This window comes from Muscardinus avellanarius (genome assembly GCF_963383645.1).
Source record: "Muscardinus avellanarius genome assembly, chromosome: 1".
Lineage (NCBI taxonomy): Eukaryota > Metazoa > Chordata > Mammalia > Rodentia > Gliridae > Muscardinus > Muscardinus avellanarius.
In genome coordinates, this window is record NC_137786.1 from 126,183,807 (window position 1) to 126,249,623 (window position 65,817).

The 65,817-nt window shown below is 41.2% G+C and overlaps 3 protein-coding genes across 3 annotated transcripts; 2 read left to right on the forward strand and 1 right to left on the reverse strand.

Moving 5' to 3' along the window:
- Positions 1 to 31,393: 31,393 nt before the first annotated feature.
- PUS3 (pseudouridine synthase 3) lies at positions 31,394 to 34,049 on the reverse strand (the record flags this gene model as incomplete). The annotated part of the gene is made up of 3 exons (XM_080707568.1): positions 31,394 to 31,892; positions 32,999 to 33,564; positions 33,672 to 34,049. The coding sequence occupies 3 exons, from the start codon at positions 34,047 to 34,049 to the stop codon at positions 31,394 to 31,396; spliced, it is 1,443 nt and encodes a 480-aa protein (XP_080563694.1).
- A 4,257-nt stretch (positions 34,050 to 38,306) lies between these two features.
- On the forward strand, positions 38,307 to 39,230 carry HYLS1 (HYLS1 centriolar and ciliogenesis associated; the record flags this gene model as incomplete). Its single annotated transcript, XM_080707585.1, has 1 exon — positions 38,307 to 39,230. Exon 1 carries the CDS (start codon positions 38,328 to 38,330, stop codon positions 39,228 to 39,230), a length of 903 nt encoding a protein of 300 aa, XP_080563711.1. The 5' UTR covers positions 38,307 to 38,327.
- A 4,030-nt stretch (positions 39,231 to 43,260) lies between these two features.
- DDX25 (DEAD-box helicase 25) lies at positions 43,261 to 60,361 on the forward strand (the record flags this gene model as incomplete). The annotated part of the gene is given in 13 exon segments (XM_080705081.1): positions 43,261 to 43,368; positions 43,370 to 43,378; positions 43,889 to 43,955; positions 44,231 to 44,275; positions 44,749 to 44,884; positions 47,073 to 47,165; positions 47,279 to 47,381; positions 49,585 to 49,699; positions 50,878 to 51,055; positions 53,651 to 53,888; positions 54,655 to 54,817; positions 57,767 to 57,955; positions 60,300 to 60,361. Coding segments are annotated over 13 exon segments (1,506 nt in total).
- Between the last annotated feature and the right edge of the window lie 5,456 nt (positions 60,362 to 65,817).

Consider the following 65,817-nt stretch of genomic DNA (forward strand, 5'->3'; position numbering starts at 1 on the left):
CCAAGGGTGTGGTAGCGGCACCATACTGCCAGCAGCAGCAGCAGCAGCAGCAGCAGCAGCAGCAGCAGCAGCAGCAAGTTCACCATGCCCCAACAGCTCCAGATCAGCATGCACAAAAGCTGTGAGTGAAATTGCGGCCCCTAAAGGAGACTTCCCAGCACTGCACCCCTAGAAACTTGCACAGCTTTGATAATCTCCCTGGGTCTGAGATTTTTCAGTTCAACCCAGTAAAGGAGTAGCGGTGGCAGATACCACACCCTAGTCACAGTTTCCTGTGAGAATACACCAAGCCCAGCACCCCCATAGTCTCACGCAGCCTCGATTAATTCCCTGAGTCTGAGTCTTAGCGATACAACCTAGTAAAGGAGAAGTAGCACCTGAGATTGCCACAAACTCGAGATCCAGAACACCCTAAGGGAAGTCATGGTAATCCAGGGAAGAAACCAGAGAAGGCACAAACTTCTGAAATCATGGGAAGGAGGAATAACAATGGAGCAATGAGCTCCCACAACCCCACAATATCATAACCTGAAAACACAGAATTCAGAGATCTCTAGAAGATCAAATCAGGAATATAACTGTAGAATTCAGGACCTTTGAAAATAATTTAGAGAGAGTCTAAAAGAAATAAAGGATGCAATCATTGAAGTAAAGGCATCAATTCAAACTATAAACAATGCATTAGACCATATGGAGAATAGAATCTCGCTTCTAGAAGATGATCACTCCAAAAACAAACACATAATTTATAAATTAGAAAAAAAATCTGACAGCAAGAATTTGACATTGAAGAAATATGGGCCCATCCTAAGAGAGTTAACCTAAGAATAATCAGAATAGAGGAGGGAAAGAAGGTGAAACCAAAGGGATCAATAATCTCTTCAAAGAAGTAGTAGCTGAAAATTTTCCAAACATAGAGCAAGAGGTCAATACACAGGTCCAGGAAACTTATAGAACTCCCTTTAGACAGGATCAGAGAAAAGGTTCCCCATGCCACATAATTGCCAAAATGACCAATGTAGAAGCCAAAGAGAGAATCTTAAAGGCAACAAAAACAAAAGGCCAAGTGACATTCAGAGGCAAACCAATTAGAATCAATCCAGACTTCCCAAACCAAGTCATGAAAGCCAGAAGGGCCTGGAGTAACATATTCTGAACTCTGAAAGAAAACAACTTCCAGCCAAAAATTTCCTAGCCAGCAAAACTATCTATCAAAATAAATGGTGAAATAAGAAGCTTCCATGACAAACAGCAACTGAAGGAATTTATGTCTTCAAAACCAGTGCTAGAGAAAATACTCAAGGAGATTAACTACAAACAAGAAATAGGTAATACACACCAGAATCAGAGAAACAAGATTTCCCATCCAGCAGACAACTAAGCAAAGAAGAATAAACAGTATCTCAAACAGAAATAAAATTTTAACATGTTAGGAATTAAAATTATCTCTCAATAATCACACTGAATGTAAATGGCCTCAATTCCCCAATAAAAAGACATAAAGTGGCAAAATGGATTAAAAACCAGAATCCATCCATCTTCTGCTTACAAGAAACACACCTTATAAGTAAAGATAGTAACAAACTCAAGGTAAAGAGCTGAAGCAAGGTAATCCATGCTAATGGAACTCAAAGGTAAGCAGGAGTAGCAACTATGATATCAGACAAATTAGACTTCAAACCCAAACTTACTAGAAGAGACATAGAATGTTACATGATTATTCCTCACAGACATAGAAAAAATAGTCCTTAAATTTATTTTGAATAACAAAAAGCCAAGAATAGCCAAAGTAGTTCTCAGCAACAAAAACCACTGCAACACATAGACACAGACAAACACTTTCTCAACAAGACTCCAAAGGCACAACAAATTAAAAGGCAAATCAATACGTGGGACTGCATGAAACTGAAGAGCTTCTGTTTAGCAAAGAAAACTGTCAAGAACCTCATCCAAGAGCCAACAGAATGGGAGAAGATTTTTACCACCTATGCCTCAGATAGAGGACTAATATCTAGAATATACAGAGAACTCAAGAAACTCAACACTAAAAAACAAAGCATCCAATAACAAAAATGGGCAAGCGAACAAAATAGTTCACAAAAGAAGAAATTCAAATGGCCAATAAATGCATGAAAAAATGCTCAACATCTTTGGCAATCTGAGAGATGCAAATCAAAATTACCCTGAGATTTCACCTAACTCCAACTAGAATGGCAATCATTCAAAACACAAACAACAAATGCTGGCAAGGATGTGGAGAAGTGGGAACTCTAAGACATTGTTGATGGGATTGCAAATTAGTGCAACCACTTTGGAAAACAGTATGGAGGATCCTCAGAAAAATGGGAACAAATTTACCATTTGATCCAGCAATACCACTTGTGGGTATCTACCCAAAAGATAGGAAACCAAACTACTAAACAAATGAATGTGTATCTATGTTCATAGCTGCACAATTCACCATAGCCAAACTATGGAACCAGCCAAGATGTCCATCAACAGATGAATGGATTACAAAACTGTGGGATATGTACACAATGGAATTTTACTCTGCCATTAAAAAAAACTCAATTACATCATATTCAGGGAAATGGATGGAACTTGAGGATTAGTCAGTCACAAAGAATAAGAAATCAGATGCTTTTCCTAATATGTGAAAGCTAAGGAGAAATGGGTCATAGGAGGAACTCTAGATGAGAAAGGAAATCCTATAGAGGAGCAAACAAGACAACCTAAATGAGGGGATAGGAGGGAGGTAGAAGGAAACTCTCTAAAACACACAATGTACTTAAACATACTGAAGTCAACCACTAAGCAAAGCATGGGAAGGAGGGACAGGGAGGGAATGGGGTGGGAATTGGGTAGGGGCTAAATGGGTGATGTGTACATGTATGTCCACACAAACTTTTTTTTTTACTTCAATATGATGTATGAATATAATGCACCAATAAAAATTTAAAAAAAGAAAAAGTTTTGGAGCTATAGCTTAAAGATACAATAACTCTAGGTTCAATTCCTAGTACCAAAATAAATAAATAAAAAGCAAGAATTGGTTCTGATTTTCAAATCATAGTAGGTTAAAATAATCCATTAAATATTCCAATAATTTTAAAATTATAGACTTAATGGTAAGTTGATGGAACCCAATCAGAGTATAAACTGAATTACAACAAAATTAACATGTGTGTATAAATACCATATGGCTCAAGATGCTAATCATTACCAACAGGGCCAGTGTCCCTGCCATGCATACCTTTCCATTTATTAAACATTTCTTCTCTCTAAATGTAACTATTAATAGTTACAAACTGCTAAGATAATATTAAATATCTTGGGTTTTTTCTTCTGGTTTTGGCTTTATAAAAATTAAATCACAGTTTATGTTTCTGGTATATCTCTTCATTTACTAACCTTGTAAAATTTATCCTTATCTTTAGTAGAATGTATTATTACATTTGATATGAATTATAGGTGTCACATATATGATATTGATTTGCCTTTTAACAGATATTTAAATTACATCCAGACCGGGGATATTATGAATAAAGGGACTATTACTTCCTTGTACATGTCTTTGGTGCAAATATGAACATATTCATACTAGGAATGCATCTAAAAGGAGAATTTCTAAGCCACAAATATGTGTTTGTTCAACTTTTGGAGTTAATGCAAAACACTTTTCCCAAGTGTACTTGTCCTTATTTATACTCCTACAATCAGAGATCCAGTTGCTCTAAATTCTCACTAGTAGTTGGATTGTTGTGTGTTTAGAATTATCTTCTCTTTTCCTCAGAAAACTGGGAGTGGATCCACTATATGATCCAGCTATACCAACCATTCCTGGGTATCTCTCCAAAGAAACTAAAATCATAGTATTATAATAATACATGCATATCCATGTTTATAGCAGCATAATTCATAATAGCCAAGTTATGGAACTAAATTAGGTGTTCATCATCGAATAAATTACAAAATTATGGGATAAACACACAATGGAATTCAACTCAGAAATAAATTACAAAATTGTCATTTTCAGGAAAATGGATGGACCTGGAGAACATTATGTCAAATGAGATTAGCCACTCACAGAAAGTGAAGGGTCATATGTTTTCTCTCATATGCTGAAGCTAAGGAGTTATGGGGATAACTCCTTAGGAGGGGGACTTTAGATAATGGAGGAGAAGCCCCAGTAGAGCATGGAGGTGGTGTAGGGAGGGGAAAGGGAGTTAATGAAGGAAACATTTTCATTTACATATGTGAGAATAGCAATACCAATCTCAATATCATGTATGAAGAAAGGAAGGGAGTGGGGAGAGAGCAGAGGGGAAGCTCACCAAGTTCTGTGTGCATATATGTCCCTATCACTCTGAACTACATTATAATGTGAGACTATATGCACCAATGAAAGTACATATATCAAAAAGTTGGAAGTCTCTGGCAGGTGAATGATGATATGTAAGTTACGATGACATGTATATGTATCTGCAAGATTCCCCTGATTCAAAGTTCTAATGTTTAATAAGTTCATGTACTCAAAAAAATTTATCTTCTCCCATTCTGTATCTTGATTTTTTACCCTCAATTACACTGGAGAACAGAATTTTTATTTTGATATAACCCAATGTATTGATATCTTATGATTTGAGGGATTTTGTGACTTGTTATTTGAGGATCTGTAAGACATAAAAGCAGTTATAAACATTTCCATGTGGTTAGAGATACTATAAAGTTCATCCAAGAATCACAAGTTACCAACCCTAATCTAGCCAGCAGGCCCTGATATCCTAGAGGGAGGAATGGGGGCAGGGATTAGGCCATCTTGACTCTAGACTAGAAGAATAAAGGGAACCCAGATATTTGTAGTAAAATACAGTTCTCTTCAAAGGTAAGAATCATTACAGGTCATTCCTTTCACAAATGAACAAGTTTATCCAAGTATTTGTACCTTTACTGGCATCCAGTAACCCTCCATAAAGAAAAGAAATTGTATAAAACTCTCTCCAAATTTTCTGTCCTATACTTTCTACTGATTAACAAATTTATCAAGTCTATTATTTAATAAGCCTTGGTTGATCACTTAGTGCCAGACTCTTGGTTAAACTAAAATACTAGTTAATGACATCACAGAGTTTGGAACATGTTATCATGCCATCCTGTTTCATAAGTCCTTACCCTGGGATGAACAAACATTTCCCACTTAGACACGGAGAAATTTCTAAGGAACCAAAAATCTGATATCACACTCAAAAACTTATACACACAGAAGACAAAAGGGAGAGAGAGGCAGAGGAGGGTGGGAATAAGAAATATAATTCATCTCTAGCCAGAAGCACTTCCTGATAATGCTTACCAGCCTGTACTTTCCACATCACAGATTGCTGGCTCCATAGACAGCAGGAGAAAAGGGGCAGTTCTGCCTAATGCTTATATCAGCCTCCCTCCTCCATTTCTATCTGCTAGCTGTGACTCAATGTCAAAATTTCATAAAGGAAGCTAGAGGCTAGGCTTTGCAATACTTCACTCAGAACACTTTCCATATCCAACGGGCAACCACTAAAGAAAATGAAGATACTGTTCCTGCTGAGCTTCTCTCTTCTCTGCTACCAAGAGGGTATGTTTCATCAATGGTATCTTAGGGGTACTTTCTCTAAACTCTCCACATCCTGCACAAGCATTGTAGCTCAAACCTAAAGACTGGGTACAATCTGAGTTGCTGGATAGTATATATATATGATATACTAATCTAGAAGGAAATGTACTAATTGCAGAAGAACAGGATGGAAGTTTTCAGATCTCACATTTATTGACTTTTCACCCATACTTATCTCACTTTCATTCTCCATTCTTGAAACACTTCTATCCTATATTCTGCAACACTCTTCTGGTTTTCCTCTCTTTTATCTGGCTACTTTTTTTTTTCAGTAAATATGTAGGGTTCTTTATTCTACCTGACCATTAAGTACCAATATACCTCTGTCCACTCAGACTTTCCCCTGTGTCAACTCACCCACTACCATGGCTTCATTTACAGCCAACATACTGAAAATTCAATTTCTATCTCTAGCCAGCTCTCTATTCTGAGCTCCTCTTACATCAACAGATGCCTAATCAACTCAGAAGTCAGCCTTTGAACATAGCTCTCCCTTGTCATCAGTTGAAACTTAAGGGCCAGTTCCTAGGATGTCTACCTATTAGACGTGCTCCAAATATAATTATATTTCTACCTTAATACCCTTTGACATTTAATGAAAATGCTGAGCCTTAAAAGTATTAGGAGAAAATGAGCAATTATTCTTTCATAAATTTGATAAAGAGGCCTTCCTAACTATGATTTAAAAACCCATAGTTATTAGAAGAACAAATTGACAGTTTTCAAACCCAGGGGCATTCTACCTCTGAGCTTCATCCCCAGTCCTATTTTATTTTTTATTTGGAAACAGTCTCAATAGGTTGCTGAGAGCCTGGCTAAGTTGCTGAGCTGGCTGCAAACCTGAAATCCTCCTGTGTCAGTCTCCCATGTACTAGCTAAGATTGACAAATTGACATCATACGAATCAAAATATTAGCCAGTTGTCGTGGCATGTCCCTATAATCCCAGTACTTGGGAGGCTGAGACAAGAGGATCACATATAAAATAAAGAAGGTCTGGTGTGTAGTTTGAAGATATAATGCCCCTGAGTTCAATCACCAGTAAAACACGCATGCACACACACACATCTACACATGTAATAAAATATCCCTTGTGTTCAAAAATGAAGAGGCAATTCGTATCATAGAAAAGTGGCTAATATCGCTAACATATTAAAAATCCTAGCTAGATCTGGTAGCCTGCACCTCTAATCCCAGTACTTGAGAAGCTAAAACACAAAAATTACAAGTTCTAGGCCAACATGCAGTAACTTAGTGAGACCCTGTTTTAAAAGAAAAAATTAAGCTGGGCATGCTGGTGCACATTTGTAATCCTAGTATTTGGGAGACTGAGATAGGAGGATTCCAGGTTCAAGGCCAGCCTCAGCTACTTAGTGAGGCCCTCCATAACTTAGTAAGACCCTGTTTCAAAATAAAGAATAAAAAAAAAAAATAGGACTGGAAGTATAGCTTAGAGGTAAAATGCTCCTGGGTTCAATCCCCATTACCAAAAAAAAAAAAAAAAAAAAAAAAAAAGCTATAAAAAGGAAAAAGATAAAAAGATCATCAATCTTATAGAAAAACAAGAATATAGTTTACATAAAAAGAAATATAAACAGCTATTAAACATGAAAATATGTTCAATCTCATTACATAAGTGATATACAAATTAAAAGAACACTGAAATATAATTTTTTTGCCTACCAGATTCTCAACATTCAAAAGTTTGATAACATGTATTGCAGTTTTAGTGGGGCAAAGATTTTCCAAGCATTGATAGCAAGAGTATAAATGATACTGAAAGTTCAGTTCTTGTCCCCGATGTCAACTGAAGTAACAGTTCAATACATGGCTTTGAGGAAAGGGAAAGGAAGTTTTATTGATTTACTAGCAAATGGAGACTATGGTAAACTAGCACTCAGAAATGACTGCTTTCCTGTTGGGCATGTGGGTATACACCTGTAATCCCAGTACTTGGGAGGCTGCCACAGGAAGTGCAGGTTCAAAGCCAGCCTCAGCAATTTAGCGAGGCTCTTGGCAACTTAGTAAGACCCTTTTGACCTTTTTTTTGTGTGTGTGGGTCTGGGGATGGAACCCAGAGGCATTTGACCTCCAAGCCACACCCCTGCCCTATTTTTATTATTTATTTTGAAACAGGGTCTCACTAAGTTGCAGAGGGCCTCACTAAATAGCTGAGACTGTCCTCGAACCGCAATCCTCCGGTTTCAGCCTCCCAAATGCTGGGATTACAAGCCTGTGCCACCACGCCCGGCTAAGACCCTATTTGTAAATAAAAATAATAATACAGGACTGGGAGGTAGAATGTCCCTGGGTTCAGTCCCCAGCACAAAGAAAGAAGGAGAGAAAGAGAGAGGGAGAGAGAGAGAAAGAGAGAGAGAGAGAGAGAGAGAGAGAGAGAGAGAGAGAGAGAGAGAGAGAGAGAGAGAGATGGAAGGAGGGAGGGAGGGAGAGAGGGAGGGAGGGAGGAAGGAAGGAAGGAAGGAAGGAAGGAAGGAAGGAAGGAAGGAAGGAAGGAAGGAAGGAAATAACTGCTTTCACATTCACAAGTGGGGGGGAAACCAAGAGCTAAGCTCCAGGTGTTTACAAGGAGACATATCATGTTCAAGTGGTATCTTTGTGCTAGTAGTCTTCAGACCCACAGGCACCAGTTCTTCTTCCTGCAGTCAGTGAACTGAAGAACTTGAGAACATTTCCTCCATGGTTAGGGAGGGCAAGGAAAGGAGGGAGAAAGAAAATAAAAAAAATAGTGTCCGTTTTAAAATAAGCCACCTGCTGGCTGAGCAGCAAGGTTCATACTCAAAGCATAAAATGGACCCCCATTCCATAACAAGTTCCATTTTCTCTGGAAGGCAAATGGCAATGTTTATCATAATTATGTTTATCATAAATATGTTTATTGTACTCAGCAGTTCTGCTGGCATGAAGTTATCTTACAGATATATTCATGCACTAATGAAACTATAAGGACCTTTCATATGGTCATGAGTAATGTTTAGTATTATTTATTGTAGCAAATAATATCAAAAAGTACACATAACTTATATGTTGATAAGGAAGGAACTGGTTAATTAAAGCATGTTCTGTTAGGGAATATTAGGTAGCTAGTATGCCTTGCTCAAAAAATTCAAAGTGCAGTCATCGGGTAGGGTACAGTCATCACTGAGTATTCTGTGTGGGGTCTGGCACCAGAATCCGTATGAATACTGAGATCCATGAATACTCAAGCCTCTTTTATACAACGGCATAGTATTTGCATATAACACATCCTCCAGTATGCTTTAGGTCATATCTAGGTTATTTATAATACATAACATAAATGCTACATAAAGTTGTTACACTATACTGTCTGGAAATACAGTAAAAAAAAAAAAAAAGTCTGCATGAGTTTGGCACAGAGGCAATTTTTTTCTGAATATTTTCATATTTTCAATGCACAGTGGGTTGAATTCCAGATATAGAATTCAGAGGTACAGAGGGCCAACTGTACTACCAATTATGGAAAGGGGGCCAAAGATACACATATGTATTTATATTTGCTTGAATATACTTAAAATCAATCTGAACTACACATGTGCATGTGTATGAGTGTGCATGGATATGCATTCAGGGTGAGTACTTGGACTTTTAATGAAACTGGAGCTAGTTCATTATTAGGTGGTACTCAACACATTAACTACTGAACCCAGATTATTCTTATGGCTGAAAATGATGACAAGATGTTTTCATTTTTCTGAACATATTTATGAGGCTTATCGTAATTCCCTCTAGCAGTAGGAAAACTAGGTTTAGAAAGCAGATCTGAATGGACTGCAGAGCAAAATAATAACATTTTCTGTTCACACTTTTTAAGTCTTGTGCTGACCTACTAAATATAAACAAGATCTAAGTACTTCCCTGATTAAAATTCTTCAATGGATTTTCATTGTTTGGAGGATAAGCCCTCTATCAAGTTCTTTGGCCTGTGAGGATTTAGGAGATGAACCTCTCCCCACCTACCTAGAAGCCATCTCATAGCAAGACCCATTCCATTCTCTGTGCTCCAGGTACATTTGCATTTCTGTAGCTCCAGACAAGCTTCTTTGCATATGCTGTTCCCTCAGGCAGAAATGCTCTTCACTCTGCTCAGAGCAAACCACCTATTTTCCTGGATGACTTATAATCAGGCCTCGGCTTACATCCCACTTCCCAAGGAAGATTTTTTTGGCTTTCTAAACTGTTATTTCCTCTCAAGTGCTCTCATCAGATGCTGAATAATTCCTTGATATCACTTAATAAAATTGTACTTAATTATTTTTTGTTTGCTTAATGTCTGTCTCCCCCAGACATTTAAAGAAACAGCATGTGTCTTGCTTATTTTTGCATTCTACCATAGACCAATGCCCAGAATGAGAAACACTCAAAAAACAAAATCATTCATTCCCCTGAAATAAGAGTAAAGGAGAAGTGTACTCACACTCACCACTTAAATTCACATTGAATGGATAAGTGGATAAACTCTAGAGCCATGCATAGACAATAGATTTATCATTAGATCACTAGCAACACTTAGGGGTATAGTTTGACCTAACAGAGAAGATGGAATTTAGAATGAAGAGATACCACAAGGCATTCTCAAAATTGTATGCAAATCAACCACACCCAAGGCCTCTTGGGTTCCACATACATTCTGATTCCAAAGCCTTGGAATGTCTGAGATGATGGTTGAAATAATCTACCCCCTGTCTCCTCCATCACCATCACTTAGACCTTACATCTAAATTACTCCTGGGCTCTAATGTCCTCTACCTGCCCTGCATCTCTTGTCCCCTTACTTCTTAGTCACAGGGACTACTGGATTGCCTTTTAGCTCAGTTATTCCCTGAAAAGAGACAAAGGTCAAACCAAACCAGATGAGGCCATCAGCAGAGGGTATAATTTCAGTCTGCTCTAAACATGCCTCCTAAATTAGTTTTGTCCAAGCACCTCCCCCAACACACTGTAAATCCAACCTACATCTCAAGAACCAACCCAACCTGACTAAAATAATCTCTATTTTGTCAGCCCAGAGTATTGCTATACTCAAGCTCCAGCATATGATTTGATTGACTGTATATTTTGACTTTCCCTAATTATTTCATATGGGTCTATCTTGTCTTCAAATATAAGTAGACACTATCCAGGTTACAGAGATTATGTCTTATTATTTTTAATCTACCTTACGTTAATTCACAAAGCTAAGGTAACCAGGAATTTAACAAGTAACAACCAATGGAGAAATGGGAAGGATAGTAGTACACAACACTAAAGTTTCTTTCTAATGATGTAATCTCATTTTCCTGTGGCCCAGATTTTGAATGCCTCCTTTTCTCTCTCCTCTCAGTTCTGGGACTCCAGTGTAACCGCTGTTTCTTTCCACAAAAGTGTATGACTGACCAAGAGACTTGTGTTGCAAAAGATGGCGAGACATGTGCAACCATATCTTACTTCAAGGGTATGTGGGGCTGATGCAGATCCCAAAATCCACTGCTCTTGGCCAGGTGTGGTGGCACACACCTCTAATACAAGTATTTGGGAGGCTTAGACAGGAGAATTACAGGTTCAAAGATAGCCTCAGTAACTTAATGATACTCTCAGCAACCTAGTGAGATCCTGTTACAAAACAAAAAATTTACAGAAGAGATGGGGTTGTAGGTAGGAGGTAGAATGACCCTAGATGAAATCTCCAGTACCACACACAAATGAATGAATGAATGAATGAATAAATAAATAAATAAATAAATAAATAAATAAATAACTTTACATCCTTTAGACCACCTGTGGGGCGAGACAAGAAATAAATGGTATATGGGGCAGCATGGAGCACAGAAGTTCTTTGGAACTTCTCACTGAGGAGTTTGGTGTCCACAAGAGTATGGTCCCACCAGTGTGTGAGCATAACCCCAAGGAGCCAGGGAAAGGGACCCACTAGTGTAATGTGCTTTTCTTCTTGGTAGTAAGTTTCAGGAAGTTGTTAGCAAGATAATCTCCTCCAGTTGGGCGTGTGGCGCACATTTGTAATCCCAGCATTTGGGAGGCTAAGACAGGATTATCATGGTTTGCAGTCATCCTTAGCTACTTAGTGAGGCCCTTTGCAACTCAGTAAGACCTTGTTTGAAAATAAAAAATAAAAAATAGGGCTGGGGGTATAGCTCAGAGGTAGAATGCCCCTGATCCCATCCCCATTCAAAATAGATAATTTCCTCCAGCACTTACAAGAGGCTTCTATATTTTTAGGAGACAGACATCTATATTCATCTCTAATGTGTAAACATATGTGCCATGAGGAGATGTACACCGATAAAGATATGTTGAAAAAAACAATATGCTGTAAGGAAAACTTATGTAACACCTTCTAGATGGAAGACAGTCATCTGGTCAAAACTCAGAATCAAATATTATCCAACACAAGTGGTCTTCTTTCCTACATTGGCCTAAGACTTCTGAGAGAGCTTCCCCAGTACCACCCTGAGACTCTTCTAGTCATGAAAACTGAAAAAAGATTCCTCCATGAGCTATGCTTACCCTTTTGTCTTTAATTCTTTTGATTTCTGATTTCTAGCCGTATAGGGCAAGAGGTATATTGAAGATGTGATTAAGACTCTTTAGATGGGAGGTTATTTTGTGTTATCTAGGTGGGTCTCAAATGCAATCCCAGATGCCCTTATAAATAGAAGGGAAGAAAAAGGACATTTGACTACAGAATAAGAACAGATAATGTGATGATGGAAACAGGGATTGGAGTGTATGCTTTGAAGATGAAACAAGGGACCATGAGCCAAGAAATTTAAGAGGCTCTAGAAGCTAAAAAGGGTAAGGAAATAGACCACTTCTCAACACCTCCAGAAACCAGCCCAGTGAATACCTTGATTTGAGCCCTGTAAAATGTATTCTGACTTCTAATCTCCATGACTTTAATAAATTTTTGTTGCTATAAGCCATTAAGTTCATAGTGATTTATTATAGCCACAATGAGAAGCTACTACAATCCTAGTAAAATTCTAGGGAGTTGGTAATCACTGGTAATCCTGCCTTCCCAGGTGCAAGTCTAATATTCTCTGCTCAGGATCTAGTATTCTCTGTTTAGGATCTAGGGCAACCTGAAAGATGACAGAAATTCAGAGCAAGCACTGTGAATGAATGGAGAGTGATCTTTAGAGTTTATTTTTTTTGGGGGGGAGGGAACCTCAGCAACTTAGGAAGATCCTGTTTCCAAATAAAAAATAAAATGGGGCTGGAGTACAGCTCAGAGGTAGGACACATTTGGGTTCAATCCCCAATACTCAAAAAGGTAATAATAAAAAGCAATTTATTATTTTTTTGTAACCATACATCACTTTGGAATACAAAACTTGAGAGGATATACAAGCACATATCATCCAATAAGCCCACATCCAATTCTCATCCCATTCCCTCCCCCTCCCTCAATCCCATGCTTAATTGATTATCTTTGATATAATTGTTTACGCACCTCATGAGCTTTAAAGAGATTCCATCCTCCCCCATCCCCTCCCCTCTGATTGTCACCTTAATTGCTTCTCAATAGGGCCCTTTCTACTATTCGACCTCTTCTTGTTACCCCTTTCCTCCTAGTTCTTGATAATTAGGGAAATATCTAGATTTATTTTCTGTACTATTTCTCTGTGCATGCTGCATTGCAAGTTCAGATCCCACACTTGATGGCCCCAGTAGTGGCCTGGCCACCCGGAGGACTCTGATTCCGACCTCACTGGCTCCAGCACCGACCTTGCCTCATGGGAGGCCCCGATCCTGGCCTTGCTGGCCCCCGCACCGAACTAACCCCTCGGCTGGCTCCTCTCCCAGCCTCAGAGGCCCCAGCACCAGCCTAGCCTAAGGCCAGGCTCCGATCCCAGCCTTGCTGAGCCTGGTACCGGCCTAACCCCTCAGTAGGTTCCTATCCTGGTCTCGCAAGTCCCAGCTCCGTCCTTGCCTCACAGCAGTTTCCAATCCTGGTCTCATTGGCCCCGGCACTGACCTCACCCCTTGGCAGGCTCCGATCTCGGCCTCGGAGGCCTCATCACCGGCCTTGCCTCATGGCAGGCTCTGATCCCGGCCTCGCTGACCCCGGCACTGGCCTAACCCCTCAGCAGGCTCCAATTCCAGCCTTGGAGCCTCAGCACCGACCTTGCTTCATGGCAGGCTCCGATCCTGGCCTCATTGGCCCCGGCACTGGCCTAACCTCTCGGCAGGCTCCAATACCAGCCTCAGAGGCCCCAGCACTGGCCTTGCCTCATGGCAGGCTCTGATCCTGGCCTCGCTGACCCCGGCACCAGCCTTACCCCTTGGCAGGCTCCAATCCGAGCACCCTCTTCACCTAGCAGGTTGTCCCATGTTCCCAAGGGTGTGTGGTAGGTAGTATTCTGCCTCTGAGGTAATTTCTTCAAAAGTTCCAGGGGTATTACGTCAGATATCTGCCTCCCCTGAGTACTTGCCGCTGCCAATGCAACTGCCTCCACCATTTCAAATCTTTCCCAAGCTCTTTTCCCATACTGCATAATGTCCAGTGTTCCTAAGCATGTGAGACAGTAGCATTCGACCTTTGGGGTAATTTCTTCAGAGGATCAGGGTGGGTTGGATCAGATGTCTGCCTCTTCCAAATCCAAGTCTCCACCGCCATCTCGCATCTGCTGCCGCCACCACCTTCCTCCTAGGTCTCCGCTAAACTCTCTCCTTATAGGTGATGTCCAGGATTCTTTATGGTGTAGAAAAGCAGCAGTCCTCCTTCGCGGGGAATTTTTCCAAAAGTTTCAGTTCTGATGGATATGTTTTGTCTGCATCTCCAATATTCTAGCTGCTGCAGGGGCCATCTTAACCCCTCTCAAATATTTTTTTTCTTTTTTTTTTTAAATAAGAGAAGAGAGTATGTGTGGTTTGGGGAGGATGTGGGATCAGGCACTCGTAGCGATGAAAAAAATTTTTTCTTTCTTTCAGGGTGGAAGGAGGGTCTCCTAAGGGTGCCCCACCCGCACCCGCTTACCCACCTGGGGTCGGGGCCAGGTAGCCCGGACCTCTGTGGCATTCCGGTTGGGGGAGGTCATCTAAGGGTGCCCCGCCAGTGCCTGCCCACTCTCCCAGGGTCGGGGCCATTCGCCCTTCCGGGTGGGGGGGACACCTAAGGGAGCCCCTCCCGTGCCCGCCCATACTCCCAGGGTCAGAGCCATGCTGCACGGACCACTGGGGCCTTCTGGGTGGGGGGGTCGCCTAAGGGAGCCCCTCCCGTGCCCGCCCACCCTCCCTGGTCGGGGCTATGTGGCTGGGACCACTGTGGACTTATGGGGGGTCGCCTAAGGGAGCCCCACCCGCGCCCGCCCACCCTCCCAGGGTCGGGGCCATGTGGCCCGGACCACAGGGGCCTTCCAGGTGTGTGTGTGGGGGGTCGCCTAAGGAAGCCTTGCCCAGATCTTTAGAATTTAAACATCCTAACATGCTGCAGTCAATCCTTTAAAAGTCAGTGAAGTAAATGGTGCTTCATCACTTTCAAATACAATCAAACATGCTGTCCTCATAGCTGAACCAATTTCTCCATTAGTTCATATAATCACTGAATTTGTTTTAATGATTTATGCCCCCCTTTTGTGTATGTGCATGTGGTACTGGGGATTGAACCCAGGGGTATTCCGTTCTGAGCTAAACCCACAATTCTTTATTTTGAAACAGGGCAAGTTACTGGGCACTGGACTCAAACCTGTGATCCTGTTGTCTTAGCCTTCCAAGTACTAGGATTACAGGAGTGTGCCACCACATCCTGCTGATGTCCCTTTCTCAAAACACTCCTTACTTGGCTGCAATAACTGTACCTTTTGTGTGTGTGTGTGTGTGTGTGTGTGGTACTGGGGGTAGAACCCAGAGGCTTTCTACCTCCGGACTATACTCCCAGACCTATTTTATATTTTATTTGGAAACAGGGTCTCACTAAGTTGCTGAGAGTCTCACTAAGTAGCTGAGGCTGGCTTTGAACCTGTGTGATCCTCCTGTCTCAGCCTCCCAAGGGTGGGGATTACAAGCGTGCGCCACCACGCCCGGCATGACTGTACCTTTCTAATTCTCCTTTCACCTCTCTCAACATTCCTGAGGGTATCCATGAACATTGTTTTGGTTTGTCATTGTGCTGTTGTTTTTATATTTTATCCTTTAATCTATGTAAGATCCATCTGAAATATGGTGTTAAAATCTAGCATTATTTTCCTCCACAGAGTGAATCAGATTTTCTAACATCACCTACTATAAAATCTGTTCCCTACTGTTTTGTTGATACCATTTTTATCATATATTAAAAAAAATTCACTCTTCAAGCTGGACATGGTGGCGCACACTTGTAATCCCAGCATTTGGGAGGCTGAGACCAGAGGATGGCGGTTCGCGGACAGCCTCAGCTACTTAGTGAGGCCCTTTGCAGCTCAGTGAGATCCAGTTTCAAAAAATAGGGAAGGGAGTATAATTCAGATGTCGAATGCCCCTGGGTTCCATCCCCAGACCTGCCAAAAAAACCAAAAAATTCACTCTTTACTATATTACAACACTGTTACCAAACATGTAAGTTTTTCTACACCAATGAATTCTCCAACTGTCCAATGAACACTCACTGGACATCCTATAATTTAACCCAACTGTGACATTAACTACCCAGAATCCCACAAGACTGACCATTCACTTCAGTTGCCAATCTAAAGTGGTTACATACAACTTCTATTCAAATGAGATATTTCTAAATCTCCTTCCCCAGGTTCCACAGTTTTCTCAAATGGCTCTGAGAACCTTGGGAACAGTTTATTTACTATCATAAGTTTATCACAAAGAATATATTAAAGGATAGAAATGAAAAGCCACTTGAAAAGGTTCATAAGACAAGCTTCTGTCCCTGTGGAGCGTGAGTGTTATTAGTTTTCTAGCACATGTGTGCATTCTTGTTCATTAGTTCAGTAGATCTCCAAACCTGTTTATGAATTTTAATGAACATTTTATTATGAAGTCATGATTGATCAAATAATTGGCTACTGATGATTAATCAATCCCCATCCCTCTCCCCTCTTCCCATATGTCAGGAGTGAGCTTAAAGTTCTAACCTTCTACTCACATGACTAGTTCCCCTGGAAATCACCCCTCATTCTGTGATTATCTAGATAATTCCCTAAAATTACTAATATAAATACAAGTATAGTTGAAGGTTGTTACCAATAACAAAAAACAGAGTTGTTTTAGAAACTGAGGACAAAAGACCAAGTATTACAACAGAAGATGCTCCTTTTACTATCTTTTCTTAGGAAAGCAGAACAATTTTAGGAGCTCCATGCCAGGAGATATTTGCAAAGACCAAAATGCATCTACTTCTCAACTTATGATGGGTTAACATCTCAATACACCCACTGCAAACTAAGATTATCATTAAGATGGAAATGCATTTAAGTTCCCTTCATGCCTAGTGTCTCTTTTTTGTCATACTAGTATCCTTTTCAGTTTTAGTGATTCCATTTTCTTTACTTGTGACAAGTGCATCTCCATTACTTGTAACAATTCTTTGCACTCTAAGTCCTCCCCAACAAAAAGACCTGACACTAATACTAAACAGACCTGATACTATAATACGTATATTACATCATTTCTAGCTTTATTTTTTGTTTTTGGTACTGGACTCCGAACTATATCCCCAGCCATTTTTATATTTTATTTTGAATCAGAGTCTCACCAAATTGCTGAGGCTGGCCTCAAAACTGAGAGCCTCCTGTCTCAGCCTCTCATGTATAAGATTGCAGGTGTGCACCACCATACCTGGCTATGTTTTAATCAATGAACTTCCAAATAATCCATAAGTCAAAATAATTATAATTAAAATTATATTGAACTGAAGAGTCATATAAAACTTGTTATAATCTCAAGTCATGCAAAACTCAATAGTGATGGCCTCAAATGCATATAAAAGAAAATAAGAAAAACTGAAAAAGCAATGACTTTAAGGATCCATCTCACCTTGGCATGCATGGTGGTAGGTACCTATAATCATAGCTACTCGGGAAGCTGAGGAAGAAGGCTTACAAGTTCAAGGCCAGACTGGGTAATATAGCAAGACCATGTCTCCAAATTAAAAAAAAAAAAAAAAAAAAGTACTTAGAAGGGCTTAGGATACAGCTTAGTGGCAGAATACTTGCCTAGAACATGTGTGAGGCTCTGGCTTAAATCCTTAGCAGAATTACCCCCCTGAAATCCATCTTAACAAGTTTAAAAAATAACATCTATAATTCCAGTACTTGGGAGACTGTGACAAGAGGATCACAGGTATAAGGCCAGCCTCCATAACTTAATAAGACCCTCAGAAACTTAATGAGACTTTTTTTTTTTTTTTTTTTTAATCTGGGGTCTTAGGTTGGAAGTAGAATGTCCCCTGGATTCAATCCCCAACACACACACACACACACACACACACACACACACACACACACAGAGCAAATTAAGTAGAAAGTAGAAGAAAATAATAATACAAATTAATTTAAAAAGTGTTAAGTAGGCAAATAAAATAGGAATAAATTTATTTTTCTTACAATTGTGAAACCTTAACAAAACTGAATTTGGTAATTTGTAAAGACAAACTTGACAAACCTCTAGTGAAATTATTAAAGAAAAATAAGGTACAACTATAGAAAAATGAAGTAGCATCACTATAGATCTTTTGGATATTATAAGTGATAGCTTCCTGTAGCTGTGACAAAATACCTGAAATCAACAATGTACAAGGAGGCAAAGCTTGTTTTAGTTCAGGAAGTTTCAATCCATGGTTCCCTGGCCCATTGTTTGGGCCTGAGGTGAAGCAACACATCATGGGGGGAGTGTGATAAGAAGCTGCTGGCCTCATCGTGGCTGGGCTGCAAAACATCTGTAAGTCATATGCTGTGGACAAGGGCCCAAGATTGAAACTGGCCAATCAATTTCCTTTTCCAGTGATCAGTATGGTCATTAGGGAACAAAGAGTAGTTTATGTAGTCTTTCTAAAATAAAGACTACATAAACCTGAAGCTGCCATCTTAACAGTCATCTGAGAATAAATTTAACCCAGAGAAAAGCTAAGCTAAGGCATAGAGACAAAAGTGAAGAGAGAAAAATGCCTGTTGAAATCATCCAAACTCCCTACACCAGCTACATATGAAGCACCATTACATAAGGCAAATAATTTCTCCATGTTCCTTAAGGTAGTTTGAATTGAAGTTTGTCATATAAACATAATTACAATAATAAAATGGTAATATAATAACCCATCCTCACTTCATTTGTTGTACCTTGCCCTCACCTGTCCTATGGTTAACTGCCATACAACAAAACTATTTTATAAGCATCCCAGGAAATATTGGGGGTATAAACAGAATCAGAGTCAGCAAGTCCTTAGAAAGCACTGGGCTAACCTCATCAAAACTTTGCTACTTAAAACAGTGCTCCATTTGGTAATGTCTTAATATACATCAACATATAGTGCTGGGGTGGAGATTTGGACAAAAGGGTTCACCACAGAACTTGCCAATAGATTCTTATCAAATTGACTTCCTAAGCAACAAAAAAAATTCTTACACGATAGCCACCATGGGATTAGGCCAGAGTACCCTTGATTCTTAAGATGTTCTGCAAAAGTATAAACCAGAAACCAGAAAAGCTCTTTCCTCTTCAGGATAACATCAAGAAAAGTAAAACTCAAGGTATTAGATAGCTGTTATACCCGATACATACAAGTCCTGCAGGTATAACACACACATCCTGAGTTGTCAGAAACTGGGAATTCAGAAAACACTATTCCCAGAGCTCCCAAGGAGCTTGCCTTCAGTTAATTAAGATTTATTAATTTAAAAAATATTATCCAAAAGATTTTTCTTTTTAAATGGTCATACATCACTTCCTAGAAAGGCCCAGTTTGGTGGAGACTCAAGTTCAGGAGACACCTATACTTAGATATCAAAGAGTTTCCTGACAGGATCTCCCACCTCTGTCCCTTGTAGTCTTTTATCCTGCTCAACTTGACACAATTTTCACCCTAGTGACCTTCTATTTTCTTCCAAAGTGAAAATTATTTCTCACAACTTCATAAAGCTCTGGAAAATTGGGGTTCCTTTCTATCTGGGTCTCAGGTTGAAACTACTTTCTATGAAGCCACCTAATTTTTGGATTTACTCTTTCTTTTCTTGAACTGTAGGCACGGAAATGTTTTGATATTTTCTCTTCTATCCACACTATATCCTAATCAATTCTCATTTCACTTCAAAAAATTTAATGTACACTAGGTACAAATAAATATGATATAAAGAAAATCTTATTTGTAATAGGGGTTTCTAGCTTTCCCTTTTATTTATAACAGCTATTTTTCAATTATGGATGATTTTCCTCCACAAAAGCCATGTGGTGATATATGGAGACATTTTTGCCTTTCACAACTGGGAGAATACTGCTATATCTAGTGGAAAGAGGCCATGGATGCTATAAATATCCTATAATGTATAGGACAGCCACACAACAAAGAATTATCCCAGCAAAGTGTCTGTAATACTAAGTACTATTACTAAGTAACTAACACTGACCTTGAATTGCAGAGTCAATATGCTTCACTCTACTTCAGCATTACAACATCTGCTCCTCCCTACTGGGGCATCGCATTGGACATCAGTAATTTCTGGACAGGGGCTTTACTACTAAGTGAAAGAAAGTAATCAAGCATTCTCACTTAAAGACAGATTTTTAAGTCCCTTTTAACCCCAAAGGGCCTGAGAAATAAGACTGAAAATGCAGGATGGGTCCAGATCATGCAGATTCCCTCAGGACACTGAATTTACTCTGACAAAGAGAAAACTACAGCAGAGGATTAAGCAGAATAACCTGATTAATGTTTCAGGAAGACTCTTCTGGCAATGATGTAGAGGGTAGACCGAGCCATCAGAGATATAAGGGATCCATTCATCTAATAAGAATAAAGAATAACAATACTATACAATATTTATAATGAATTGAATGGGCTGGGGATATAGCTCGGTGGTAGAGCACTTGCCTAGCATGTACAAGGCCCAAGTTCAATCCCCAGTACCACCACCAACAAAAAAAAGGAGTCCTATAATGTATTATTATTACTTGGTTGACACCATGCTAACATGCATTTACCTGTATAATTCTTACCATAACCCTATAAAGGAAGTTAGATTGTATAAAAGGGGAAAAAATAGTCTTTCCCTCCTCTACTTTCACAAGCAACTCAACACTTCTGACAGCAGAATATTTTGGAGTTATTTCTACATACACTAAGCAACTAAATCTTCAGCAGATACCAGTTAGATGTCCTCTAATTCTGACACTACTTAGAGATAGGGCATATCTAATAAGCACTACATGTTGTCAGTCATTCCTAGCAAATTCTCACTTCTTTTCTTTCTGTCATGGGAGAAGGGTTGATTCCATGAAATATCCAGAGCAGTTCCCATTGCAGGAGAGAGGGGAACTCAACTCAGGATCCGTGGGGTCCTTGGCTTACCTGATAAAAAAGAATTTCAGCACACATCAGATATAGACCCAATTTATTTAGGAAAGTAAGACATACACATTCAAGCACCAGGCATGGGCACAGTGGTGCACGCTTATGCTTATAATCCCAGCATTTGGGAGGCTAAGACAACGGTTCGCAGACAGCCTCAGCTACTTAGTGAGGCCCTTTGCAACTCAGCTAGTCCCTGTTTCAAAATAAAGAATAAAACATAGGGCTGGGGGGTGTAGCTTGGAGGTAGAACGCCCTGGGTTCCATCCCCAATACTGAAAACACACACACACACACACACACACACACACACGCACAAAACATATTCAAGGAAGAATACTTCTGTTCCCTTTTGACATCTGTTACCATCCTAGACTAAGCTACCACCATGTTGTTCTGACTGGAAAATGCAACTATCTCCCATTTAAACTGTACATATAATCTTGCCCCAAGATGATAATTTCAATTGCAAACCTGAGTATGTAACATACACCCAATCCTATCTAAAACACTTTCGTTTTTCTAGCTCTTTTTTTTTTTTTGTGGTACTGGGGTTCCTGGAAGTCCTTCTACCTCTGGGCTACACTCCCAGACCTATTTTTACATTTTTATTTGGAAACAGGGTCTCCTAAGCCAGCGCGTGCGGCTGGCTTCGAACCTGCACGATCCTCCTGTCTCTGCCTCCCAAGCGCGGGGATTACAAGCGTGCGCCACCACGCCTGGCTGTTTTTCTAGCTCTTAAAAGCCAAATTGCTTGCCTTTGCCTACATGACCTCTGTGATTTGGTCTTTGTCTCTTTTATATTTATTTACTTATTTAGCTAATCCTCTTTCAGTTTGTGAGTCTTCTAAGCTCCCATCCCATAGATCTTTGTATAATGCTATTCCCTCCACCTAGCAAATGTCTTTCACCCCCACCTCTACCCTCTATGTACTCAAATCTCTTCTTTAGTATTGATGACAATCATAATTTTCAATAATTTGTAATTGTGTAATCAATGTTAATTTCTCCTATCTGATAAGAAACTTCATAAAGGCAGAGATTGTCTTTCGTCCATTATCAAATCACCAAGGCATACTACAGTACGTAACACTGAGTCAATTTACTGAATCAATTATCAAATACTCAAGTAAAAAGTAGGACTAAGCAAGACAACTGAGGTTATCTATTAAGAAGATCGATGGTGACCTTCAAATGTATAGTCTGGACACAATGATGAGGCAGAATTCAGAATGAGGGATTTAAGGAGCAACTGAAGAATAGAAAGAAAAGGATGGACAAGGAATCTGACCTAAGGACAAGGAATCTGACCTAAGGGGGCAGCAGTGACTATTTTCAGTTTGCTATTCTTTGTCACTGCTGTTTCCCCAGTTCTGAGAAGACTTAAAGAATTGAAAAGATTAGAAACAGGATATAATTAGATGAGAACTACAGTTTGAAAGAGTTCAAAAAATGTCAACAAAAGGGTGAGGTATGCAAAGATTAACCAGCAGAATATAATATTTAAACCCATAAATAAGATGTTAATGGGTTAATAAATCATCCATATCTAATTAGGGAGAATTAGAAGAGAGCTATGTTGCCGTCAAAAGATAAGGAAGCAAGCAAATGTTAAAATACATCACTTAGATGTAACAGCAAAATGCAGATTATGGTAAATTTCATAGAACCAACAACCTGGTTCCTACAAAAAATAAATTGTGCCAGGCGTGGTTATGCATGTTTGCAATCCCAGTACTTAAGAGGCTGATACAGGAGGATTGCATGTCAGGGCCAGCAACTTAGTGAGGACCTCCTCAACTTAGAGAAACCTGTTTTAAAATAAAAAATAAAATAGGGCTGGAGATGTAGCTCGTGGTATATATCCCTGGGTTCAATCCCCAGTACCAAATAAGTAAATAAATAAATTGCAAGGGAAATATGGAGGAGACTTTATAGAATAAAAGAAACTTACAAAACATAGACAGTCACAATGTGTGGCTTTGATTAGATCCTAGTTCAAGGAAGCAAATTAGAAAATTAAACACTGGATATTTAGTAACATATAGAAATACATCAATCACTTTGAGGGTGATTGTAGTATTATGGATAGGCTCCTAAAATGTTCTTTTTAAAGATTATACTGAAATATAAATTTCAGATGCCTGTTATTTGCTTTAAAAATAATTCAAAAGGTATGTGGGTAATGATATGGAAGCAACAAAATTGGTCATGAGTTAATAATTGCTAGACCTGAGTATTGAGTACACTGGCCTTCCCTATACCTTTTATAATGTTTAAGATCTTCTATAATTATTTTTAAAAAGATGAGCTTTTGTTTCTAAGCATAGGATTTTCTTTCATATACTAAGTATATATGTGTGGTACTGGGGATTGACCCAGGTGTTCTCTGAACTATAACCCCAGGCCTTTTTGGTTTTAATTTTGATAGAGGGTCTTGCTAAGTAACCACTGGTTCTATTTCAGCCTCCCAAGTACTGGGATTACAGGTGTAGGCCACCACACCTGGCTCCATATACTTTATTTTAGATGACCTTGGTTAGTTTCCTGGTCTGGGTTCAGTGGTGATCAGGAAACCATGTGGTTCAGATCTAGGCAGATTTAAGTGATCCACCAAAAAGCCAGGGTTGAATAGAACACAAGATACCATTTAAAATAGGAAATATGACTAGAGTAAATCTTTTCTAGATGCTATCTATTAGTTTCAAAGATCAAAATTTAGCATGTGATAAGAAACTAAATGGGTGGTTGAGGAGTACGTGAAATGTGTGAAATGTCCGAAGCAATGTGTAAATAACAGATTCCAACTGGGTGTGGTGGTGCACACCTGTATTCCCAGTACTTGAGAGGCTGAGGCTGGAGGATCGCAAGTTCAAGACCAGCCTCAAGCAACTTAGTGAGAACCTGTTTCAAAATAAAAAATAAAAAATAGCGCTGGGAGTGTAGCTCAGAGGTAGAGTGCCCCTGGGTTCAATCCCAAACACAACCACCACCACAACAACACACACACACACACACACACACAGAAAAGAAGACAGAAGAAAAGGAAAGAGAAGAAAAAATGATTCCATCATTTTTTCCTAGGACACATAATTGGAGATTCTGTGCCAAAGATAAAGCCAAACAGGTATAAGATGACCAAACCTGAACTTGGAATATTTGTTTTGTTTCTAAGCAAAGAAAAGAATGTGTGCATTACAGTAGCTGTGATTTTACAAATGAGGGACAGAGTCATTCAAATCTCTACAACCTACCTGTCATTTATATTTTGTTCATTCTATTTCCTTCCTGTAACTAATCCAACATGCCTTAGAGGATAGTGTAAAAAGCCCTAGAGAATGCAGGAAGAGAGGTAATATGAAATGTTTGGAGGAACCCAATTAAACATCATTTCCTTCTCCCAATGAACCCGGATTTAAGAAATACCATAAACTGAACTTCACAACCAGCATGTATAAGGTATACATGTATACACTGTACTCAAAAGACAGTTTGAGTTGGATGCATGACAGTGACCAGAATATTAAACTATAGGGTGTTCTTCTCTTTTTATTTTCCGGATCTCATCCCCAAAGCACTAGGACTTTTTTTTTTTTTTTTTTGCTGGCACATATATAAAAAAATTAAAACGATGAGCATTTCATATATAAGTATATACATATATATGTACATACATATAAGTATATACATATATATGTACATACATATATAAGTATATATATATATGTTTTTGGCGCATGCAAAAATAAATGTCAGGCATTTCATATGTGATATATATTTATTTTAAACTACATAGATTATAACTATAAATATTATAAACATTTTTATATTTACTTTAATATATATGTTTTTTAAGAGTAAGACTATGTGAAGCTAATAGAATGCATTCCTGAGGGAAAGAGCATGTTTTAGCAGAAAGTGAATGGCAGGACGACAGTTAAAGATAACAGGGTAACAACTATGGTGAACGGGAGCCGGGCGTGGTGGCGCACACTTGTAATCCCTGCGCTTGGGGGGCTGAGATAGGAGGATCGCACAGGTTCGAAGCCAGCCTCAGCTACTTAGTGAGGCTCTCAGCAACTTAGTGAGACCCTGTTTCCAAATAAAATATAAAATGGGTCTGGGAATATAGCCCGGAGGTAGAAAGCCTCTGGGTTCCACACCCAGTCCCACCAAAACAAAACAAACAACTATGGCGAACGGCAGAGGACCATGAAAGCCATGGGAACCAAAGCCTTGAGGCGCAGAGGTTTTCTAGAGCGCCTAGGTCTATCGACCCGGAGCGGGAGAGGCAGAACCGCCCTGAGATAGGCTAACAGCGCTCCGGGGTCCTCCCTTCTCCACGCCACCCACCCGCCGCCGCGAGGGGCCCAGTCGGTGGACAGAACGTTAGGTCAGCCGTCCCCAGCGCCCAGCTACCTCGCCATTAGCCAAGAATCAAAAGTTCTTTCTTTCCCTCCGGGTACCCAACCTCACCGCCAGACAACACCCCAAGGTGAAGCCGCCCGCCTCCTGGATGGCCGGCCAGGACGCTCCAACTCTACGCCCAAATCCCGGGCGTGCTCGCGCCAGGGGCCTAGCAGAGAGATGATGCGCACCAATCATAAAGCGGACACGCAGGGCCTTCTGACTCTGGACGAATAAGAGAGTGCGTGGGCGGGGCCGAGGGCGCGGGCCGCTCCCTGGGTTTAAACCTCCGCCGCCCTGACGGTTAACGGCCGCGGCGCGTGGCCGTCTGTGCGCATGCGCGGGCCGTGGGACGCTAACCGAAACCTGCGGCGCTGCGGTCGGCGCCAGGACTGCGGGCGGCGAGCGGATCGAGGCGAGGCGGTGAGCAGGGCCCAGCCGGGAGCGGTGGGATCGGGGGAGCCCACGCTCCTCTCCCCCGGGCGGACGGCAGAATGCGGCCGCTCCCCACCGGCGCCGTCCCGCTCCCCGCCACCGGGCAGCCCAGATCGCGTGTCTGCGGGGACGCGTGTGCCGGCCGGCGGCCGCGGCCCCTCGAGGTCACAATGTGCCGCCGCCGAGCCCGGGCCGGGAGGAGGCGGGCGGCGCTCCCCGGGAACCCGCTCGGCCCCGCCGCCCGCGTCTTTGTCCGCGGAGAAGCCGCCTTCGGGTTACGCCCTCCGTGGGAGAAAGGTGTCTGCCTAATGGGTTAGGGTCGCGGGTGGATTCAGGGAGCTTGTGTAGGCCTGCGCCACAGGGAAAGCAAACCTGTTTTTTATTATAAAAAGTAGAGTCTTAATAGTGCAAATAAGAACACTGAGATATCCTTACGTTGCTAAGATTTTTTTTTTTCAGTACCGAGTGCTGGTGAGAGTGAATAACACCGTGTGGTGGGGCTAATCAGTTTTTCTGCAGGGCAGTTATTTTGAACTAGAATTTTAAATTGTACCAAATTTCTAAGGCATAATCCACTTCCGGGAATTCTTTCGAAGGAAATTATATTGGAAAATAATGTAGAAACATATGTATATACACACGTTTTTTAGAAATAAAGCAACAAATACATATAGAAGAGAAAAAATACTTGCCAGTCTGCCAGGCAGATAAGCATCAAATAAAATAGTATTCACATGTGGATTTACTTCAGTATATTGATTATAAATACACACCTTACATTATAAAATGCATTTGCTTTATTATGTGTATATCATAAATAAGCAGATTATGCATTAATGTCCCAATGACATATTTCTTTGTCAAATGTAAATGTGCATTATCATTTTTAGTGAATGAGTGGTATGTGTTCCTATGACTGTTTTATACTGTGTTATTTAGCCAATCCCCTAGTTATGCTTCCAATTTCTTAATGATCATAAAATGTTAGTGGTCACTTGTATACATACATGCTTGCATTCTTGTCCAGTGTTAACGCCTTAGAATAAATTCCTGAAGTGTGGGGTATGGCTTTGAAAATTATGGTACAATTTTTTTTTTTTTTTTTTTGGTGATACTGGGGGTGGAACCCAGAGGCTTTCTACCTCTGGGCTATACTCTCCGGGCTAGACCTATTTTAAAGTTGCTGAGAGCCTAAGTAGTTCAGGCTGGCTTCGAACCTGTGCGATCCTCCAGTCTCAGATCTTCCAAATGCCTGAATTAAAAGTGTGCGCCACCACGCCCGGCTGTGGCACTAATTAGATGTCAAACTGCCTTCTAGAAACAGTGATTGCCCTGAACACTTTAAAGTTAAAGGTGCTTACTTCTTAACTCTCGTCAGCACTGGGTATTCAAAGAAAAATCTTACAATATAAAAGTATATACTATTACAGGGATTTCTTCCCTTTGTGTTGTCTCTTAGACTTTATTATGGTGGTGTATGCTTTAATAATAGGGGGTTTTAATACTGATTCTTTAAGCTGTATGCTTAACCTGCTGTGGTAGAGGAATTTTTATAACTCTGCAAGGAATTTTTATAAGCCTCCCTGTAAAGCTTAGAATCTATGAACCCAACTCTTCTCTTGGCATTTAAAATTCCTGCCCTTGACAAATCGTGTGTGTGTCTGTCTGTCTGTCTGTCTGTCTGTCTGTCTGTCTGTCTGTCTCTCGGATGAAACACAGGGGCATTCGACCTCCAAGCTACAATTCCTGCCCTATTTTTTTATTCTTTATTTTGAAACAGGGTCTCACTTAAGTTGCGGAGGGCCTCACTAAGTAGCTGAGGTTGTCTCAGCCTCCCAAATGCTGGGATTCCAAGCATGTACCATCACACCTGGCGACAAATCCTTTTGGTTGCAGCAAACTAAACCTGAAAGTGTCTTAGACTTGGAGAAAAGATAGGTATGTTGGTCACTACTGTCCTGTTTATCTACAAAATAGAAGTTGCTCTAGTTTCCATATACAGGTTTAAGTTCCTCTTTAAGAGAAAATACTGTCAGATCTATATTAGAAAAAAACTGACAGTGGCCTGTGGACCTTAATAAAGTTTGCATTATACTATTTGCAAACATGTATTTTCATTTGTTCAAGGGAAAAAATGAGTCTGCTATAATTAAGACAAAGGAAATAACACTTTAATCATCATATGGTATACTACACATGCCATTTAAAAAATCTATCAAAAAATCCTCCTAGCCCAGAGTCCACAAAGCACTATGTGTGTATATAATCTCCTTTAAACTTCACAACATAATGAAGTAATTCCGTGTGTGTGTGTGTGTGTGTGTGTGTGTGTGTGTGTGTGTGTGTGTGTGTGTGTGTGTTTTACTGGGGATTGAACCCAGTGGCATTCTACTTCCCAGCTACAACCCCAGGTCTATTTTATTTTGAAACAAGGTCTCACTGAGTCATTCACTAGTTTGAAGCTAGCTACAAACCTTTAGTCTTCCTGTCTCAGCCTCCCAGTTACTGGTTTAGAAGTAGTTTGTACGGATTCCAAAGTTTGAGTCATAGTAGGGATTAATGTTAGAAAAAAGAAAAGTAGGGCTTAGACCTTGCTTTTTCTGTTTTTAAAATAGAAGGAATTAGCTGAGTATGGTAATCCACATTTGGGAGCTTCTCATTTGCTGATATGGTTGTCCTGACTTTCTATGATTTTTCAAAAATGAGGCCACTAAATCTTTACTCTTCTGGATTTGATAGCGTAATATAGTGAACCTGGAAAAGATTTTACTTCAAATCTAAGGCCCTGATCCTTTAACCCTTTGCTGTTACAGAATCTCCTAGGATACAGTTTATGGTGCTTTTTGTCCTATGTATCGTTTTGAAGTTAATTTTTAAGATGAGGAATGATTTCTTAAACTCTATTTTTTTTCTAGGTTATTTTTTAACTCAAATACTAGCGCCAGTCAAAATAAACTAAACTAAGGTAAGAAATTTGGTTTCCCTTACATATTTAAGGATATTCTACCATGTTCAGTTATTTCACTTTAAAAAAGAGGTTCTGTGCATCAAAATTAAAGGACAAAGCAGTCATATCTTAAGAAAATTCAGGTAATGATTAAGTTTTGGTAGATCCCCCAAATCGACATTGACTCAAAATCCAGAAGACATAGAACATACAATTGACTCTTTTGAGTAAGTTTTGCATCACTATCTTCCCATTTCTAAAATGGTGATATTTCTGGGCCCCTCTTTGCTAGTATGTAAATACTGTTATTATTGTACCTCCTCACTCTTCAGTACCACAGGATCACCTCATCTTAACTATTTTCTCCTAAATTTGAGACTTCCATTCAAATCTTATTTCTCTAGTCTACCCTATATGGAGCTTCTGTACACTGTAGAACTGAATTGTTTCTAAATGTTGTATGTGTTATTTATATTTTAATTAGAAGCTTAAGATAGAATCTTTGTGTACTTGAACATAAGTAATTCAGAACATTAAGTAGGAGCAAATTATTTGTTGGTTGGTAAATAAAACTTTGTATTTCATAAATGTTAGATATACTTATGTCAGTAACATACTCTGCAGTAATAACAATTAGTATTGAAGCAGAAGTCTGAGTTCATTTGTTATGCCTTTTAAATTACAAAGGACAGTGTATTAATAAAAGAACTTTGAACTTTTAAATAAATATTGATGTTTGTAAGTATTTTGAGTGTCATGTATCAACTGTGCTTTGAGAGCAAGCAAAGCCCCACCTCATTGTCTTGTATCTCATGTATGTATTACCACCATCTGTTCATTCACTCAGATTTGAAACCTAAGAGTAATCCTGAAAGCTTCCCTGCTCCATATTCACTCAGCCAGAGTCCTGCTGCTTCTGCTTCCTTAACCTCAAATTCATCTACTTCTCTCTGTTCCCCTTATTAACAGACCAACTCCAGCCTTCATCCTCTAGTTCCTTGATTACTCCAATTTATTGGTCCCGTCGCCTTGTCTTTCCCTTCTCCAATCCACCATATACCCAGAGAAAAAGCTTTGCTACACAGTTCTATGTAGCTTTTAAATAGTTTTCAGTGGCCCCTCAAAACCTAAGCCCTTTGAGAAGGGTCCATTAAGGTTCTATAAATATGACCTATACTAAAACAGTAATCTTGAGTTAGTTACTACAATCTCTAACCTTTTATACAAATTGCATCTTCTACCACTTTAACTGGCTCCCGGTTTTTCTGCAAATCTTCTCTATAAGACCCTTCCCTAAACCACTCCTCTAGAGGTTGGCAAAGTACTGTGGCCCATAAGCTGAGTGTTTTTTACATTTCTAAAATTAGATTGTCAAGAAATATGCAACAGATGGTGTGTGTCTCACATTGCCTATATTTAGTCCTATTTGCCTAATATTTTAAAATTCTGTCTTTGAGCCAGGCACAGTGGCACACAAACCTGTAATCCCAGTACTTGGGAGACTGAGACAGGAAGATCACAGGTTCTCGGCAGACATCTTCAGCAACTAAGGAAATCTTCTTTCAAAATACAAAAATAAGCTGGGCATGGTGGCACACACTTGTAATCCCCACGCTTGAGAGGCGGAGACAGGAGGATCGTGCAGGTTGAAGTCAGCCGCGCTGGCTTAGGAGACCCTGTTTCCAAAAAATATATAAAAATGGGTCTGGGAGTGTAGCCCGGAGGTAGAAGGGTTTCCAGGAACCCCAGTACCACCAAAAAAAAAAAGAAGGTTGGGGGTGTAACTCGGAGGTAGAATGCTCCTAATCTCAATCCCTAGTACAAAAAAATTAATTTTTTGTTTTAGAAAATAAGACAGATCTTTGAGAATTCAGATGAGCAGTGAATATTTCATTTGCTTTAAAACACAACAAAACAGAATCAGGCTTGGATTTGAAGGCACAAGTTTTTGGGTGTACATAAATTAAAATTGCTGTCCCCCACCCCCAAACCCTATACTAAAGATTGAATCCAGGGTACTTTGCTACTGAGCTGCATCTCCAACCCTTTTTATTTAAAAAAAATTTTTTTCAAGACAAGGTGCTTTTTTTTTTTTTGCTCAAGCTGTTCTCAAGCTTGTGATCCTCCTGCCTCAGCCTCCTAAAGTAAATGGAATTATAGGCATATTATAGGCATGTACCATTGACAGTTGATTTTTGCTTCTTTAATCCTTTGGACAAATCAAAGAATGTTTGAATTATTTCCTGTTTAAGCAAGAACTTCCTTAATTGGGCCATAATAGTCTTTTTTATAGAGTTATCTATCATATAGTTGTTTTTTTTTTTTTTTCCTAAGCTGAGCATCAGACTTCCTAGGACTTCTTAGTTCATTTCTCCCTACCCGCCTACCCCTTGCTGGTTTTTGTTTCCTGAATCCCAAGTTATCTATGATTAAATGAAGCTTTTTATTTCTGCATCTACACAAATCCTCTTTGGTGGTTTCTCCAAAATATTATCTTCCTCTACTGTGTCATTACAATCTTTTTTGGCTTTTGTTTCTTCCTTATGGAATAAATGTGGGTGTTCAATGCGACCTCTACATACAAAATGCTGGATCCGAGATTCCAATCCTTGGCATTTAGGACGATCCATGAGGGGCTTATATGTGCGCATTTTCACTCCTTCTACAAAGGCGCTGGTCTGCTTTATTACAGAGGGCTTCATGTTTCTCCATTCTATTGCTCCATTCATCTTTGGCCCTGTCCCACAAGGTAACACAACAGAGTCCAGTCCTTGGAGCATACTGTACAACATTTGAGTTTTGACAGCATGATTAGCCCACAGTTGTTGTAGATGAGTAACATTGAACTCCTGAACTTCCTGATCATAGATCCATGTGATATTTTCAAACTTACAGTCATATAAGACTAGAGGAAATTCCACAGCCATACTAGAGAAAAAGGAAAGGAACAGTATGAGAATACATAGCCATCCAGTAGTTTTCTAAAAACTGAGGATTAGTTGAATTAAAAGGGGGGATAAGGCCAGGCGGAGGTGGTGCACGCCTATAATCCCAGGACTAGGGAGGCTGAGACAGGAGGATCATAGGTTCAAAGCCAGCCTCAGCATCTTAGTGAGACGTTCAACAACTCAGACCCTGTTTCAAAAAAATAGGACTGGAGGTGTAGCTCAAGGTAGATTGCCCCTGGGTTCAATCCTAGTACCACAAAAAATGAATATAAGCATAGCTAAGAAAATCCAGCACAGCCTTAACCTTGAACAACTTTATTTCATATATATGCGTGTATGTATATAACCCCCCCCCCTTGGTGTTACTGGGGATTAAGCCAAAGAACATTCTACCTCTTAGTTATACCCCACAGCTCTGTCTTTTATTTTGAAACAGGGTCTCATGAAATTGTTGAAGGCCTTGCTAAGTTGCTGAGGCCGACCTCAAACCTATAATCCTCCTGTCTCAGCCTCCCAAGTACTGGGAATATAGGCATATGCCACCACACCAGATATATAATTTTTTTAAAAAAGAAAAAAATGATCTTTATTTGGTATATGTCAGTGATAAGAAATAACCTAGAGGTGAGCTGACATAACTCTTACCACATTGCTATTAAAAAGAACAACTGATAGTATTTATCCAAATTTGTCAATTGTATTCTCATAGCTTGGGACTGAATTACTGGTTCTGACCTCAGCCTATCCTCAAAAGAGACTATTTTCTGTCTTTACTACCTATTTAGAAGCTGTAAAGTAGGAAAAACAGAACTACTCAGTAACACAAAATATGATTTAATATGAATAGTTTGATCATTCATACTTTAATTTCATTGGAATCTAAAAGTAATACCTGTTAACATAAATGCTAAAATGATGTGGTAATAAATGTCCTTTTGTCTAAGGAGCTTGGTCCAAACACCTGTTTTTACATGTTCACAATATTCTACAAGTTAGCTTAAAAGCTTCATGAAGGCAGAATCAATGACTTACTTAGACAATCATGGGGGAAAATAGGATATGCTATTTTGGTTTAGTTTAACTTACCTATATTGAGGTTTCTGAGGATTTTTCTCTATGTTCAGCAACTCATCAATAATCTCTGGTTTCTCCAGTCCTTGGCCAATCAGAAAGAGGATAGCCATCATACAGCGGACTTGATGATAAAGGAATGCCTGGCCAGTAACTTCAAATTGACATAACTGGAAAGGTTCTTGCCATCTATCCTCACCCAGGCTATGGCCCACTAGCTGCACTTGAGCAGACAGAATAGTCCTTTGAAAATTAACCACTCCATTGGCTACATCCATTTTACACAAGTTCCTGAAATCATGGGTGCCGACATACTTTTGAGCTGCACAATTCATGGTTACAATATCTAAATCCGCACAAGGGAAAAAATAGCGGTAAGTCCGCTCAAGACAGCTGAACCTAGCACTGAAACTGGGTTCTACAGGGGCCCAGGCCAGGACACGGATGTCTGGAGGAAGTACCCGATTGAGAATGTGGGTATAACGGATTTCTTTAGCAGCATCATTCGTGTCATCTTTTAAATTAAGATTCTCTGAATCAGTGCTCCTTGGAAACTGAGAACGTAGATCAAGAGAAATTACCTGTGGAATGAAGAGAGAGTGTTTTAAAGATGCAAATAACCTCAACACTGAGTATATACACCTAGATACCCTGGTATTGCTTTGAGAAACAGTATACTGGCTCTTACCTGTCCAAAGGCACTAACTCCTTTATCTGTTCGTCCACACCTGTGATAGTTAGATGTCTGTCTGCTTTCTACAAGTCGAGTCTTGGTTAAAGCCTCAAATAGTTTCTCTTCAATGGTATTGCTTGTGTTTTCCTGACTAGCAAAACCTTGATATCCCCAGCCTAGATAGGCAATTCTTAGGGCTACATGTCTTCGGCCATGAGCACTGAAATCAAACGCACGCTTAGCTTTTCCAGATACTGAAGAATTTTCTCTAATGCTTGACTCTTTGATGTTGTTGGCCTGTTCTTTCTTAAGTCTTTGCACCTCCTGTTCCAGTTCTTTTACTCTTTTTAGGAGTTTCTCAATCTGATTTCTGTCTGTGTCATTTTCAGCCATGATATAACAAACTCAAGAACAAATAAATCATGCAGTCCACCCTACCTGGAAGAGAACAGAGGGATACAATTTAGTGCTAGTTTCTTTGGTGATGTAAATATCATTATATTGGAACCATTTCTTTTTTATTTTTATATAAGTGGAACATATTGAGAGGGTGTACATTTACATTGTGCTTCATGCCCTTCCCCCCGTCCCCCCCAATAGAGAGTGTCCATGTTAATCATGTTGTATTTATGCTTTTACACATATTCGTATGTAGCTCCTCCATTAAACAACCTCAGCTTTCTTCCTCTCCTATCCTTCCGTTCAAGCTTTGCTGAGATTTCCCCTCCATCATCTGGAATCCCTCTGGTATTACCACTACTCCCTAGCTTGCACATATTAGAGAAAACATATGTCCCTTCTCTTTCTATGCTTGACTAATCTCACTTAACATATTGTTCTCTAGTTCCTTCCATCTTCTTGCAAATGCTATTTTAGTTTTCTTTATAGCTGAATAGAATTCCATTGTGTGTATTTCCCATAATTTTGCAATCCATTCATCTGTTGATGGAGATGTAGGTTGGTTCCATATTTTGGCTATTATAAACTGTGCTGCTATGTATTGGAAAAGTTTCTAAGATTTAATCTGTTGCCTAAAGAGTACCACCTTTGCTTGCTCAGAGATGGAAGAACTAGTTTAATTATTGTTTTCTTTTTAAAATTGGGGGCAGTGTATAAATTTCATTTCTCAGTATGACTGAGTACTCATATTACTAGTACTTTTCCCTATAACATTTCTGTTGATGTCTCATTACATTTAGCGTGTGTGTGTGTGTGTATACACACACACTGGGGACTAAACCTAGGGGCATTGTACCTCTAAGCTATACTTCCTTTTTAATTTTTTTTTGGGGGGGCAGGTCTGGGAATGGAACCCAGAGGCATTCAACCTCTGAGCTACACCCCCTGCTCTATTTTTCATTCTTTATTTTATTTATTTATTTATTTATTTATTTATTTATTTATTTATTTTGGTGGTACTGGGGTTCCTGGAAGCCCTTCTACCTCCGGGCTACACTCCCAGACCTATTTTATATTTTTGAAACAGGGTCTCTTTCGCCAGCGCGGCTGGCTTCGAACCTGCGCGATCCTCCTGTCTCCGCCTCCCAAGCGCGGGGATTACAAGCGTGCGCCACCACGCCCGGCTTTCATTCTTTATTTTGAAACAGGGTCTCACTAAGTTACGGAGGGCCCCACTAAGTAGCTGAGGCTGTCTGCAAACCACAATCCTCCAGTCTCAGCCTCCTGAATGCTGGGATTATAATCGTGCGCCACCACACCCAGAAAATATTTTTTTATTTTAAAATGGTCTTGCTAAGTTGCTGAGGCTGGCCTTAAGCCTGCAATCCTTCTGTATGAGGTTCTCAAGTACTGGGATTACAGGTGTGTGTCACCTCACCCAGGTTGTCCAACTTTTTTAATCATAAGATTTCTTTATGTGGGCTGCTTATAGTCATAAGAATTCCTGAATTCTTACTGTTTTCCAATTTCTTAGATAAAATAAGTGGCTTGTAGGTTCTATACCTAATACTCAGTTCTGTTTTAAAGGTGGCACAAAAGAAACCAGTCTAAATGAAGAAATAGTCAACTGCATTTCACATTGAAAGCAGAACCTGGAAATAAAGATTTTGTTACTTTAAGCAGTTTTGATGGCAGAAAAAAGGTAACTATCACCCTTTTATAAACAAATTGTGATTTTCTACCTATTTTAGTGCATCTGGACCAGTTTCATTAAAATGCACACAAAATTGAAAACTTGGAACTTAATGGGTTAAGACTGAGATAATCCCGTACAATTTATGACTGATGGTTATTAAGTTATTTTAAGATATCCACATCTGTTCTAAGGCTGACATATCATCTAAGTCTAGTTATTTAGGTATTTCCCCCCTTCCTGTATCTATGAGTAGAATTAATATAAAAAAGAAAGGAAACATGGAATAAGTCCTTTAATTAAAATACTGGGGTGAGAAAGGGAATTCTAAGTAAAACATTCTAGAACCCAAAAACTAGAAAATTAAAAGAAAATGTGATTACTTAAAAATAAAAATTCAAACTGGGCATGGTGGCACATACCTGTAATCCCAGTACTTTGGAGGGTTGAGACAAGAGGATTGCAGGCTCAAAGGCCAGCCCCAGCAATTTAGCAAGGCTCTTAGCAATCTAATAAGACTCTGTTTCCAAATAAATAAATAGGATGGGTTGGGGGTGTTGCTCAGAGGTAGAATGTCCTTGGGTTCAATCCCCAGCACCACCAAAAATAAATGAAAATTCTTGGGTTTGGAGGTATAGCTCAGTGGTAGAGCACTTGCAAGCATGAGGTATTTAGATTCAGTCAGCCCTGCAAAATGAATAAATGAATTTTAAAATTCCTCCCAGCAAGGTGAAAAGTAAACTAAGAAAAAAAAAATAAGCCGGGTGTGGTGGCGCCACGCTTGTAATCCCAGCATTCGGGAGGCTGAGACCTGCTTGGAGGATCGCAGTTCGCGGACAGCCTCAGCTACTTAGTGAGGCCCTCTGCAACTCAGTGAGACCTGGTTTCAAATTAAAGAATAAAAAAATAGGGCAGGGGGTGTAGCTCGGAGGTCGAATGCCCCTAGGTTCCATCCCCAATCCCCCCCCCAAAAAAAAGAAAAAGATGGCAAAGAGCTAACTTCTTTAATAACTATTTCATGAATATACAGTTTGTTTTGTAGTACTGGGCCATTCTACCAGCTGAGGCTGGCCTTGAACCTGTGATCCTCTTGTCTCAGCCTCCCAAGTACTGGGATTACAAGTGTGCACCACAGTCATTTTTTTAAAAAAGAAAAAGTGCAACCTGAGAATTTGTTAGAACAAAGTAATTTTTCATCATTGACAAGGGTGAGAAAATGGGAGAGTACACCACTTTCAAAAGCAGACAGAACCTAGTTCTATTAATACATTGTTGATGCAACTTTAGAGGTAAGCATTTGGCAACAACTATCACAACTTTAACACCTATCTTGAACTGGCATCTTTTAGAAATTTAATCTATACAACATGTAAAAACTTGCAAGATACTCATTGCAACATTGGTTTTTAACAAGTGACCCTATGTCTATAAATTATGTTAAGGGACTGGTTGAACACATTGTTACCTCTGTACACTGGAATTTATGTGACCTTAAAGTAAGTCTACATGTATTGATAATAACTGGATAACCATGGTTACCTTTAAATTCCAGAAGTCTTGTACTATGCTGTATATAGTATAAGAAGTACATGTGAATATGGGAAATTATATAGAAATCAAACTGCCTTTAAGACTGAAATTTGGTCAAAGAGGGGAAATCCTTAGAATTATCATATATATATATAATAAATATAGTTTTTCAGTTTAACAAAGATATAGGGACACAAAAGGTAGTAGGCAATACATAGTTTTCCTACATCCAATCAGGAAACTTAATACGGGGAATTTGGCTCATTGATTTAGGTACTAAGTTATCTATGGCAAGGTATTAAGAGTGAAAAGATTTACCTTAGCAAGTGACAATGTGTTAAAATCAACTGAAGGAGAGGGTGCTTATGTATGTATGTATGTATGTATGTATGTATGTATGTATGTGTAATATATATATGTGTGTATACACACACACACGTGTGTGTGTTGCTGCACGATACTGCTTTTTTGATGGTTCTTAAGGTTCAATTACCCTTGCAAACACTCAATATGAAGCCATGCTACCTGAGTTAGAATTCCAACTCCAGTACTTACTAACAATAAAGTTAATTTAACTTCTGTGCCTAGTGTTACTGATCTGTAAGAAGGAACTAGTCCCAGTTCTGAGGATTATATGAATTAATGAGTATTAAGCACATAAAATAATGCCAGGTACAGAAAGTACTCACTAAACACATATAATGTACACTAAGCAGTATGCTTCATAAAATGTAACAGCTCCAAGTTTTTCTTATGCCAGAATTCAGTAGAGCTACTTAGTGTGGCAAGGCAGTAAAAGTGGGAGGGAATAAAAAGGTAGAAATAAACACAGGTAATAGGTTGTAAAGAGCTAATACCCTCTAAACTGTTGATACTATGTGTAATGATCTCTATTTTACTATAATTATTGAATTTATACCTGCCTTAGCCACTCCTTTCTGACTATAAAATTGAGACGAGGAAATGAGCAGTTTATTTGGTGGAAGTTTATCTGAAAACTGACCAATGTTTTTATCTCTTACAGGCAGTCCTACAGTGTAGGGGGAGCAATGCAGGAACTTGTAGGACCTGATGGACAAAAATGGGCCAATATGGATCCACAAGAACGAATGTTAGCAGCTGCTACTGCTTTTACCCATATGTGTGCAGGACGGGGTGAAGGAGATTTTAGGAGAGAAGCCCAGTCTCTCCAATATGATCCCTATAGTAAAGCTTCAGTGACCCCAGGGAAGAGACCTGCTCTTCCTTTGCAGCTGCAGTACCCCCATACAGAAAGTCATGTTACTTCAGAAACAGCATCAGAGGTCTCCCAAAGACTCCGAAAGCCAGCAATGAAAAGAAAGGTGCTGCGTAGACAGCCAGGTGGGGAAGTATTAGTGACAGATGAGTCAATTATCAGTGAATCAGAATCTGGCACAGAAAGTGATCCAGATCTCTGGGACTTAAGACAAAGGCTGATGAATCTGCAGTTCCAGGAAGACAGGGAATCCCCAGCTGATATTTCACAAAAATTTAATCTACCTTGTGATTACCAAGGAATTTCACAAGATCAGCTCATTTGCTATCTACAAAAAGATGGGATGGGCCCTCCAGCTTATGAACAAGACCTTATTGTTGCCAGCAGACCCAAATCCTTTATTCTCCCAAGGCTGGATCAGTTAAACCGAAATCGGGGCAAGATAGACCGCGTAGCCCGATATTTTGAGTACAAAAGGGACTGGGACTCAATGCGATTACCTGGCGAAGATCATAGGAAGGAGTTGCGCTGGGGTGTCCGAGAACAAATGCTTTCTCGAACAGAACCCCAATCTAAGCCTCAACACATATATGTTCCAAACAATTACCTTGTACCAACTGAGAAGAAAAGATCTGCTCTTCGATGGGGTGTTCGTTGCGACCTTGCAAATGGTGTCATGCCGAGGAAGCTTCCCTTCCCTCTTTCTCCTTCTTAAGTTCTTTCCTGTCTCTCCATAGGGATGTTTAGGCTAACCTGGTTCCTTATATATATAAAATCTTTTAAACAGAAACAACTGACCTAATAATCCAACATTACATGGAATAAGAAAATGCAAAAATTGCAAGAGAAACCATGCTAGAGAAAGGAACCTATCTGGTATTTGTATTTTGTCAAATTAGTAAGCATTTCTGTTCAATACTCTTACCTTGAGCCAACATGAACTGTTGTTTTAATGTTTATAGTTGAACATTAAGCTTATTAAAGAGTTTTAGAAATTTGTGTAATTTTTATTTTTACTAAATACTTCCCAAAGTAAGTAAGATGATCTTAAACCTAGGCTATGATTCTGCTTCTGATCATACTCTCCATGGCACTCTCATCATCTAAGTGGGAGCCAAAGGGAAGGAACAAAAGCCTGCTTTTATATAGTCCTAAAGGATGGCAGACTAATGGCACAGATAATCCCCCACTACACAAGGGGTATTGTATATCCACATGACTGTAAAATGCTTTTTAACAGATGCCTCAAACAGTATTGCATGACATAAGATCCTAACCCAAGTTTTCAGAATTATTTCAATGACATAGTGCCTGCCAGTTGTCACTTCTAGAATTCTGTGCTTTTTGTAATTCACTGCATGTTTTCTTTGAAATTATGCTCAATAGGATCTGGAAACATCCAGAATCAGATGTAAACATAATTACTAAGGCTGAACTGTCTGGGTACAGATCAAGATACTAATTGTACTTAAATTCCCCTTATACTGAAATATACATTCTGGATATTTCTTATCCAATGAGCATCTAAAACCTGGACCTTTTCAGTTTTAGTACTTGAGAGTACAAGAGTAATGGCAGGAATAGCTTGCATGTGCAAGGAAAAAAATTAAATGTGAATGACTCATCAATTATCCACTAAAACATGTTTTCTGCAAAATATTTGAGGCTACATAATACATTCGCCCACTTTAATTGCTAGGCATTTATCAGGAAGAGAAGTAATCAGTGACTCAGATATGTACAAGATGTATTCACTGCAAATAAGTGAAAACTGCCCTGAGAGTAGCAAGTGTCTATTTTTTTTATTTATTTTTTGGTGGTACTAGGGTTCCTGGAAGCCCTTCTAACCTCCGGGCTACACTCCCAGACCTATTACTTTTTTTTTTTTTTTTTTTTTTTTTTTTCGGGAAACAGGGTCTCCTAAGCCAGCACGCATCACTGGCTTCTGCCTCCCTGTCTCTGTCTCTGCCTCCCAAGCGCGGGGATTACAAGCGTGCACCACCACACCCGGCTGCAAGTGTCTATTTAAACAGACATTAGAATACCATGGAAACTAATGGAAATTGTGAAGTAAGCAAATAGCCATATAACATGTATCTCAAAAGTCATTTACTCATATACACAGAACACGGGAAAATTAAAGCCCAACTTAGGGTAGTGGGGCTAAAGTTTTTATACCTTAGTTCTTCAAAATCTTGCATTTGTGTATGGTATTGGGGATTGAACTGGGATATTCTAACACTGAACTGCACCCCTAAACCTAGTTTTCATTTTTGAAACATGGTTTCACTAAATTGTGGAGGGTCTTGCTTATATTGCTGAGGTTGTCCAGAAACCTGAGATCCTGTCTCAGCCTCCCAAGTATTGAGATTACAAGCCTGTGCTGCCACGCTCAGCTCTTACGTGGACCTTATATGGATCTTAAGGTCCAAATTCTCCAGGTGAGCATGTTGGCAAAGGCCTGTAATCCCAATACTTAGGAGGCTGATACAGGAGGATCACAGGTTTGGGGACAACCTCAGCAAATTAGCAAGGCTCTCCAGAGAAGGTAGAATGTCCCTGGTTTCAATCCCCAGTATACACACATGCATTGTCAAAGTGGTTATTCTAGTTAAAACTTTTATCTGAAGAATTAGGCCAGGGGGTGAGTCTTCATCAGGCTGATTTGTGGTGGTAAAAATGTCTTGAGCCCGACGTGTGTGGGGAGGTGGGGGTGGCAGTACTGGGCACCCGACCCATAGGCATTCCACCTCCAAGCTAAACCCCCAGCCCTATTTTATTCTGAAACAGGGTCTCACTAGGTTGATGAGTCTCACTATTTGCTAAGGCTGCCCTCGAACCTGCAATCCTGCTGTGTCTGCTTCTCAAGTACTGGGATTACAGGTGTACGCCTCCATGCCCAACTGAACCCGACTCTCTACTCAGTAAAAAGCTTTCCCTAACACACCAAACCTCTTTTGGAGTGAATGTAGCAGTTCCCTGGCTGACATGTAACAAATGGGAAGGGGACGCCAAATTACTATAAAAGGGAATTCGTGTGTGCACTAAATGACTATAAAACAGCCATCACCAGACGTTCAATATTTTTTTGAACTTAAAAAAGGAGTTATCTCTAACATATCAGTAACCAATAGAATGAAGAAATAGCATTCCTCGCGACAGAGGGAGGGAGGACTCCCATACAAAAGATTAGGAGACCTGCACCATGAGTACTGGAAAATACTGGTATGTAAAGCAATCCTCAAAAGAGCTTGTAAATTGTCGCCAAGCCTTCCTCCCACCCCACAGACTCCTGGGCTCCCCACTTGTACCACTGCTCACTTTTTGAGCAAACAATTCTAATAAATGCAGGAGAGATTTAACTCCACAATCCACGGATCTTCCACCAGTTGCGGAACTGAATTAAGCCCCTGCTGTTGCGACTTCCGTCCAAGAGCTCCAGAACTAACCGACACAGTAAGTCTTACGCCACGGCCCCTGTCCATGCACCAGCGCTTTCCTAAAAGGATCAGAGTACGAGGAAGACGGGAGGGAAGTAATGATAACCATACGGTTGTATGTCCATGGGCTCCTTGCCGGATAGCCAGAAAATAACCCACCGCGCAGGCTACACTTACCTTCCGGTCGCGACCGCGCGCCAGAGTGAGAACGGAAGCTGTCGCTCTGCGTCACTAGCGCGCGGGGCCTCATGGGAGGTGCAGTCACTTGTGGGAAAAGTAGTTCTGAGGCCCGGGTGCGGCTAGACGCCGAAATTGCCTCCCTCTAGGTCTTTCAAAGCAACCACTCTTTCTCCACCCGAGAGGGCAGGATCTGGAGCCTGTGCAAGGACAAGAACAAAACGGGAAATTCTAGTGCGGCGTTAAGTAATAGAAAAGAGGTGCCTTTCAACTGCAACCTTTCATCCTTACTTGAAAATTACGAGACTGAAGACCCTAGCCTGATTTTGTACCGTGTTTAATCGGTACAAAGTTATCACTGAGAGACGAAAACATTTACTATTAAAATTTAAATGTAGCCTCAAAACAAATGACTAGAGGGCCCTGCAGTATATGGACTCTGACGCTCAGAGAGTTACTTCAGCACCACGGAGAGATCACGGCCACAGCGGAACTTGGGTTTTTGTTTCTTTCCCCAATTCCAGAGCCGCTACCCCATCTCTGAAATCTCAAATTCCAATCAGAAAACTGGAAAAGAAATCTGCTTCTTTTGTCCACACTTAAGTCATCAGTACAAGGGCTCCATCCCGGATGGTGCAGCTATCTTTAGTAGGTAGAAGTTGTACTGAAAGGCAAACGGTTTTCTCGGCGTTGCTTTAAGGATAGACATCTCAGAATGGAAATTCAAGTAAGCAATACGGGGAATCATCGCAGCCTTCTAAGAGCAGAAACGGAAGCCAGCATTTGGAGTCTGCATCCTTCACGCTCGAGATCATCAAATCAACCTCATTCTGTTCCTTTCTTACATTTTGCGATGCGCAGGCAGAAACCCGTGGGAACACAGGTGTGCGATGCCGCCTCGCCACCGGGAAAACTGTCCGGGTGGTGTGTAGAGGAGTTAGAAGTCTCGGGTCAGCAGGGGAGCGGCCCTCGAGTCGGGGCTGAGACCCGCAGCCCGCGGTCGGCCGCGCCTCCCCCTCCCCCCGCGGCGGCCGCGCCTGCGCACCGCGGGCCGAGCGAGCCCATTGGCGGCCGGGGGGCGGCGCCGCGGCGGTGGAGCACGTGCGGGGCGGGGCAGCGGTCGCAGCTATGGCGTCGTTACTTTGGGGAGGCGACGCGGGGGCGGCGGAGAGCGAGCGGCTGAGCAGCCACGTAACCGCCACCGCACCGGGAGGGCGGGGGCGGGACAGGGACTCCGGAGGGCGGCGTGAGGGCCCCGAGTGGTGTCAAGCGGAGGGGAGATGCGGGTGTGGAAGAGGGCCCTGGAAGAGGAGCCGCCTAGAGACCAGACCTTTGGTTTGAAAGGGCCCAGTGAAGACACCCGGAAATCCAGGGGGGGAAGGCAGCTAGCATTCCCATCTGGACTCCGAGATTCCTTCCGGCTCTCTTCTTTAAGCTAGCTTCCACCTTGTATCTGCAAATGCGTTTTCCTAGTTATCATCCCCTTGCCCATGCTGTGACCTCCAAGTACCAGAGGCCCAACCAAGAGGAACTACATTTCTGGAATTTCATCTCCAGAAAGTCTCTTCCGATTTGAGAATAATTCATTCGGGAGACCTATTCCTGAAACAAACCCATTAGTTCTTAGCATTGCAAAGGAAACCGTTTTGGGGTGTTTTCCCTGAACCCCTTCCAACCTCTTCCCTGTTGTAGGAGAGCACTGGGCTGCTTGAGGGCTTGCTTCTTAATATTGGTTGAAATTTGTATCTTTCAATAGTTTTCAAGCCTCATCCACCCCCGGAAGAACCTTCGGGGTATTAGAAATACCACAGTCCCAAACATAGGTGAGTGCTATTAGGGTAAAACAGACTGGCCTTAATTAAGTAAAAAGCTTTGCTTTCATTATGTCCCTGCCAGCTGAAATACCTTTGGTTCGCTTAATTTAACATTCAGCACCCTCCACTACTCTCCAGATCGTTTTTATTCTTTATTCCATGGGAAGGCTCTTTCACATACTCTTCTATACTTTGGGAAATTGGGAAGGAAAATTGGAAAAGGGCGCTACCTTTATGTTCAGCATTTATGTTTACATTTATTGTTTCTCTTCTGTCCTTTTTAGATGGTTCTCTTAATAACACCGAAGAAGAAGATGAAGATGATGTAGGTAGGAGATAAATTCATTGGCATGCATCTGCTAGCATTTTGTTTCAGTGTATCGCTTTCACAATGTGAAATGGCTAATTCCTCAGATGGAAAAGAACAATCTTTGGTTCTCTTTTCTTTCCCAGTAGTGAATATCAAGAAATACTGAATTAGGAGAGGAGGGGGTATGTTTCTTTAGAGTAAGTTGAAATGGAATAGGTAAGGAGTTAAGAATTTCCCACTGGCAGAGAATGATGGAGATAAATGTTGACTTGCTTGATATTAGAAATTAGGGTAACAGCAGAACATAAAAAAAACTGATCTTATTAAAGAAGGAATTCTCAGTGCTATGCCATTTTTTCTAGAACCTTCTTTTAGAAGAAAGATGAGAGTAAGCTCAGTTGTTTGATATACAACCACTATAGGAGAGAGAGAGCAACTTGTTAGATGTAATTCAGGAGACTTGATGTGCCACTTTTTATTTTTGGTTTCTAGTGGATTTGGCAGCTAATTCACTATTAAACAAGTTAATCCGTCAGTCCTTAGTTGAATCGAGTCACCGAGTAGAAGTATTGCAAAAGGATCCCAGCTCTCCACTCTACTCAGTAAAAACATTTGAAGAATTGAGGCTGTGAGTATTTTAAATCTTTTAGTATGGGAAAATGCTAAAGTGCAGCACAGAATAAAGTAATCTGCTAAGAATAAAAAACATAATTGTATTTTAATATTCATTACTAAGGTGGATGTGGCAACTTTGTATGCAATTTAAAAAGAATTCTAAGATAACCTAGTTGCTTAGCACATTGAGAACACTGTGTGTGCGTGTGTGTGTGTGTGTGTGTGTGTGTGTGTGTGTGTGTGTTACTAGGGGTGGAACCCAGAGGCTTTTCTACCTCCGGGCTATACTCCCAGACCTATTTTTTATACTTTATTTGGAAATAGGGTCTCACTAAGTTGCTGAGAGCCTCACTAAGTAGCTGAGGCTGGCTTTGAACCTGTGCGATCCTCCTGTCTTAGCCTCCCAAGTGCTGGGATTACAAGCATGTGCCACCACGCCCAGCTAAATTGAGAACATTTTTGATGGTAAAATATTTTAATCTTATGGTGCAAAGGAAGATAGCTGAGGCAGGCACAGCCCTATTGTCACTGTCAATATCAGAGTCCAGATACAGAGGCATTGATGACCCTAACATCTAGCCTCACCCCCTTTAGATAAGTTACTAGTTTTTACTTTCCTGACTATATTTATTCTCAAATGGTATTAAAAAGAATAGCTTTCCCAAGTGGATTTGTACTCCCTAGGACTTTATCAATTGACATTAAGGAAATATAGTTTAACCAAGAGACAGAGTTACGGTTATATTTTACCCAATCAGGGCCATTTTGTCCATCCTGCATGGTAACATTTTGGCAACCAGCCAGAAAGTCCAGACAGACCCTTTCCACATAGTCTTTAACCAGTTGCTAATATTGAGAATCTATGGACCAGGCTAAAGAGCCTCAGAGCCACTTTTCCCAGGGAATCAACACCAGGACTTTACCCTGCTCAGCACTGCTGACCTTTCAGCACATAATTTTACTTTTTCAGTAGAGAAATGAATTAGGGGTCAAGAAGTCATCTTATTTGGTGAGTAATTTCAGCACAAGTGACCATATTTCTGTTTCTCCTTCGCTCTGGTTTGGCTTTCATTACAAGGGTCCTGGTCAGTATTTGACTTCCAGCAGAAAGCCTTGGTTTGGTAACATGGGCTGTGCAAAGAGTAAAATTCCAAAATCCTGATGCCTAGATGTTTCCTAAATGGTATAAAAGACCTATGATTAATAATTGGTTGCCAGTCATATAACAATTCATCTACCATCCAATTGTGCATGTCATTAAAGGTGGAAGTGGTCTGACCCACTGGCTTTATCCTCCTTCTAACATTTTTTTGGGGGGTGGGAAGGAAGAAGTGTGGTATTGGGGATTGAACCAAGGAGCATTCTACCTCCAAACTATACCCTCAGCCCTATTTTATCTTTACTTTGAAACAGGGTCTTGCTAGGTTGATGAGAGTCTCACTGCTTGCTGAGGCTGTCCTGGAAACTGTGATCCTCCTCTCTCAGCCTCCCAGTGTGTGCCACCATGCTCAGCTTAACATTTTGCAAAACTCTGGGAAAGATGCATTTTAAAATACTTTGAGGCAGATCACAAGTTCAAGACCAGTCTGGGTTAGTTAGAGGACCCTATCTACAGATAAAATAAAAAGGACTGGCATGTAGCTCAGTGGTAAAACACTTGCCTAGCATATACAAGGCCCGGGATTCAAGTCACGGTAACACACATGCACGTGCACGCACACATGTGTACACACACACACACACACACAAACCGCTTCAGAAGGGTAAGGTAACAGAAAATAATCACCTCAATAAAACTTTGTCTTTTCTGAAAATTGCCATTAAAAACACCAGTGTCATCCACAAAGTGGAACTGAACAATAAATGTTACTTAGCTCTCTGCTTCTGTGGAAAATATAACTCTCCTGAAAAACTGACATGCTCCTTTTAGCAAATGATTTTTTTTCTCTTTTTGCTTTAACAGAAAGTTCAACTTTGTATCCTTACCACTGTCCTTGCCAAGGTTTATAGCATAGCTTCTTATTTTAGTAATCCAGCTGTAGAGGCATGATTGTTTATGTTTTAGAGTTGAAGTATGAATGATATATTTCTAAATATTGCTTCTAAAGTGGCTTAATATAGAAATATGCCTTTAAAATATATATTTCTGAAGCTTCTGACAAACCATAGGTTTTAAGTGTTTGATAACTTTTCTTTTATAGAAAGGAAGAGTTACTGAAAGGGATCTATGCAATGGGATTTAACAGGCCATCCAAAATCCAAGAGATGGCTCTTCCTATGATGCTGGCACATCCGTGAGTTTCCAGGGTAGTGGTATTCCAACTTCGTTATTTATAGTCTCTTTTTTTCAATTTATGCCCAGGCTCACATGTTCAGTTTAGGCCCAGTGATCTCCTCTTTTCTCCAGACCCCAGAACCTCATAGCACAGAGCCAGTCTGGAACAGGAAAGACAGCTGCCTTTGTCTTGGCCATGTTAAGCAGAGTGAATGCATTGGAGTCATTCCCGCAGGTAAGAAAGGGCTGCTGGAGAGCTGCAAATCCTTGCACTGATAGCGATATTTTAGTAGTAGGTAATATTACTGTAAGTATACTATTAGGACTACTGCAATGGTATGGTGATATGTAGAATAGGCATTGTTTCACAACATCATAGAGCACTGGGCAGCAGTGATGGTTGTAATCTCAGTCTCTTTACCTACTAGTCTCTTTACCAGCTAGACAAATGTCTCAGGCAAGTTAGTTAATCCTTCTGTTTGCTTGTCTGTGAGGACAGGAATCATAGTTGATCTGTTCACCCTTGAATCCTAACACCAAGCCAATGCCTGGCTTGTAGAAAACACTCATTAAACATTGAATGAATGAGTAGTTTTCTCATAGGGCCATGGTGTGGGTTCAGTCACACAACATAAACTTTTATTTAATACTGTGCCTGGCATAAAGTAAACAGGCAGTGTAATGGCTTTTTGGCAGTGGGGCCAGTTTACCTCACTGACGAATTTAGCAGAGAAGGAAGCTGACATACAGAGAGGTCAGTGGCTTTGCCGAGGCCACACAGTGTGGCTGATTGAGGACTGGCACCCAACTCACAGTTCTCCTAGCCTAGTATCCACTCATGCAAAGTGTCTTTCAGGCTTTCCCTCTTCCTCCAAAGAGTGCTGGCTGACTCCTTTGACAAGCTGACTTCCCAAAATGCTAATTGCTGTGAGGAAGATTAGGGCTTTCTCAGCAAGTTTGTGTTAAGATCAGCAGGGTTAGCTATAAATACACTTAAGGTCAGGCATAGGAAATCTTGTGCTTTTTTGACAAGGTTGGTGAAATTAAGGTTTGATGTTTTCAGTCAGAGTTATTCAAGGTAGTTGAGTGTGGTGATACATGTCTGTAATCTCAATACTTGGGAGGCTGAGACAGGAGAACTGCAGGTTTGAGGCGAGTTTGAGCAGTTTAGCAAGAGTTTCAAAATAAAAAAGGGATATAGCTTAGGGTAGAATGCCCTTGGATTCAATCCTCAGTACCAAGAAATAAAATAAAAGATTATTCAGAATAAACTGTGCTCGAGCACCTGTTGAAAAATGTACATGAAAACTATTTTTAGAAGCCCGGTGTGGTGGCGCACGCTTGTAATCCCAGCATTTGGGAGGCTGAAACCAGAGGATCGCGGTTCGTGGGCAGCCTCAGCTACTTGGTGAGGCTCTTTGCAACTCAGTGAGATCCTGTTTAAAAAATAAAGAATAAAAAAGAGAGCTGGGGGGTGTAGCTCAGAGGTAGAATGCCCTTGGGTTTCATCCCCAGTACTGGAAAGAAAAAAAAAAACTATTTTTAGCACTTTGGCTCTGTTTTCTATCACGGACTCCTAACTGAAGTGCATAAATGCATTAGGTATTACCATTTTATTCCACGCACATCTTCATTCATACGCTGCCATTTTTAGGGGAGATGGAATAACAAATGAAAGAGTTTGAAAGAATGTTGTTCTGACATGATTAGATAGGTAGATAGATCATATATCAGTGGATTTGATTGAGCAGAGTTTCCTGGAAAGAGACAGATTCTTACTATCAGGCAAGAAGTTTAGCAGCTCAGGCTCAAGCTGTGATTTGGTCCTGCTTTCTCTTATTGATTCCAACTCTATATCCCATTCTTTTACTAAAAGAGGGTGACTGTAACTTGTGTTTCTAAATAACCCTTTAGAGAGGAATATACATTTTTAAAAAGCTGTTTCTCCATCCTTCAGCCCCTCCCTCTCTCATATGCAGCATTCACCTAGAATTTGTCAACTCTTAAATGGTATTCAATTTTAAATGTTGTATTTACCCAAAGCCTCCAGTGTCATTTCTGTGCCTCTCCTGGTACAATTTGTGTGTGTGTGTGTGTGTGTGTGTGTGTGTGTGTGTGTGGTGGTACTGGGGGTGGAACCCAGAGGCTTTCTACCTCCGGGCTATGCTCCCAGACCTATTTTATATTTTATTTGGAAACAGGGTCTCACTAAGTTGCTGAGAGCCTCACTAAGTAGCTGAGTCTGGCTTCGAACCTGTGTGTGATCCTCTTGTCTCAGTCTCCCAGGTGTGGGGATTACAAGCGTGCGCCACTACACCTGGCTTCCTGGTACAAATTTTAATTGTAGTTCAAACTTAAGTGATGGATTTTATGAATCTTTCTCCTCCCCTCTTCTTTCTGTCTCTCTTTATCTCTCCCTCTCTCTTCCCCTCTCACAGTGCCTCTGCCTGGCTCCTACCTATGAATTGGCTCTGCAGACTGGCCGTGTGGTTGAGCGGATGGGAAAATTCTGTGTGGATGTTGAAGTGATGTACGCCATCCGAGGAAATCGAAGTATGTACTAATAAGCCAGTCCAGCTGATGTTTTAAATCCTGGCTTCACTACTAGCAAAGATGTTATGACTTCTTTGCTTTCTCATCTTTAAAACGAGGGAAATAGTACCTGTATCATAGGGCTGTTATTAAAATTAAATGAAATGGCATAGATTGAGCGTTGTGTGCAATGCCTTGAACACAAGGACACTGTAAATGTTAGTGGTGTAATTTTCACATCCTGCGAGTGGGTGCCTTCATATATTGTTTACTTTGAGAATCAGAACAGCTTTTATTTTTGGATTTTTTCATTAAAGTACTATGTGTTTATTGTGAGAAGAAACTTTGAGATAGGAGATTTGAAGATAAAAGTCAAAGTTGTTCTTCCTTGCCCTCCAAAAACCTGTCTTAAAATGTAGTATTGTTATCAGGCAGACTATGCTTTTATTTTTTTTCCAGTAGGTTCTGGAGATTGAACCCTGGGGCATTCTACCTTGAGACTACACCCCCAGCTTTTTTTATTTTTTGTTTTGAAACAGGATCTTGCGAGATTGCCAAGAGTCTAAGATTCTGAAGCTGACTTCAAACCTAAAATCTTCCTATTGCTATTTTGAGCTGATATAAGCACCTATAAATGCACATATGTTTTTCTTCACTGAGTCTGTACAATAACAGGAAAACTTTCTTGTGTGCTATTCATTCTTGTGTCTCGCTTCACAATATCCTATAATTTATTTAATGTAATCTGTTGAACATTTTTGTTGTTTTTTATTAGGGGAAAGTTTGCAGTTTTTTCACAGCTGTAGTGTGGCTTCTTTCTTTCTTTTTTCTTTTTTTTTGAGACATGGTCTTACTGTGTTTCCCAGGCTGGTCTCAAATATGCACATTCAAGTGTTCTTCCTGCCTCGGCTTCCTGAATAAGCTAAAATTATAGGCATGCCAGCATGCCCATCTTGCAAAGTCATTTTCTAAATAACTGAAGAGCAGAAACAAATATATAAGACTACTATTACCATTAACCTAGAAACTCCAAAATTTATTCTAAAACTCTGAAAAATCTAAACCTGCCCATGCCCTTGGAGTTTGGACAGTCATCAGTCAGTAAGAACAGTGCTTTGGCCTCTGAGGTCTGAGACACGTGGCCTGTTGGAGTGAGGCGGTGACACCTGAAGGAGCACTGAACACCCTTTTCTCACTAGTTCCCAGAGGCACCGAAGTCACCAAGCAAATTATAATCGGCACTCCTGGGACTGTCCTAGATTGGTGTTTTAAGCGAAAATTGATTGATTTGACTAAGATTCGTGTGTTTGTCCTGGATGAAGCTGATGTGATGATTGACACCCAAGGATTCTCAGATCAGAGCATCCGGATTCAAAGGTAATCTTTCTATCTCATCCTTTCTTTGGGGTCCTCTGTCCAGATGAGACTGCCTTTCATCAAACTTCTGTGCATTCATATTCTAGTTTCAGCCACTTTATTTTTCCTCATCCCTATCCATCTGCCAAAAATATGTTAAAATATCTTGTCTGCCATTTTCTCTTCTCATATTCTCCATGTGTTTGCTAAGAAATACCTTACTTCTTTAGAATCAAATAAGTGGGAAGTAGTCAGCTGAGAAAGTAACACAGGTAGAAAGTCTGCCAGAAATCTACCAGATCCAGGGCCCAGTCTTAAAACAGTGTTTGGGAATCACTGGACCATACAATCTCTCACACTCTCTGTGGGCAATAAGTTTATTATTCCTGTATTCTGTCTTTATCTCAAAAGAGGTGATTTCTCTCTGACTTATCTGTTTTATTTTGTTTTGCAAAGATTATCATTTTTAGAGTCCACATATGAGTAAGATCATGTGATATGTCTTGCTGTGCCTGGCTTGTTTCACTTAATAATCTCTAGTACCACCCATCTTGTGGCAAATGACAGGATCTACGTCTTTCAAAGGCTGAGTAGTAGTTCATTATGTATATGTGCAACGTTTTCTTTTTGGTTTTGTTTTCTGTGGTGCTAGAGATGGAACCCAGGGGAATTTTACCTCTGAGACATATTTTATTATTTTATTTTGAAATAAGGTCTCACCAAGTTGTGGAAGCTGGCTGCAAACCTGCAATCATCCTGTCTTAGCCTCCTAAGTACCGAGATTACAGTCGTGTGCTACCACACCCAGCTTGCCACATTTTCTTTATCCATTGATTAGCTTGCCACATTTTCTTTATCCATTGATTAGCTGAGGGAAGTTTTGGTTTATTGCATTTCTTGGCTACTGTGAATAGTACTGCATAGGAATGTAGATTTCTCTCTCTCTCTCTCTCTCTCTCTCTCTCTCTCTCTCTCTCTCTCTCTCTTTTTGGTGGTACTGGAGTTCCTGGAAACCCTTCTACCTCTGGGCTGCACTTCCAGACCTAATTATATATATATATATAAAATTTTTTTTTTAATTTGGAAACAGGGTCTCTTAAGCCAGCAAGGCTGGCTTTGAATCTGTGCAATCGTCCTGTCTCTGCTTCCCAAGCACGGGGATTACAAGCGTACACCACCACACCTGGCACCTGGCTGTAGATGTCTCTTTAACATTTCCCAATACCCAGTAATGGAAGTGCTCCATCATACGGTACTTCTATTTTTAATATTAGAGGCCCCTCCATACTGTTTTTCATAATAGCCATACTCAAAAAGTTGATCTCATAGAAGTTGAGAGTAGAGTGGTGATTACCAGAGGCTGTAGGGAGTGGGGTTGGGGAGGGCTGAGGAAAGCTTGATCAGTAAGCACTGAGTTAGGTAGGAGCAAAAAAGGTTTTGGCGTGCTGTTGTGAAGTACCACAACTATAGATGACATTAATGTACTGCGCATCTCAAAAAGCTAGAAGAAAGGCTTTGAAAGTTTTCACTACAGCCTGGCATGGTGGTGCACACTTGTAATCCCAGTACTTGAAGACTGAGACAGGACAATTGCAGGTTCATGAAAAGCCTCAACAACTTATCAAGGTCCTCTGCAATTTACTATGACCCTGTTTGAGTAAAAATAGGGCTGGAAGTTAGTTTAAGAGGTATAATGCCCCTGGGTTCAATCCCTAGTATCACAAAAAATATCTTTTTCATTCTAAAGAAATGATCAGTGTTTAAGGAGATAAATATATTTGACCTGATTTAACCTTTATGTGACATATACATGTATCAAAATATCATGTGGTGTACCCTATTAATAGGTACAATTTTTTGTTGTCATAGGTCATTTAAAAATAAACTTAATTTTTGAAGGTGTTATTATTACTGATGTATAAAATAGATACAGAGAAATAACATGACCCCTAAGAGTCCTGCTAACAGAGTTCTCAGAGGCCATGTCTGTGCCACAGTATCACCAGCACACCACAGTCCCCTGCAGACTTTCCCTATCACTAACCCCTCTTTCCCCAGGATTCACCTCTCTCCTGACTGTCAACTCCATGGATTCATTTCTCCTGTTTTGGAACTTTATGTAAACTATCCCTGTATTCATCATGGGCTCCATGTACAGTTTAGTTACTGCACTTTCCCCTTCTACCCACCCTCTTATTTATCTGCAGGTTCTCCTCATTCCAAATAAAGTTAGTCATGACTGTTGTTCTCCCCCCCCCAAGATATTAGTGCCCATGTTTCCTCTATCCGCATTTGCCTTTGTGTACTCCAGCCCTTCTGGCTCTGGGAGTCCACCTCACCTAAGGAGGAAATCAACTTGAAAAATCTCAGACTCTCCTGAATGTAAACGTAAACTTGGCTGTGAACTCCACAGACTGTGAAAGTGTTTTTCCAATTTCTTGGTAGCATGGAGGGTCAGGACACCCAGTTCTGTGCATAGAGGTGAAGCTTGCCATAGCAGGCAGGCCCCTGCTTGCTCCAAGAGAGTGCATGGTATAGCAGATGGCAAGTCTGTACTGCCTGGAGGGGAGAGCCAGCCTGGCAGCTGTATGACACCATCTTTCTTCTCTCTTCCAGAGCTTTGCCCTCCGATTGCCAGATGCTCCTCTTTTCAGCAACCTTTGAGGACTCTGTTTGGCAGTTTGCTGAGAGAATCATTCCTGAACCTAATGTTATCAAGTTGCGCAAAGAGGAGCTGACCCTGAACAACATTCGACAGTACTATGTGTTGTGCGAGAACAGGAAAGACAAATATCAAGCGCTGTGCAACATTTATGGGGGTATCACCATCGGCCAGGCCATCATCTTCTGCCAGGTACACCTGCCAGATGTATCAGCACTTATTATGCGTTATGTAGGTTGATCTTCAGAGCAGCTCTGAGTAATATTGATCTGTGTTGTGGTGGTGACACTGGGAAAGGTTGAGGAATGGACAGGATCTTCCATGTGATGATTAGTAGAGGTCCTCCTTATTCTACCACTTCCCCATGCAGACTGATGTTTATTGTCATTTTTACAGATACTCCATACTAGGTTAAGAATGTTGCATATCATTAATATTGCCCTGTTCTTATTTTCTGCTACCTGATATTTTCATGCTCCTGTGTTTTCTTCTTCCACCACCAATTGAATTCTTTTAAAATTCTTAAGTAAAATTGGGTAGCTACTTCACTACAGTGTTGTGAAAGCCCATGACCATAATGTATGTCTCGATTTTAGCCAGATGCCTGGCACACACAGAGTGCTCCTAGAGGGTCCATTGTGTTAATTATTATTACAATGTATCACTCTGTAATGTCAGCACCATATGAGGTAGACAGAGCTTGTTTATGTCCATTTTGTGGGTGAGAAAGCCAGAGCTCTGACTGGTTGAGAGGATGTGATGCTTAGAAGCACAGGCAGCGGGTGAATCCCCTTCCACATTCTAAGGCTCCTTGAGGGCCGAGGGCTATAAGCAAGCTCCTCTGCAGCCCTCTCTCTGCTGCCCCAGCCTGCACCCAGAGCACCGCTCATCGCGAAGCACAAGCATGGCCAGTCGGCTGTAACCAGGGGGGGTGTGCTGGGTTTTCTTTTTCCCATAGACGCGTCGAAATGCCAAGTGGTTAACTGTGGAAATGATGCAAGACGGCCACCAGGTGTCCTTGTTAAGTGGGGAGCTGACAGTGGAGCAGCGGGCTTCCATCATTCAGAGGTTTCGGGACGGGAAAGAGAAGGTTCTTATAACGACCAATGTTTGTGCACGAGGTGTGTGTGTTTAAAGTTGTATGTTGAGATATAATTTACACACATTTCAGTCTTTAATTACACAGTTCAGTCTTTAAGTGTACAGTTTGAGCAGGGCGTGGTGGTGCACAGCTCTAATTCTAATACTTGGAACACTGAAACAGGAGGATCACAGGTTCAAGGCCAGCCTCAGCAACTTAGTGAGACCCTCAGCAACTTAAACCCTGATTCAAAATAAAAAAATAAAACAGGGGTAAGAGTATAGATCAGAGGTAGAATGCCCCTAGGTTCAATCCCCAGTGCCAAAAATATATATGAGTTTGTATATATGTGTGTACATAAATACACACACATACAGTTTGGTAAGTTTCTATACATAGATAATCACTAAAATCAAAATACAAAACATGGCTGTCTCACCACAATTTCTTCCTGCTCCGTGTGTGTGTGTGTGTGTGTGTGTGTGTGTGTGTGTGTGTGTGTTACTGAGGGTAGAACCCAGGGGCTTTTCTACCTCCGGGCTATACTCCCAGACCTATTTTTTATACTTTATTTGGAAAGAGGGTCTCACTGAGTTGCTGAGAGCCTCACTAAGTAGCTGAGCTTGGCTTCAAACCTGTGCGACCCTCCTGTCTCAGCCTCCCAAGTGCTGGGATTACAAGCGTGCGCCACAACACCCAGCCCGATTTTTCATTTTTTAAATGGGTCTTGCTAAGTTCCTGAGGATCTTGCAATTGCTGAGGCTGGCCTGAAACCCATGACCTTCCTGTCTCAGTCTTCCAAATAATGGGATTACAGATGTGCACTACAACACCCAGATACTTGTGCCCCTTTGCCATCAGTCTCCTCTTCTCACAGGGCCTCTGATGACAACTGCTGATCAGATTTCTACCTCTATATTTTTGTCTCTTAAAATACCGCATAAATTAAGTCACACAGTTTGAAGCCTTTGCATCTGACTTCTTCCACCTGATAATGCTTTGGAGTTTCCTCTGTGTTGTTATACGTATCAGGGATCTGTTTCTTTTTATTGCTAGTAATATCCCGTTGATAGTTCCACTCACCAGTTGGATATTTGGAGTTTTTCCAGTTTGGGCTATTTTGAATACAGCTAGAATAAAAATTTGTATGTAGTTCCTTGTGTAGACATGTTTTTTTTTCCTCTTAGGTAAATGTCTAGGAGTAGAGTTGCTGGGTCATATGAAAATGCAAACTTTTTCTACCACACCATTTTGTGTTCTTACCAGGAGTGTAGGCAGGTGCATTTACTCTGCATCCTTACCAGCAACTAATACTGCCACTCTGATTTTAACCATTCTTGTAGATATGTCATGGTGGTTCATTGTGCTTTTAACTTGCATTTTTCTAATAATTAACAATTCCGAGCATCTCTAAGGTGTATTTATGTTTAAAACTGCTGACTACTAGAGGAAAAAATTGTTTTTTTCTAAAGAAACTTCCTTTGACTTTCTTTATTTCTCCTATATTCTTGCTTGGGCCCATGTTCAATCCATGCCCCCTAGTTCATTCCCAGCTCAGCAGGTACAACTGAAAGCTGCTGGGACAGGAGTGAAGCCCAGGACAGTCTGAAGTCCTGCTTATTGGGAGCTGGCCACTGAGGTTTTTGCCTTTCTGGACTGGTGCTGCCCAGTAGAACTTTTTGCAGTTGTGGAAATGTTCTATTCTGTGCTATCTGGTTGGTGGCCACTAGCCATATACATCTCTGAGGCACTTGATATGTGGCCCATGTGACTGAGGAACTGAAATTCTAATTTTAATTAATTTTTATTTAAATATCCACATGGGGGCCTCTCATGCTCTCCAGCTGGCCCATACTCTCCCTTGAATACGTATCTTCACTTTTCCTTCATAAACCTCTGCTTTTGTCTCTGAAAAATATAAATAAGTAAATAACATCCACATGGGGCTCATAGTCACCTATTATGAACTCCAGACCCTAGAGGAAAGCTCCTAGGAGAGCTCCAGGATGAGGGCCCCGGGCAAGGCAAGTGAGGGTCAAAACCCCCACAGCTGGGTAGTGTGGGAATGAAGTTCAGGGTTCACAGGAGCCTTCCTGGGCACTGTCAGATGTGAGAAGTTTTCAAGGAAGGGAGCAGCTCTGTGGGATGAGAACTTAGAGTGTGCCTGGGATGCGACAGTGCTTGTGAGTCAGGAGAGGGATTGGTGAGGCTGGGGGTGGCAGAGTCTTGAGCGGCTTGTCCTTTATCCAGTAGCTTCTGAACACAAGTGCTCTGGGCATGCTCTTGTGACCCTGGAAGGAGAGCCTGGAGGAGTGGGAGGGAAAGCAGCCTGGAAATCTGGCTGCAAGGCAAGGGAGAGAGACCTGAGCAGAGAGGAGCCAGAGCTGTGGCCTGGTGACAAGTCAAGGGCAGAGGCTAAAGGGCCTGCTGGGGACTCAGCACAGCAAAGGCACAAAGGAACGGGGGCTCTTTAGATGCCCCCTGCCCACACATATGTGCTTTGTACACATTTAGACTTCTGTAGAATCAGCCTCTGTTGACACTATTAACCAACACCGTAGACATCACAGAGTGTAAACAAACTGCCTGACCAAAGGACCTGTTTCAATGACATAAAGACAAGTTGGATTTTCAGAATTGTCTTTTTTTTTTCTTGCTGTGGTACTGGGGATTGAGCCCAGGGGATGTTTGGGTTCTAAGCTACACCCCCAGTTCTTCCTCTTCTTCTTTTTCTTCTTCTTATCATCCTCATCATCGTCATCATCATCATCATTTTTTTTGAAGCAGTGTCTCACTAAGTTCCCGAGGCTGGCTTCAAACCTGCAATCCTCCTGTCTCAGCCTCCCAAGTACTAGGATTACAGGCATGTCCCACTGCACCTGGCCCAGATTGTCTCTATTAATAAGAATCCCCTCAGCAAATGTGATCCTTGAGTGGCTTTGTCATGAGGAAAATCCCACATGACCCTACAGTGTTCTTCCTCTCCTAGGAATTGATGTGAAGCAAGTCACGATTGTTGTGAACTTTGACCTTCCCATCAACCAAGCAGAAGAACCAGACTATGAGACCTACCTGCACCGCATAGGGCGGACAGGCCGCTTTGGGAAGAAAGGCCTTGCCTTCAATATGATTGAGGTGGACAAGCTGCCCCTGCTCATGAAAATCCAGGACCACTTCAGTAAGTAGCCCCACACCCCAGGGGAGGCACCAGAGATGAGTTCAGCGGCTCAGGATTGTGGGGAGATAGAAGCTGCAGGCAAAGCCACACATGCTGGCACAAACTTGTAATAATCCCAGTACTTGGGAGGATCGCAGGTTCACGGCCAGCCTCCGCTACTTAGTGAGGACCTTGCAATTAGTGAGAACCTCTTTCAAAAATAAAGAATGGAAAATAGGGCTGGGGGTGTAGCTTGAAGGTAGAATGCCTCTGGGTTCAATTCCCAATACTAAATAAAATAAAGTTTAAAAAAAAAACAATCTGCAGTCAGAAGGCTTCTCATTCATAGGACCAGAGTCATAATCCCACATGACCTGATTGAATCAATACTTGTTATATGGTAGTTAAACGATAATTTAAAACTCGACAGTGAAATTTGTATGAGCTCATTCTGGAATCTAGAGCAGATATTCCCATCATATAAAGATGGAGTTATATAATAAAGTTATTTCAGATTACATATATAGAGATATATATACATAGATGAATAGGTGTGTGTGTGTGTGTGTGTGTGTGTGTGTAGTACCTGTGATTGAACCGGGGGTATTCTACCTCTGAACTATACACCAGTGTTTTATTTTTCCTTTTGTTTTTCCTTGGGGTAGTTGATTTTGAACACAGTGACATTCTACCTTTATACTAACACCCTCATCCCTATTTTTTATTTTGAAATAGGATTTTGGTGAGTTGCTAGGGAAGGCCTCACTTAGTTGCTGATGCTGGTTTAACCTGTAATCCTTCTGTCTCAGCCTCCAAAGTACTTGGATTACAGGTGTGCACACCACACCTGGATTTTATTTTTATTTTTATTTTTTTGCAGTACTAGTGATGGAACCCCAGGGGCATTCTACCTCTGAGCTACACCCCCGGCTCTATTTTTAACTCTTTATTTTTAAATAGGGTTTCACTAAGTTGCAGAGGGTCTCACAATGTAGCTGAGGCTAGCTTCAAACCTGCTATCCTCTTGTCTCAGCCTCTCAAATACTGGGATTACAAGTGTGCACCACCACACTCGACTTCAGATTTCTATTTTTTTTAAAACTAGGTATTGCTTAGTTGCCAAGATCTTACTAAATTGCTCATGCTGGCCTCGAACCTGTGATCCTCTTGTCTCATCCTCCCAAGTACAAGGATTACAGGAGTGTACCACCACAACTGGATTTGAGACTGTAATCTGTCACCAGCTTCCTCTCATGTTTACATTTTCATCTTTGCCCAACCCTCCAAGACAGGACAGTCCTAAATTCTGTGACATGCAGCCCTTCCTCTAGCCCCCTATGTAAAGAAAGCAGGCTCTGCTAGCCCAGTAGGTCTCTGGGCAGGCAGATGTACTAATAGAATTCTGAAGGGTCACATCACCTGGCATGTATAGTTCTCAAATGACCCCAAAGTGTATCATTGTAGCTGGAGTTAGTGCAAAAGAAACATTCAGTACCACTTGTTTATTTATTTATTTATTTACTTTTGGGCGGTACTGGGGATGGAACCTAGGGGCATTCTACCTCTGAGCTATACCCCAGCCTTATTTTTTATTGTTTATTTTGAAACAGTCTCACTGAGTTGAAAAGGGCCTCACTAAGTAGCTGAGGCTGTCTGTGAACCACAGTTCTCCTGCCTCAGCCTCCCTAGTGCTGGGATTATAGGCATGCACCACCACACCTGGCTCAGTACCACTTTCTAGGATGGTGATAATGAACCTTGTTTTGAAAACAGTGAGCACTGCCCAGGAAGTACACATAGGCACAGATGTAACATTATTTTATTTATTTAGTACTGTACCCCTAAGCTACACCTCCAGCTCTTTTTATTTTTCATTTTTAAACAGGATCTGGCTAAATTGCTGAGGGTCTTGCTAAGTTGCTGAGGCTGGCCTCAAACCTGCGATCTTCCTGTCTTAGCCTCCTAAGTACTGGGATTACAGGTGTATAGGACCACATTTGGTTGGAGTATTATTTTAAATGGCTTGCAGGCAGAATGTCATACACCCACTGACCCTTGAAGAGAGTGGACCAGGCACCCGCGTCAGGCTACCTGGGGAGAGCAGGGGCCGCTGCTGCAGTACAGTACAGCCTGGGCTTGGCTGTGACCTCGGGGAGCCTCCGTCCGGCGCAGGCTCTCGGCACTGTCCCCACACATTTGCTGCTGTTTGCTTTGGTTCCGCCATCGCTTCCTTGTGTTCCTGTCGCAAGGCTTTCTCTGCACGGTGCCACAGGAATGTACATCTTCAAAACCTTCACTGTCAGCCTGGGCTGCAGTGAACATTTAGGCCCTGGAATAAGACCGGCTCCTTTCTTTTTTCTTTTAGACAGCAATATCAAACAGTTGGATCCAGAAGATATGGATGAGATTGAAAAGATTGAATATTGAAGAAAGAACTCTTATTATTTGTGAGGGTCTTGTTTAAGTGAGAATGTTCCAGTGGATTTTGAAGGTAATTTTTTATGTTGAGGCTCTTTCAGTGTGAAAATGTGAAACTGTTCACGGATGGAAAATAAATGTCCATGGTATCCTTAAAGACCTGAAGTCTTTTTGAAACCAAATTGATGTAAATCACATGATCCTTTTGAATAATAAAAAATGAAAGCAAGATTCTTTCATTCTAATCTCTTCACAGGTAAATGTCTCCTTGTGGGTTTCTGGGCTGTTTGTGGATTTAGTGTACATAAGCAAAGCAGGTCCTGCCTCTGTGAGCCAGCACCACCAGGTGGCAGTAGAGGACTTTGCTGGTTTGGGAATTGGACCTGGTAGGACAAAGGGAAAAGTCACAGGCATTTTTTTCTGGACCTTGCTAAAAGGCTGCCTTTTCTAGCTATTAATGTCCCCTCCCGCAGCGCCCTTCACTCTCTTGTATATGCGTGCACATGTTCTGGGGTGAAAATTCAATTGAAGATTAAAATGAAATATTTGGAAGAGAGCATTTTGCTTCATAAAAGTTCAAGTGACATACAGATTTTCAGAATATGCTCCTCGTTTGTTTCTTACTGTCTTCAAATTAGAGAATATTTACTTCGTCACCAGTTATTTCATAGTCTCTGAAAATGTAGCTTTATTCTAGGCATTTCTTTACAATAGGCAATGGGGGAAGGGGGAAGGCAAGAATATGCCTTATTAAGTAACATTTCATGGACCCAAAACATTTTGCTTCTAAAAATTTAATGGTATGTCTGAGAATCCTGGGGTTTTCCTGAAAGCCTCATCTCTCACATATACCACTCGAAGGCAAAGCCCCCATTTTGAGAACATGAAGTAGCTTGTCTCTCACAAAGCTTGGACAGACCATGCAGCCCACAGCGAAAGCCCAGGCTGAGCTCTGTGTAATCGGCAGTGGCTCCAGGGCGAGCCTTGGTCACCAGTGAGGGTGGTGGTTTCTGGTTTATCTGTTTTGATATTCAACTTCCACATTGCCCTGCCCATGTTTTATCCCCAAGTGCAGGATTCAGAAATACATGAAAATTACCAGGCTCCCTCAATCAACCTCAAATGCTTATTGTGTGCCCTTATGCTAATCCTCAGGAAAAGGGAGATGAGTCATTTATAACAGACACCTCAGAATTCAGTCTAATGGCAGAAGCCTCGAATAAACCAGCATTAGAACAGACTGTTCTAAAGGATAGCCAGCCAGGTCACTAGTGTTACACAGAGGAGAACTCCTAATGCCATCCAAGCCAGCTTCCCAGGAGTGGACACACTCAGGCTCTCCTGCAGAACAGCAGGATATATCCAGCAGTGCCCTTTCAGTGTACAGGCAACACCACCTAGCAGTTCCTAATGCGGGTCCACCAAGGTGGTAGTTCAGACCCAGCTCCTTGCCTCCTCTCAAGAACCTGGGGAAACCAGAGATTCCCTCCTCTAGGCAGACAAAGCCAGATGCTCTGAGCCCAAAACAGCCCTGTAAGGGAACTGAATGCATGGGCAGACCACTGTCTCTGGGGAGACAACGAGGTGAAGAGATCTGTACAAAGCACTCTCTGGTCTGGAAATGCCCCGTCCACTTCTTATCCTGCCTGCCTTCCTCTCTGGACTGGAAGCTGGTGATCAGCCTTCTTGTCCACTCTATGCCCAGCCTGACACAGTGTCCAGTGCATTATAGGTGTTTTTCAAGTAAATACTTTTTTTCCCTTAATATCTGCTATTCACATATTTCTTGAATTTTTCTTTTTTTTTTTAAAGGTTTGGGTTTTTGGGGGGATATACTGGGAATTAAACTCAGGGGCATACTCCAAGCTATACCCCCAGTCCTATTTTATATTTATATTTTGAAACAGAGTCTCAATATGTTGCTGAGAGCCTCACTAAATTGCTGAGGCTGGTCTCAAAACTTCAACCCTCCTGTCTCAGCCTCCCAAGTACTGGGATTACAGGCCAGCACCACTATGCCAGGGATTTCCATCCTGATTTCCTAATTTCCTGGGTAATAGGACATGGGTGAGCAAGCATGGGAGCCATGTCAGGATGCTTTGCGTGCACATGCATTTCTCCCCCACTCCCGCACCTCCCTCCGTCAGCTGTTTGTCCCCCCCCCACTTCCTTCTCTTCTTTCTCTCCTTCCCTCTCCCCCCGCCCCTGGGGCTGGACTTTCCACTGTACTCAGACTTATGTATCCTAAATAAAGCCTTACCACCTCCCTCTCCTATTCAGATGTTTGGTAAAACCTCTACCAGTTACCCTCACGAGTGCCTTCAGCTGTCTCCCCCTGGCGGCTGTTCCCACAGGGTCTGCTAACAAAGGCATTCTTCTGCCTGCCTCTTTTCCCACGTCCTGTATCTCACCACCTAGGAGGCAGCAAAGCCATCCAACTCTCTGGGTCACAGCTGTATTAACTGTCCGGTTTGGTGCGTCAACAGAGGCTCTCCTGCAGGGTGCAGCTCCTTGCTCGATACTGTAAGCATTTCTCAGGTCTCTCAGCACAGCCGGGCAGGGTCATCTCTCCATGCCTGCTGGAGGAAGAAGTGAATGGAGATGCAAGGAATAACCAGATGATTTCAGTATGTCTGTGAGCTGGCTTGATCAGCTGTGTGTTACTTGGCACCACATTCTAAACCAAAGCCGTCAGGTTTATCTTGGCCAGCTTAATACTGCTAGCATATTGAGATTCACGATCGTGTGTAGCAGGGTTGTGATATGTGGTGGGAGTTCTGAGTGGTCACCTGGTCTGGGGCATGGCTGCCATGATGTTAGGCAGCTGTTAATAATAAAAAGGCAAATGAACTGGTCACAGTCTAGTGGGACGTCTGACGGCCCCTTCTCAAGAGACATGACTGTGTTTGGAGAGAGTGTTGATCCTCCATGGCAAGTCTTGGTCACCAGGAAAGCCACCGGCTGTCTCTGCACATGTGGTCAACGGTGGAAAATCTGAGAGGATTACACCCTTCCAGACGCCAGGGGGACAGGGGCTGGAGGTGTCAAGCCTTGATTTGGCTCTGGTCTTGATCCAAGTAGGATCCTAGATCAGAAAAAGACCCAAACAGACAACCCAGCTGTGGGGATGGAAGAGGGAATGGGACCCCAGCCCAAAGGTCTCTGGCCCGGCCTGTACTTCCTTGCCCTCTGAGCCAGGAGGCCTTCTGTGTGCTGTTGTGTAGTTAACCATGCACCTGGTCCTCTCTTGAGGGCTGCAGAAGCCCAATACCTGGGGACCTAAGAGTATTACCATGGCTTAAAAGGAGGCCAGACTCTCCTCAATCCTAGCCCCTCAGCTGCTTCTGAGGAATAAGCAAGGTCTATCAGGACCCTCACATCATTTTAATTTACAAACTGTGAAATAGCAAGACATACTTCAGGGAATACCAACTTTCTGTTCTAGAAAGACTCCAAAAGGGGATTCTCAATATATTCTGTACTTTTGTTGTTGTTTTTGCAGAATTGGGGATTGAACCCAGAGGCATTTTACCTCTAAGCAAGGCCCCCAGACTGATTTTATTTATTTGGAAACAGGTTCTCACTAGGTTGCTGAGAGTCCCTCTAGGTTGCCAAGGCTGGCTTTGAACCTGTGATCCTCCTGTCTCAGTCTCCCAAGTACTGGGTTCCAAGTGTGCCACCATGCCCAGCTCTGTACCTCTTTTAATCTGTGACTCAGAGAAGAATTAGAAATTAGATACCTTCCCCTTCTTTCTTCTCTCACTGACTCCCTCCTTCTCCAACCAGGCCTTTCACTTCCCAGGCTGATGTTTTCATCTGGATTCTGCCTTTTCATTTGTGGGACCAGAAGGCAGCTGAGCCAAGCTCCTCTCTTCTCAGGCCTTCACACACCCCTGCCCCACCCCTCTATCTGTGACTTCTGGTATCTTTTCAGAGGGTCACTACTTGGGCCATTATCTCCTAGACACTTTTTCCTTCTAGTTTCATTTATTGCATTGCAACTATGGATTTAAAATATGGGTGGGACTAAAGTACTTTGTGTGTGTATACACATGCTACTGGGAAATGAATATCCCCAGCCCTATTTTATTTTGAAACTGCTTCAGTGTTGTGTAAGGGTCTCTCTAAATTGCTGAGGCTGGCCTTGGACTTGCAATCTTCCTGTCTCAACCTCCCAAGTATTAGGATTATAGGTATGTGCCACCATACCTAGCTACCATTCTCTATTTTTAATGTGGAGCTTCCACTCCCCTTTGAATTAAAAACTTTGAGACAAGATCTTCTAGCAAAGTGCAAGAGTGCTTGGCTAGAGAAACAAGTGTGCCCAGTCACCCCACACAAGAGTTCCAGTGGCTCATACCTGGAATTCTCCTGCCCTTCTTCACAGGTTTATCTGTCTTGCACTTCTGCCAAGGTTAGAAACACCCAGGAGCTCTCATATAATTTAAAAAAAAAAAAAGACGAGCTCTGAAGAAAAGTTCTTTCCTTATATTCATGAGAAGTGAAAGAAATTTAATGAGATTCTTGACTCCCTGTAGTATTTTTCTTGGGGAATTTATCTTTGCCCGTAATTTTTTTCAGGTCCATAAAATAACCATGAGTATATATATTCCAGTTTCTAGAATGTACTCTTTATAAATGGGTATGGTCTCCTGTTTTGAGTTTAGCAATTTGACTTTCCATTTGTCTGCTTGTTTGTTTGTTTGTTTATTATTTTGGTACTGGAGATTGAACCCAAGGGCATTCTACCTCTGAGCTATACATCCAGTCCTATTTAATATTTTGAAATTGGGTATTGCTAAGTTGATGAGAGTCTCACTAGTTACTGAGACTGTCCTTGAACCTGTGATCCTCCTGTCTCAGCCTCCCAGGTACTGGAATTACAGGCTTCGCACCACCACACCCAGCTAGTTTAGTATTTTTCTACCACTAGAAAGAATGATACGGCCAGGCGTGGTGGTGCATGATTATAATCCCCGCGCTTGGGAGGCTGAGATAGGAGGATCACACAGGTTCGAAGCCAGCCTCAGCTACTTAGGCTCTCAGCAACTTAGTGAGACCCTGTTTCCAAATAAAATATAAAATAGGTCTGGGAGTATAGCTCAGAGATAGAAAGCCTCTGATTTCCACCCCCAGTACCACCAAAAAAAAAAAAAAGAAGAAAAGAAAAGAAAGAATGATAGAATGATAAATGATACAGTCTCAGTCCCATCCCTTAGTGTGTAATTCATGGCTTAAAGTCTAAGCGGGATGAAGATGCTTGATAAGGAAGCCCTGCTTTGTGTGAAGTTCAGAGGATGTCATGGATAACAGCCTCAGGCATGATTTAGGAGGCACAGGCTGAGCAGACCCCTTGGTGAGGTGATGAGCTCTCCATCCATCGCAGGACTTAGTCAGAAAGTGAACAGTTCCTTGTAAGGGGTGTTGTACTTCTGGTTCCTAAATCACTGGGCGTTTGAAATAAA